This window comes from Curcuma longa, chromosome 20, assembly GCF_044706935.1.
Source record: "Curcuma longa cultivar G26 ecotype Majalengka, Jawa Barat chromosome 20, ITB_CL_G26_1.1, whole genome shotgun sequence".
In the NCBI taxonomy this organism is placed as follows: domain Eukaryota; kingdom Viridiplantae; phylum Streptophyta; class Magnoliopsida; order Zingiberales; family Zingiberaceae; genus Curcuma; species Curcuma longa.
In genome coordinates, this window is record NC_133880.1 from 6,773,471 (window position 1) to 6,845,404 (window position 71,934).

The window sequence follows — 71,934 nt, forward strand, 5'->3', positions numbered from 1 at the left end:
TCTAAAATCGAACTGGTATAATCCAACCAATCCGAATAACTCAAAAAAACTTATTTTTTTTATTATTTTCCTTTAATAATTCTTCACTTATCTTAACATTTCATGATTATTATATTAATAGTCTATTTAAATATCTTAATTTTTAAAATAAAATTTAATTTAATTAAAAAAATCTAAAGCCTAAATTCAAATCAACCCAAGTCAAAATTAATCCAAATTTAATCTAATCCAAAACCCTCCAATCTAAACTCAACCCAAATTAAAAAATCTTTAATCCAAATTTGATAAATTTTAAGTCAACTTGGATCATATTAAAGACACCAATATGATTAGCTTGACGCATTGCAATATTTATGGTAACTTGTATAAATATTTAGAATTTTAAAATAATATCCCGGGGGCAATGGTGCAACGGTAGGACATCTGGGTTGTAACCTAGGGACCCGCGGTTCGATCCCCAGATACGGCGCATAAAAAAATTATTCCTAAAAACATAATATTATATATATTTTTTTTTTTAAATTTCTTTTTTTTAGCTGTGCCAATCAGGAGAGAAAAAAAAAAAAGTATGAATTCATAGCAAATAAAATAGAACCTATGAAACAAAGCCACAATATCAAATCAAAATACAATTCTGACCTTCATGCTATATAGTAAAAAATAGAACCATAAAATTATGCTATTTGTTAAAACAGAATGTGGTAAGCAAATAATAATAAAATTATAATATCTTTTTAAATTAAGAAAAATTATAAAGTGGCCTCTTATTTTTATTACCCTAACAAAGATATCTTTTTAAAAATATATATAAAAGATACCTTATTATTTATTCTAAAAATATTATATTATTTATTAATTTAATTAAAATTATTAAAATTTAATAAAATTACTCATATTTGATTAAAATTATTCTAACTTATTAAAAATTACTTCAACATTATTTAAGCAGTAATAACTATTAATAGTGATAGCTTCTATATTTTTTTAAAATAAAAAATAATAAAACTATTTTTTGATATTTTTTTAATATAAAGTGCCCTTTTAAAGTTGTTATTTTAATTTTAAATATATTTAAAAAAAATTAACTTAATATATGACAAAACTTTTTAAAAACAATTTCACACATTTACTTTATCTTTAGATAATTTAAATATTCAAACATATTTTAAAATTTCGAGGGCATTGATAAAAATAGATAAACTGGAGGCAGTGGAATAGAATTTTCCTTTTAGTTTATCTACATGCATAATAATTGAACAACGTCGGCTAGTAGACGTTAGTTCTGGACGGCTCGCTTCATCGCCTGTCCGCCTCTCGTTCCTCATCCTCATATGCATTCCACACGCATCACCTGTTCGATCTCCTGTCCGTGAGAGCTCCGCCGAGGAGTGATGCCCCTCGCCGTTCTCGCCCCTCCTCCTGCCGCCGCCTCCGCCTCCGCCTTTTCTCCCCGCTCCCTTCACGGTCCCCGACCCTCCGCCTCCCATCGCCTCCTCATCCTACTCGGCCGATGGACCTCGCCTCTCGTCGCCGCAAGCCCTAACCCTAGCTCCTCAGTCTCCGTGAGAGCTTATTCCGACGGGAGGGACGGCGACACGAGGGGCACGGAGGAGTCGAGCCCAAGCCTGCTGAGCGAGGAGTTGCTTAGGCGAGTCTCCACCGCTAAGGACGCTGATCAAGTTTTAGATATCCTAGCGGAAGCACGAGAAAGTGGGGGTTCTTCCGTTATCGGAATTGATGACTGTCGGGTGATTATTGAGGCAGCTTTCGACAGGGGCGATGCGGATCTCGCCCTCTCAGTGTTCGGCGCCATGCATTCAGGTTTCGATCGAGGTGGCTCTCTATTTCGGTACAATGATCGGTTCCAGTTAAATTTATGACTTATTCGGGAAGTACGTTGAAATGTACTGTACGTAGGTTTGTTGGATAAGGATTCGACAGTAGAGAGGTGGACTTGGGCGAGACCAGATGTACGCATTTACGCATTGATGGTTCAGCGGCTAGCAGCATTGCTACGAGTTTCTGATGCGATGAGGATAATTGCGGATGTTTCTCGGATGGGTGTATCTTCTGGGGAGGAGGTAATATCCCATTCTTAGTTTCTCTCTTTTACCTTTTTATGCCTACTATTTGTATTTAGGATTTAGCCACGGTTGGTCTTGTTATTTAATGCATTCAGTTATGTTATATGTCATGTTAAATAAGGGAGTCCAATATGTGGTTCAATCTGAAAAAATAAAACCAAAGTAAATTAAAATTTTGATTTATTTTGATCAAATATATTTGGTTTGATTCTGGTTGACCGAAGCATAAAATATATCAATTAGATTTTGGTTTGACTATTTGCAAACCAAACCAAACCAAAAAATAGATTTTTTTTTCAAATTATTAAAGATATATTTGTAATTGAAACTCATTGTGAATAACTTTATCAAATTTATATCAAGAACTTACAAATACAAACTGAGTGCGACATATTATATTTTATAAGATCAAATTTGTGCTCCATAAACTTATAATTGAATAATAAAACTAAAAAGTTATAATCTTTCATTGGAAATTTAGTTTCACATGAACCAATCTGAACTAAATTGATAACATCACATAGGGATGGATAATGCCTTCGGTCTCAATTTGGTTTGCATGCTTATTCACTTCAGTTTCTAGAAAATCGATATTGAAAATTTGAGTTGGATCTAATTTGGGTTGATTCGGTTCAATTTAAATTGAATGGACACCTCGTATGTCGAGATTTTTTTTTTAAAAAAAAACAGAGGGTATTGATGCTAAGGTGGTGCACGGAAGTGTGGTCACACAATGTGTTGTCCTTCATGTCATTTAGGTTAACTATGTATCTTGACTCAAGTCAGATTGAAGATGGCCAATCAATGTTCCTCTTCCTAGCTAAAAGCTTGTACCATGGGACCACAGCCACAAGTTTGCTATAGGCATTTCTATCAACTGTGTTTTACTGAAGGTTGCTAGTGGCTACAAAAATGATATCTTGTTGTGAGTTGGTTAAAAGACAAAGGCATTCCACTTTGATAAATGGATGATAAAGACATTTTTTTTCATATCACAAGCCAAGCCTTGGATCATTCCTATGTGATGGTTCAACTTAAATTTCGTATATCTTGAACAATTTGAAGCACAGGAGTCCATTCTTAACTTTTTAAGTTTTTGGCAAATTTATCTTAAGATCCACTAGATGTGATTGAATTGTCTGAGGTAGACCATATAAGCAAGTTTTTCTTTATGTTCATCTATGTTTATAAAACTAATAATCTACCTCCATGTAAACATGTATGCCCTTAGTCCATTTCCTATCTGTAGGCAACAAAGGTGCCAAGGGGCCAGCTAGTGACGTAACTCCATCCCAATGACTTTTCATGTTTACATGTGCAGTCATACATATATAAATTCTCCCATCTCATACCCCAAAGTGTTGATCCTTTTACAACCAAAGGCACTCCTATTCTCATGGTTCTAGCTGAAGCAATCCCCTCAAAGAATGGGTCCCCAAGGTTCCAACTTTGACTTCCAAGAAGCATAAGAGTTCAAAACCCTTCTAAAATAATTTTCCTTGGAAGGCTTATTTCAATCTGGTCCAAGTAATTTTGGCAATCACTCAAGAGCGTCTAGAAGTAGGACAAGCGAAGGATAAGGGAAAGGACCTTGACTGTACATTCACGAACAATGTCAGTATCCACATCAGCACATTGTTGTCAGTTTAGCCAGTAATTAGCCATGGGCTAGTATTGTGCTCTCAGATAGTGCTCATGAACTGGTAGTGAATAGAGTTGCCAAGGATAAAGAAGAGTCTAGTCCTAAAGCTTACAGTTCAATCAATATTAAGTATAAAGAGTCTAGGCACTTTCAAATGGATCCAGTCCTCTAACAAATCATTCTGCCTTTGCTAGAATTTATGTCAATATAAGGTAGCTCGACTGTCACTATCTCCTCACTCCAGCTTATTTCAGTGTGATCTGGTTCCTAAGGAACTGAAGCTCTCAGTGAGGAACTTTTGTATGTGTGTGCATGTGTTCAAAAGTGGGTATATGAATACTCTCTTTCAGGTGCAGATCACACTTCTGTTTGTAATTAATTTTTATTTTCTAATTTTCATCTATTTCTTTTAGCACTATTCTTTGCAATTCAAAAACTCTTGCTTCCCCAACTAACCTTTCAATTTCAATCACTCTTTGACTTTTTAAAGCAATTGTCGCATCCAGACTCACTTTAATCACTGTGATCTGTCTTTGAAGGATTTCATGGCACTTTGGCCTACCTTTGCTACTTCAGATACTGGAAGATTTCATGGCATTTCTGCCTACCCATAATCACTTAAACCATCATTCAAGGGTTACAGTACTTTGGCCTACCCTTACGCACCTATCCTTCATTGCTTAATGTCATTGTTGAATGATTTCATGGCGCTTCAGTGTATTCCAGTTGATTTAGGTCACTGTTAAAGGATTTTGTGATATCTATTATTTTAATTCATTGTTGAAGGATTTCATGGCACTTTGACTTATTTTGGTCTCACACTATAAATTGCTTGAAGTTGTCATCTGGCTCTTTATTTTCACATGTTCATCTATGCCCATTTCAAATTGCTTGAAGTTGTCATCTGGCTCTTTATTTTCACATGTTCATCTATGTCCATTTCAGCATATACAATTGATGCATCTTGATGTTTGCATCTTCATGTTTGTCTTCTTTTATTAAATTCTTTTATGATCACTAGCACTTTTATATGATCTTTTAGGTTCCATTCGGAATGGTTGTTAGATGTCCAAGCTGTATGGTAGCAGTTGCTGTTGTACAGCCACAACATGGTGTACAGGTATAGCTGCACAACATTATGTTAGTTAACATCCTTTCTTATATTGTTTCCTCGATAACCATAGCACCATCCTAAAGTCATTCACATAACCTAGAATGTTGTCTTTCAAAGACCTGAGAATACAACTCAATGCCCTAATTTGCCATGTAATATAGTTTGTTTTAGTGGTGTTAAAATGGATCTACTGGGCTGAGCATGACTTAGACCTAGTTGGCCCGTTTGGTGTTGTGCCGGGCCGGGCTTAACATGAGCAGTCATGAATTGTAGTGGGCATGACCCTTGACTGCACCAAGCTAAGCTCAGCCTCAGCTTGGTTGGCCTATGACTGGGCCATACTTTTTTTCTAAAATAAAATAATAAACAAATTTAAAATAGAAAAAAATTAAAAAAAAAAGAAAATCAAAATGCATTTTAAAATTAGTTTTCTATTTTTTAAAAAAGATTTTTTTATATATTTTAAAATTTTTAGGCCGGGCTTGCTATGCAAGTCGTGTCTAGCACGACCTGGAGGCCAAGCCACTCCTGCCCAACCAAACTTGCAGACCAAGCCGAACCCAACATCACCCAACTCCTATCGGGCTATGCCGGACATGACCCAAACTAAGCTGACAGTTTGGCCCGATTACTACCTCTAATTTGTATCTTTTGCATCTTTTCTTTTCTCAGAGATAAGACTGAACAAAATATAGGAGAATACCCATGCAAAGTATACATAATTAAGCCCATGTTTTCTTTGTTCAACATTCCTCTGTCCTCCTGCATCACTTGAAAATTGATCCTTATTTCATGTTTGTACTGATTTTCCTGTTTATGTGCAACAGGTCTTTACGTAAGTTTATAAGCACCTATTTCTTGTTCATCTTTACTTTTTCAGATTTGTCAGTCAATTAAGTTAGTAATATGTGTTAATATTTTTTGCTTAAATAAATTGTCATACCCATGTGATGATTAGCTTACATTGCTATATTCGAATCTGTAATCTCATTCGTTTGTTACTGGGTTGATGAATCTTCCTCAGGCTGCATCTTGTTCCCAATGTCGTTACCAGTATGAGCTTGTTTCAGGCAACATCGTCAACATTGAGTCAGAAGAGATCAGGTTAGTGGATGAGTGAATGGGTTCTTTCATTATTTAATACCTTCAATTTCAAATTATTTTCATGTTATCTTTCATGTCCATATTCAATTTCATGAAACATAAGTTTCAAATCATAAATACCATCAAACAGGAAAATTGTTATCAATATTATTGAATTTTTTACTTTTAGTGATTGAATCTTACAAACCCAGACTTTCCACTTTGTTCAAGCTCATACTATCTCCTTCTTCCTCAAGACTCCTCAAGTATGCTATTGTGTAGGAATTGATTTCAAATCTACTTATTTTTTATTTAGATTTATTTCTTGTATACATATTGAAATGAAACTCATGTTTCAAATTCACTGACAACATTCTACTTTTGCTATGCTGGTCTTATGCTAGTAAGTTTTCATTCTATATTGCTATGCTATTATGGATCTATGAAGCAAGAGTCAAAATATTGCTGTATATATGGTTTTGATTGCAGTATTCAATTTGTCTAAGGAAATGCTCCTGACGAACGCAGCGTTGACATTTCACCATGGGAGAAGGCTTTGAGATTTCTACAGATAAACAAAGACAGCATTCCAGCTGCTCTGCACTCCATTGTGGTACATAGCGTATATCACTTCTCAATTTTATAATAAGTCCGACATGATCTTTTTCAGTCAACTTGGTTTTAACTTGAAGCTATGATTACCGAATGCATGCTTTCAGTATGCTTGATAAACATCTTTGTACGTAAAAGATGATAATTTGACATGTTATATGTATATCAAATCCATTATCCATGGTTAATATGTTTGAATTTAGTTATAGCAACATCAAGAGATTAATCACTGAATTACTTATTGTGTTAGAGACATCATTGGGGTCCTTTGTTAATGCCTACTTGATGATCATGATCTCTATTGTATAATGTGTCATGTCATCCGATTTCTAAAGTCACATAATGATGGGAAATCTTGTGCATGCAGCAGCAATTGCAATTGTCCTTTCAAGTGGGGTAAAAAGTTGTAAAGTGCAAAGGTTGTGCAGTCAGTTCTAATATTTGAAGATGGAATTCCATGTTCTTTTTATGTATTTGTTTTAACTTAGTATCTATTGTGTGCTAATCTAATAGAAACAAGAATTTACATCATATATTTGTGCTTGGGATTTTAAGTTGCTACTCATGTTTCATTTCATTTCTCATGCATTGTGAAACATATGGAGGATAACTAGAAGTAATGACAAATTTGTAACATACTTTTCTGAGATCAGTCTATATTCTTTACTGTAATATGAAAATCTGGTTTTCATCAGCTTTAATATTTATCTAACATGTGACAGGTTTGCACTCCTTCTGGTATTGCTCGTACGCATAAGTTTGCTACTCAGACTGTTGAACTTCCTGCCCAAGAAGGAGAACGAGTTACCATTTCCTTAGCAGCCCCATCAAATATTTACAAGGATATTGGTCCATTCAAGTTGACCACTCAACCTCCAGGATTCAGCCCAGGAGAGCCAATGTGTCTAACAAACCACATTAATGGAAAGATATCCCGGTTGCTAAGAACTCCAGCCAAGAATGGCTTTTCATTTTTCATCAATCCATATATCCTGCTTCCTTCGCTTGCTGTGCTGTCTAGTGGAGATGCTATGTCTGCAATTATTGACCCCAACCTTCCCAAACTCATTGCAGCAGCTGCTGTTGCATCAGTTGCTCTAGAAACTACCATGAACAGATTAGTTCTTCCTGAAATGCGCAAGGTGCACATGTTTTCTTGTATTGCATTCTTATTGCCTTAACTTGGGAAAATCAGTATTGTGGATTCATAATCTATTTAAGGTCTGCTAAAAATCTTTAGGTTGGCTTGTTCCCTGTGCACATTCCTTTATATAACATGTCTTAAAACAAATCAAAGATGATGCCAGTTTAAATGGTCAAAAATAAAAGGTTAATTTTACATTAACTTCTTGGAGTGAAATTAAAGATTACCACCACATGATTATGGTGATCTATACTCTAGTGTGTGCAAGTTTCTTCTAATTATTTTACCCACATGTTATTAACAAAGTTCCAATATCCAAATTCCTTAGCATGTGGAGCCAAGCTATATAATATATTATATGTACCTCTTTGACGTTAAATACCTCTCAATAGACACATATATATATATATATATATTATGCTGCACGACACACTGTGTGCGCCTATGTGTCGTGCATATTTTCTTTTTTTTTTTAATTTTTTTGTTCATTTTTTTGACTAGCAGTTAAATCATTTAGGGTTTTACCTTTAAGGTCTAGGGTTGGGTTATAGTATTAAACAAAAAAAAAAAGCTTTAAACAAAAAAAAAAAAAATTAGGTGCTCACGAGGTGTGCAGGATAAGGGGTGTAGCATAACAAATCCCTATATATATATATCTTCTTCCTTCTACAACTTAACTAGGTTAGATTAACTGTTTACTTATTTATTTGTTTTTGTATGCTTACTGGGTAATGTATACTGCACAGTGGCGAAGCTTAATTTGTTGGCATTCAGTTTGAATATATTACTTGTAGAATTGTGATCTGATTGTCTTTCCTAATGAACTGTGAATAAATGTTAGCCTAGAAGAAGAAAAGTGGACAAATTAACTATGCTATGGGTGCCCACTGTACTAAAAATGACTCTCCACATGTATGTCTTATTTAAAATTATTCTGTTGCATTTGCAAGACATACCCGGCGATATGTGCAGGTCTTTCAATCAGAAAGCCTTAAGTTGTAGCCAATTAGTTTTTCTCTCTCTTACACATTCATGCTTCCTTTGCAATCAAAAGATAAGTTTGTATTAAATAACAGAAATGAACATGAAGAGTGTCAAAGTTATTGTTGGGAATAAAGGCCTGAAATTCTAGATAACAAGTTAATGTTGTTTTACAATGGGTTCTCTAATTAATTCTGAATTTTCAATTTAGCCTTTTGTGCAGCTATTACGCTTGATCTTCTACTGATGGATGTTATTTATGGCATTGTTTAAAAAATAATAATTGGTGTTATTATCCAGCTTCCTCAAAGGACGGTAGATGTTGTTGCTCTCAAGCAGCAGCTTTTATCTCAATATGATCTTCTTCAGGCTCGAATTAAAGAGCTTCAGCAGGCATCTGAAAAAGAGGTCTGTTCTTTCTTTGTTGTCCTTTTGATAGCTTTCATCTCACAAAAACCGCATTGAGGGTTTGAATTTTTTTGATTTTTCCACAATGTTCCTCAGTAAACTGTCAAATGCTCTTTTAGGACTTGAATCAGTTATATAATCTTGTGAAGATTTTTTTTTCAGGTTTGGATGTTGGCAAGAATGTGCCAGTTAGAAAACAAAATTGTAGCCATCGGGGAACCTTCTTATCGGTATTCATGATGATCCCTTTTATCCTCTAGATTTCTTCCTCAGAAAAATTAATGAGTACAAAAGTGTTTTCCACAAAGTCCCATATTTTGAAACTGCTTTTTCTTTAGTGCTCGTCGAAGTAGAGTTAAAAGGGTGCAGAGAAGCTTGGAAGGTTCCCTTTCAGGGAGGATTGAGCTGATTGACAGCTATGCAAAAGTAGGTTTCACGAATAGAAATAAGTATTTCCTTTTTGTTTGCATTTCTTTGATATTAGAAAAATTGGACTAGTATTTACTCGATGCAGATATCTTCAATGATTGAAATTGAAGTGGAATTGGATTCTGATGTTCTTGCTGCTGAAGCAGTGAGCAATGCAGTCAGTATTAGAAAACAAACCATTTCTCATCAACTGGATTTCATTTAAATATTAGTAACTTCCATTTTGATATATTTCAATGTGTAGGAGAGCATCGCACAACAGATACAACAGATTATGGAGATAGAAAATCTTGAAGAGGCATGTAGCTCTCCTCCTCTCGTGTTTGCATAATCTTGCAGCTAATATCCTTCCAATTCTTCTTCTTATACTTTATGTAGCGATGGCGTCTACAAGCTGAGGCAAATGACGAAGTGGAAAGGCTTCTTAGCTCTCAAGAAACATTTACAGAATTTGTGTAATCGTATTCTGGTAAGGAATGGTTCTAAATTGTTCTTTGCACTAAATATTATTATCTTGTTCCTTCAGTTACTGATTATCAGCCAGGATCATCAATACATGCCTTCAGGTTTAAACTTTCTCATAATGCCAATAATCGAATTTGTTGTGATATCAGTTCATAGAGATGGATTCAATTCTCTGTAATTTTATTATAGCTGGAAATACCTTAAAGACCAAAATGAGATTGGTGAAAGGAAGAGAAGGTTCAACTCGTAGATGAGATTATTTCAGCTCTTTCTGCAGGAATCAAATAGTTTGGAGTAAACTAAGAACCTGAGTGACAACACATGCATGTGTGCGACAACAAACTCTGGTTAACATGCTAAACTAGAGGACAGTTGACTAGCGAAACAATGGAAAATTTGACCAACTTGAATTTAGAATGCTAACTTCCTGAAGACAGATTTGGATCATATTAGCTGGTAGGCTTGCTTCCTTGAAGGGAAGAAGAAAAAGGAAACCTTATAGGTATTGTTCAGTCTAATGAATCCATAGTAACCCATTATCTAGGAAAAAGATAAGATGCATCCCTCTATTTCTTGAACTAGGAAGATCTAGGATCTAAATTGGAATAATTCTCCTAGCTATGTTTATAATATATCTGTTCAACTCATATAGATGCATGATGAAACCGGATTAAGTTTGATGTGTTCTCTAAGCATAATGATTTATTACTAATATCAAAGACATAGCATGTCATTGGAAGCAAGAACATTAATTAAAATATGAGGAAAGTAATTATCAAAATCTGAAGGACCTTATCTGAATGGTTTACAATAATTATATGGAGTAGTACTTCAGTGCTTGAGCAAAAAGGTTCATAAGCATTTTCCATGCATCTCTAAATTGAACGTTTAATTGGGAAGACATGCCTCTTATTTCTGTTTAACTTTTGCAAAAATATAAATGTCAAAGCCTGGTAGAAGACATACTTTTCAATTGTTTGTTGTTTGTTCATTGATTTGTTTCGCTCGATAAACTATTTACTCGATTCATTTTACAAGAAACAAAGCTATTCCATGTTTACAATGTCAGATTATGGTCAAATCATCATTGATAGCTGCGTAGCTCATGCTGCAATTGTGACTGTCATCAACACAGGAGAATGAGATGAACCCTTCTAAACGAGATTTTTTAGGTGAAACTTAAGGGAACCCTTCTTCGCCTCAAAGTTCAATGTACTAAGCCTTGCACATAGAATTCAGGTGAGTTTGTTCCAAGAGCTGTCTTGCAACAATGGCTTATCTTTTATGTTATTTGCACTTTATGAGACCACTAAATTCGACTTTAGGTATTAGAAGAGGAAAATTTTCAATTTCCCCCGTAAAATTTTCAATTTCCCCCGTAAAATTTACCAAATTTTTTAAAAAATGCCCTTTATAATTTTGTAATTGTCAAAGTGCCCCCACTGAGTTTTATAACTGTTAGGGGGTAAAATGATAAGAGTTTGAAAATATTAGAAGGTATTCTAATCAGTTTAAGAATCCGAGCAGCATTTTTTGAAAAAAAAGTAAACTTTGGGAAGTGAAATGGAAATTTTCCCTAACCAAATCCACATGTTTCTTAACCACTAATTTTTTTTTTCAAAGTTGAAGAAAATGAGTGCAGGTTTCTTGGTCTTAAACTTTGTCCTATTGAGAATGAAGCCGGATACACCTAACCCCCTTTCCGACTTTGTAGCTTCCAAGAAAGATTCATCCCTGGCTGCCAGCGTACTTTCTTACAAACATGCACAGATGTTTTCCTTTCCATAATGTCCAAAGCCAATTATTGAGATTAGTTAGCCCGAAAGAAGGATTATGAATAGCATTTCATCGGATTATTAGAAATTGCAGTATAGTATATTTAGTCTAGAAGAAGAGAGGTCCCCAACCTTGCCGAGAGATGCCTGAGCTTCGTAGCTAGACAAGTACAGGTAAAATTTTTAGTCGAGGTAAAAAGGTACTGCACTTTGTCGAGCTGTATTGAATTGTTTGTCTGGATCTATGTAAGTCTTCCAGATTAATCTGCTTGGATTAAAAAAAACGAAGACAAAGGAACGGCAGCAATAAGGGGGGAAAAATAATTGGGTTAGATTGTGCCCAACTGCTTGACAGGGCCACCTCTGGTCATATCTGATGATCATCCAGCTATCGAACGACGCCTGGACTGGGCCATGGCTAAAGCAACGGCTGGAACTCCGTTTCGCAGGGATGATTTTGTCTCCCTGTCAAGTGTTCAACAACCACCTGACCAAGGCAATAAAAGACAAACCATTAATTATATTTGAACTTGACAGTCCTTGTCTCCTGTGTGATTAGCCAATTTTATACAAACTTTGTAACTGACTGTTCTCGTCGGATGCCCCCTCAAATCAATCATGTATTTTCATCAGATGTCCCTCTAAGACTGTCTACCTACCGAATTAATTGGGACAAGGAGTTCTCCTCTGTTTACTCGGTTGGAAAGTAGGCGAAGAGCCCTAGAGTATAGTTGAATTGGTTATGACCAGGCCTGGCTCTAGGCATAGGCCGGTAAGGCCTGTGCCTAGGGCCCAATTTTAATTGGGGCCCACTGGTTAGGATATTTAGGGTTAAAGAAGGGTTGGATTATTGGATTTAACCCGGAAGAAAGCCCCGATCCGCATCCGCTGTCCCTTCGCATTCTCGCCGCCTCTTCAAAACCGCCCGATCGCGGATCGCCTCTTCATCTCCCCTTTCTTCGAGACTTCGACGCAGGCGAAACGCCGAAACCGCGATCATCTCCCTCCCCTGTCCTTCGAGGCTTCAACGCAGGCGACAGGCGAAACCGCGATCATCTCCCTCCCCTGTCCTTCGAGGCTTCGATGCAGGCGGCAGGCGAAACCGCGATCATCTCCCCTGTCCTCGCGAAGCACCGCCGGCTTGCCACCTCATTTCTCGCGAAGTAGCACCGGCTCGCCGGCCGCCGCCCCATTTCTGATTTCTCGTGAAGCACCGCCGGGCGCCGGATCGCCGCCCCATTTCTCGCGAAGCAGGCCCCATTTCATTTTCTCGTGAAGCAGAGGTTGGGCGTCGGACTCGGCCGTCGGATCCGGACCATCCGGTAGTTTCTCTTGCATTCTCGCCGCCCGGCCCGCCCCATTTCTCGCGAAGCAGCGAGCAAGCATTCTCACCAGTCTGCCGTCCCATTTCGCTTTTTGCTGCTGCTGATTGTGCTCTTATTCTTCCAGTATTATTGTTGATGAGATTTACTAATTTAGGTAATAATTTTTTGTGTTTGATCCAGCTGTTCTATAAGTCCTTTGACGAATCGTTCGAGGGGCGGTGGATCATTTCTGACAAGGCAGACTACCAAGGTAGATTACAAGTCCTTTGACGAATTCGCCTAGGGCCCCCCGTAGGCTTGAGCCGCCCCTGGTTACGACGAAACAGACTTACAAAAGAGGATAAGGATTCGAATTTCGACGAAGTCGAGCAATATCCTCCTCCGTCATGATTAATTATAATTTTTCGATTTACTTTTTTATAAATGATTGTGGGGTTAATCATGTGAGATTGCTGGAGTGACAAATTTTATCTTTTTGCATTAAAAAAAAAGCGAAGAAGCTTGAATTCTTGTTCGCAGATGTTTTTTCTTTTTTCTCTGAAATTGTGTCCACCACCGCTAACAGTGTTTAAAAATTAATTCTAATTTAGTGTTCTTTTTAGCATGTTTTAAAATTAAATCGAGCCAGAAAATGGATGGCAATAATAATTCGTTAATTACTAATTTAGACCTACAGTTTGCATGAGCAAATTAATCGCATATTTAATATCTTCAAATTTACTCTCACAATATTAAAATCTGACATCTAAAATATTATTGATTAATTACAAATATTATTATATTAAAATCTGACATCTAATTTAGATTATTTTCTTTGCTTTCAGATTTAGAGTAGGAGAGTTGATGAATAAATTCGCTTCTTCATTTATCCAAATGAATAGGAGGATAAATTATTTCATGGATTCGCTTCTTCATTTATCCTCTACGCTATCTATCTTTCTAACTAATATGATCTTATGTGTCGGGTGCAACGGTAAGTTTATTGATAGATTCTTCATAATATTATAGTTCAATTTTAGACGAGAACATACATATTCTTTATTTGATAAAAAAATTATGAGAAATAATACGAAGTATGATTATTTGGGTGAATTTGGCTCCCATCTGATAGAGGCACTATGTTAAAATTTACAGTTCTAATATAATTCTAATACTCAAATGGAGCATAACGTTCTACAATAATAGATTGATCATGAAGGTCAACTATCAGTAGTTTCAATGTGAGCACTTTTTAAATTTATTTTAGTAGTTGATAAAAAATTTTTATGAGATCAAATCAATCACTTCTAATATTAATCAGTTTGAAGAATTAAAAACCTGATTAAAAAACATAACATGATTTTATGTTGTGTTTACTTTGAAATATGAATTTAAAAAGTAAAGAAATTAAAATAAAAAAATAAAAAAAGATATTCATGGAAAATGAAAAAAGATGAAAATTCTTCTCTTTTAACATTTCACTCCATTTGTATTTTACATTAACGGTTCGAATCAAGTTTCATTAATTTTGTAGGTAAAATTTAAAATTTCCCCAAACATTTAATATAAAATTATTTAAAAATTCTTATGAATTTTATTAATGTAAGAAGCTTATAAAGTTTCCATTTGCTATCAAATTATCTCGATTTAAAATTAACATATTTATTTTATCCTTCTAAATTATTACTTAAATTATTTCACTAAATATTTTGATATTTATGAAACATTAAAGAGTCTTTTTCAAAAAAACAAACTGTGGGAGGTATTTTTAAAATTATATTGATTTTTATAATTCTCTAAAAAAGAAATAATAATTTTCTGGAAGTTATATTCGCTGACAGCGCACGGTCGAAGAACATGGCGGTAAGGAACCCCCTGGTACGCATACCTTCCTCCCTTCCCACTACATCCCAATCCCTTCCTCCTTCCCTCTCCTCCTCCTCCTCTTCGCAGCTCTTACCCCTCAGATCTCGGCCGCGCCCCCGCTCGCCCTCTGCTGATACGATGCCCTCGCCGCCGGCCACTCAGCGCACCATCCTGGTCACCGGCGGCGCCGGGTACATCGGCAGCCACACCGTCCTGCAGCTCCTCAAGGGAGGGTACCGCGCCGTCGTGGTGGACAACCTCGACAACTCCTCGGAAGTCGCCCTCGACCGGGTCAGGGAACTCGCCGGGGAGTTCGGCAAGAATCTCTCCTTCCATCAGGTAGCGGGTTGAGTTCACTCCCTTCGGTTCCCCGCCTGCCGATGGATTTTTCCAAGTTTAGACCTTTCGGTCTTGAGGGGCACTTTTCTTTGGGATTTAGTACTCCGGAATGACTACTTTAGCGGAAAGATTCCGTTTTTATTCCTTGGGATGGTTCTTTCGAGATAATCCGGTTTCCGTTTACGCTGTTTATGTTGAGGACATTGCGAGTTTCGCTCCGGATTTCTCGTATGTTCCGGCACTCGCAGTTTATTCCTAAGGTTGTCTATTTTTGTCTTCGAAGAGTGGGCAATGTTGAGATCTGAAGCCTTGTAACTTCAGGGCTCTGTTAGTGATTCTTGCTGCCGCCCCATGATATCGTTTTCGTCTAATTGAGGAAACTACTAGCTCTAGTTGCCAGATCGTGGATCCTAAATGCAGCTTGAATCAGAAAAACTGACCCCTCTTTCATGGATTTACGAAGCATCCAGATGACAAAAGGAGAGTCTTAAAGGGCCCTTTTTGGGGGTCAACGATTTGATTTTGTTTCATCAAATTAGGTGAAACGTCAAATTCTAGATGCCAAATCACGTACCTAGGTACTTACATGAGTTAGTCCGAGTTATTTTGCTTGTTCTTAACAAAACTTTGTTTGAAACCTACACTAAGATTTCTCCATTGCCAGAATTATATAAAAATGTTACGAAGAAAACTCTGAGAAATTCAGCTCAGGAAAGATATCATACTCAACTAGGCTTTGATCAAGCTGATTTGGATTCACTGTTTGTAAAAATGTTCTTGAGCTGGCTTGCCTGATATTTCAAAGAGTAGAGTAGCCTTATTTGAAGACTCTTAAAACAAATTAAATTTATGTAGTTGAATTTGATTTACAATGCATCTCTGCACGTTTACTTGCAGATTGATCTTCGAGATAGAGAAGCATTGGAAAAGGTTTTTTCTTCAACTAAGTAAGTTTCTTTAGTATCAGTGACACTTTTTTGCTCTTTAGAAATAGGGTATCCAGGTCTGTCATATTTTTGCCTGTCTGTGAGTAATAAAATGAACTAACACAGCCAGTCATCATTCTATAAAAAAATCATCCTACCTTTTCTTCTGGCTGTGAGGGGCTTATGGCTATGAGCGAAGGGTTTTCAGTGTCGCCTTTTTTAGTTTATGTTAACCTATTTCTAGAGGTGTTTACTGATGTTATAACCTCATGCTCTTATTTTCCCTTCAGGTTTGATGCCGTTATACACTTTGCTGGAATAAAGGCTGTTGGTGAAAGTGTCAGAAAACCTTTACTTTACTACAACAACAACCTCATTGGTACAATAATTCTCTTTGAAGTAATGGCTGCTTATGGATGCAAAAAGGTACCATGGTCTTTATGCTTCCAAGCAATCTAATTGCTGAGACATATTTGTAAAAGTTGTTCAACACTAATCAACATCTTGAAATGCTGTGGACAAAGTTAACCTTTACCAATTCATGGCTACATCTGAATATCTGATTCAACATAGAATAAATGGTACTTTTGTATGGAAACTTTATTATTTTTTGAAACAAATGATTAAAGTTGTTATCTATTTCTATCCCTAATGGCTCATTTCAGATTTGGTATCATATAGTTTTATTCCATGATGCCAGATCTTTTCAAAGAAAGAAAATTTTCAAGTTTTTTTTTTAATCTCAAACTATACAACCTCACAGCATAGATGATACAATAGTTGGGTTACTCTATAGTCCTCCTTGACATGCCCTTACCGTTTATTAGTTTAAGTACAAAAATTGAATGTACAAAATACAACTTTACCATAGTAAAAAAGGGTGGTAATTGGATAAATTCACACAAGTAAAAGTTGTCTTTTCATTCATCTCTAAAGTATGCATTGTTTAAACTAAAAGAAACTTTTGATTCTTGTGTGATTATTAGGAGACTTTTACATGAGAAGTCATACTCTATATAAGAAATATTGGGTATAAACAAACAACATATATATATATATATATATATATATATATATATTTATATAAATATAAAATTTAAAAACAGCAAGTTGTTTGTAGATATTTTTGCTCTATAGTAATAAGAAGCTGTGCTATGTTTACTTAAGTAAATAACTTAGAAAAGTCAGACAACTCGATGGTGCATATGATTTGGGTGTATCAATAGTCACCTTTAACTACTTACTCAATTTTTTGTGATGGACAAATACCCATGGATTTGTTCAATGTCCAAAAGTTTGTATTGATAATAGCCAATTTTGAGTTGGCAGTTTGATTTCACCAGTGTATAGCCTTATCCCATATATTACTTTATGTAACACTTGTTTCTTTTTAGTGCTGAACCATGTGACTAATATTTTATTGTTTTCAGCTAGTATTCTCATCTTCAGCCACAGTATATGGGTCACCCAAGGAAGTACCATGTACAGAAGAGTATCCTTTATCTGCAATAAACCCCTATGGCCGAACTAAGGTTTTTCCCCCTACTCTTTGCCTTTGTGTTTTATTCGTAATGCACCTACTGTCTGAGCTATTGTTTCCTTGTGTGTTGTTGCAGCTTATGACTGAAGATATGTGCCGTGATATGTGTAAAGGTGACAGTGAATGGGATATAATTCTTTTAAGGTATTTCAATCCTGTTGGAGCTCATCCCAGTGGATACATTGGTGAAGATCCTCGTGGAATCCCCAATAACCTCATGCCCTATGTGCAGCAAGTTGCTGTTGGAAGGAGACCTGCTCTTACAATATTTGGAAATGACTATCCAACCAAGGATGGAACACCAGTACTCGTCTTTACTATATGAACTCAATTTTTAGATGAACAATCGCCAGTAGACTCGTTTTAAAAACATAAATCAGGTGTTTCAAAGTGATTTCGGCATAGCCTAAGTATCTTGAGGAACCTAAAAAATTTATTTTTCATGAGTATGGTTTGATTTTGATGGAAAGATGAAATATAGTTCAATAATAAGGAAAGAAGTGAGCAAATTGTTAAGATGAATGAATATAGAAGTTTTATAATTACGAGCCAACATGTAGAATATGATATGGGAGATATCATTAATACAAGGAGAAGTAGTTGGCTGAAATAGATATAATCCTTCAGACTTTGATTAGCGCATTGAGCAATTAAGAAACAATATGTTCATAGAGTTGAGAGTACTAGAGTAGATTTATGCGGTTAATCGAATAGAGGAATGTGACATTACTACTATTCACATGCAATTAGATGTAGCTTCAATATATAATAAAAATAAGATACTATAGGTTAAGTTAATGTAGACATGCTTAAAGACAATATTGATTGTCTATTGTTAGATAATTTAAATTGATTAGAGAAGTTGCAGTGATAGAGGGTGACAAAAGAAAACTGTAGTTAATGTAATTAAATAATTTAAGAGATCTAAGTCCATGCAATCATTTCCAAATACTAAAATAATTGGGACTAAAATAATATGATGATGATGCTGATGTTGATTCTAATGCAGTATAATTGAAAACTCCAAATTGCAATGGAAAAGTAATGTGCCCTAACTTTTCTCATGAAAAAGTTTTTTCATGTGGATATCAAGTTTTATATCTTTCTGTCTTCTGCTCATGTATTGTTAATTATGTTTTGTATCATTAGTTTATACTTAATGTGCTAACATTTATCTCTATAGCACAAGATAATCTGTCGCTTCCATAACTCACCATTTTGCGAGCATATTTTCGTTATATAAATATATTTCCTCAGTCAGGTAGTCTTTTACTTGACTTTTGAATAATCTGTCGCTTCCATAATGCACCATTTTGCAAGCATATTTTCTTTATATAAACATATTTCCTCAGTCAGGTTAGTCTTTTGCTTGACTTTTTAATCTGCTATCTTTTACATGCAGAATGCTTTTCTGTTTGCCTTTATGATTCAACATATCTTCTTATGGACACCAAACTGTTCTTCCAGGTCCGGGATTATATCCACGTCCTCGATTTAGCAGACGGACATATTGCAGCTCTGCAGAAGCTCTTTGAGGGTCCTCACCTAGGTTTGTGCAGTCACAAGTTTATATACTTGCAAGTTGCTGGAATATTACCTTAAAAGAAGCTATACATTTTTTCACATGCGCGCTTGAACTGGCATTTTATCTAATCATGCATACATCTAAATAACCTAGCTAGAAAACGAGGGTCGAGTGACACCAGGTAAGATTTTTACATGATGCAGGATGTGAAGTGTATAATCTAGCAAATGGAAGGGGAACATCTGTCTTAGAAATAGTCGCAGCTTTTGAAAAGGCTTCTGGAAAGGTGCTACTGTTATCTCATGGTCGACAACATCTTGAGTATCATGGTTTCATCTTAACGTGTTTTGCCGTAGTTCCTCACCTCCAAAATCCTTGCAGAAAATTCCGATAGTCATGGCAGGGAGGCGACCTGGTGATGCTGAAATTGTTTATGCATCCACTGCCAAAGCGGAGAAGGAGCTGCACTGGAAGTATGTACTTTAGTCTACCTAATTTCACCCACAATAGCCTTGATTAGAAGTGCTTCATTGCATAAAAAGTACCTTATTCTACGCTCTCGTATCTTGTTTATCGTCTTCATTCTCATCTTATAATTCCAAAAGCTATGATGTAAGATCTTGAAATTCTATGGCACGGCCAGTTCTTGATCCTTTGATGGATTATGTGCTTTCTGCAGAGCAAAGTACGGCATAGAAGAGATGTGCCGAGATCAATGGAACTGGGCCAGCAAGAACCCTTGGGGATACAGGTCGCCACCCGAGACTGCTAATGGAAATGGGAAATGCCCAACTTTGCATTCAAATGACATCTGACCTCCAGCGGATCGAACAAAATGATTCATTGACAACTACATATAGATTTGGCATATGTCCAACTGATATCATTCTTCTATTAAGATAATTTGTGAATAGGCAGGCACCAAAGATACAAAGATCCATATGCTTTATGCTTGCTTTTACCCTCTTCAAGGTCCATTCTTTTCTTGCCCTCGCGAAGAATATACGAGAGATTCAATTTCGTTCATAAACACGTAGATGGAGGTTGATTCTTTGCTCCTTGATGACCAACAGTAGGTTCCTTAGAAGGCATTTGAGGTGGATCGAGGATGTAGATTATTTTGTATTTGTATGTCAGATTCGATCATCTCTTGTATATGATGTTGGATTCGTTGTAAACCTGATTCTATTGTTGGATTTACATTCTGAATCATCGTATCATTGTTTATCATACTCGAAAAATTTGAGTTAGTGTTTGGTAGTGTTTTAAGGCTTGCTATTTCTGAAACTCAACTGAATCGATTGGATACTTTACATCAGTTCAGTATGATCTGTGTTTATTAGTCTGATCGTCGTATATGAACAAGTAGTTTTGTAGAACAGGAAGGAAAACAATCATTTATTTTCATTTTTATGTTGATTCTCCTCAATTGTCGTCTCAGACATCGATCGCCAGGTTGACGCCGACGCTGCCGTCGGCTGGACCACTGTCGGTCGCCGACGATAGGAGAGGCGCGGCCGCATCCTGCTCCGCACAAGGATCATCACACTCCGACGGCCGGTGGCACTGGAGCAAGAAGTGCAGCACCTCCTTCATGGAAGGCCGTCGCGAAGCCAGTCCGGTGGTGCACAGGATACCCAGCTTGAGCACCATGGTCATGTCTTCGACGCAGGGCGACTCCATGATTCGAGGATCTAACGCGTCGCTCAGTTTGTCTCCTCGCAGGAGCCGCCGCCGCGCCCACTCTGCCAGGTTGCATTGCTCGTCCTCGCCGCCGTCCTGGGCTTCCCTTCCGGTGGTCAGCTCGAGGAGGATGACGCCGAAGCTGTATATGTCCACCTTCTCGTCTATTCTCCTGGAATGCCCGCACTCTGAACGAAGAAGCAAATGCCGATCAGAAAGAAAAAACAGCAAATGAGGAAATGGCGGAGATCTAAAGCGCCTTGGAATTGCCTGGAGCCATGTAGCCGAAGGTGCCGGCAATGGCGGAGACTAGGCCCAGTTCGCCGGGCTTCGCCATCATCCTCGCCAGCCCGAAGTCGGCGACCCGAGCGTTGAACTCCGAGTCCAGTAGGATGTTGCTCGACTTGACGTCGCGGTGGATGATCGGCGGCGAGCAGTCGTGGTGCATGTAGCACAGTCCTCTCGCCGCGCCGATGGCGATCTCCAACCGAGTCGGCCAGTCGAGCCCCCTTCCCGCCGCCGGAGACGACGGCTTACTGTGCAGCCACCGGTCGAGGCTCCCGTTCTCCATGTACTCGTAGACCAGCAGCTTGGAATCCTCGCCGGAGACGCAGCAGAGCAGCTTGACGATGTTCTTGTGGCGGATCGAGCCAAGGATTTGGACTTCCGATTCGAATTGCTTCTCGAGCGCAGCGTCAAGCTTCTTGCCGCTCCGAATCTTCTTGACGGCCACGATTTCGTCGGTGCGGTCACCGACGGTGATCTTGTACACCTTCCCGGCGCCGCCGCTGCCGATTAGATTCTCCTCCTTGATGCCGCCAACGATGGTGGATTCTCTGAAATCCAACGAATGGAATGAGGTCAGTTTCCACGTGTCACCGTCGCCTTTGCTCTTCCTTAATTCCCAGCGAAGGAAAACGAAGACAGAGGCTACAAGGAGCGCAAGCGCGCCGACGACGAAGAAGAGGGCGAGGAGGCCGCGTGAGAGCCCTCCAGAGCTGCCTCTTGAGGCGGAGGAGCAAGAGGCGACGTCGATGCGAGAATCGGACGCGCAGAGGCCGGGATTGGAGAGGAAGCTCCGGTCGTAGGCAGAGCTTTGTAGCCTCGCCGGGACCTCGCCGGAGAGTTGGTTGGAGGAAAGGTTCAGGTAGTTGAAGTTGAGGTTGCCCATCTCCGGCGGAATCTCGCCAGTGAGATCGTTTTCCGAGAGATCGAGGGAGGTCAGAACTGGCAGCGAGCCGATCGACGCCGGAATTTCGCCGGCCAATCGATTGTTGCTTAGATTGAGCTGATTAAGCGACGTCAGCAACGAGAGATCCTCGGGAATTGTCCCCGTTATCATATTTCCTCCCAGATCAATGGATTGGAGACTCGAGAGACCAGCCAAGCTCGATGGAAGATGGCCGGAGAACATATTGTTGCTCGCTACGAACACTAATAAATTTCCGGCGATGGACGGGATTCTCCCAGTGAATTTATTGTTTCTAATTTCCAGCCGATTCAGAAACAGGGGAAGTCTCTCCGGAAGCTGACCAGATAGGGCGTTGTCGCTCATCATCATCGTGGTCATGTTCTCTGCTAACCAAATCCCCTTCGGCACGTCGCCGGAGAACTGGTTGTTGTAAATCTGGAAGTTGTTGAGTGTCGAGCACTCCCCGAGCGTCTCCGGAATCCTTCCCGTTAAGTTGTTATTGTACACGATGATGGAAGTAAAGCCACCGCCATCGCATAGCCCATCGGGGAGTTCGCCGGAGAGCATGTTGCCGTTCACCTCCACACTCCATAGCGGCGAATGCTTCCCCAACTCCAAAGGCAAGACGCCGGTTAATAGGTTGTCGAATAACCTGAGATCGGTCAAGGACCGAAGCTGACCGATGCCGGCAGGAATCTCGCCGGTGAACTGGTTGAAGTACATGTAGAGAACAGAGAGGCTCTGTAGCTTGCCGAACTCCTCTGGAATCGATCCATTGAGCTGGTTTCCTGAAACATCCAACGCCTCCAAGTCCAGAGCTCTAATTTCTCCTTCGATTACGATGGAGCTGGATAAATTGTTGTACTGTAAAAACAAATTTTGTAATTTTGGGAGGCTCCAAATCCCGGCGGGGATTGCTCCGGTGAGTGCGTTATGTGCCAAATCCAAATGAACCAATTCCATCAGCTTCCCAAATGACTCCGGTATCTCTCCGTGGAGATTCATGTCCGTCATCACCAAGACCTGTAGCTTCGTCAAATTGCCAAACTCGGGCGGAATCCTCGCCGGCGAGAAGGGGTTGAAGGCGAGCGTGAGCAGTCGTAGCTCCGAGAGGTTCCCGATCGCCTGAGGAAAGCTCCCGTCGAACAGATTACTATTGAGTAGTAGCTCTTGCATTGCCGGGAGGCGGCTGATGGCCGGCGGGACGTCGCCGGAGAAGTTGTTGTTAGAGAGGTCGAGGTAGGTGAGGCGGTGCGAGAGGCGGTCGACGTCGGAAGGGATGGCGCCGACGAAGCGGTTCTGGGAGAGGTCGAGGTGGCGGAGGCCGGAGCAGAGGAAGAGGCCGGTGGGGAAGCCGCCGGGGATGTCGTTGAAGCTGAGGTCGAGGAGGGTGAGGTTGGGAAGGCGGCAGAGGGCCGAAGCGGGGATGGGACGGGAGATCTTCGGCCCTGCAAAGCCAGAGAGGCTGAGGTTGACAACGGCGCCGGCGCCGGCACAGCCCACGCCCGGCCAGGCGCAGTGGGAGGAGGAGGTGGTGTCATTCCAAGAAGCCAGAGCCGGCTCGTCGCCCCACTCGCGCTTGATCTGGAGCAGGATTTGCTTCTGTTCGCCGATTGATGGTGCTTGGGACGAGACTTGGGAGGCGAAGAGATAGAAGAGGAAGAGAAGACCGGCGATGCCACTGTTCTCGCCCGCCATTAACGGCGGCTCCTGAACCTCGAAAGGCGGCTCTGTCTTGTGGCAAGAATTTTGAGAGTTTACGTGAGCAATTGCGGAGCTTTTAAAGCCAAAATTCTAAATTCAGAAAAAGAAGAACCAATTGTCACGGTAGATTTTTATTATTATTATTTAATTAACATTATGTATCTAATTAATGCGATTTAATTCGAGAAGGACAAAGTTAAGTACAATAGTAAGGCTGACAAAGTAAAATCAAATTCTCATGTAATTTATCTGAGAAGTTTTGAATACAGTGCACTCTTTCGAAACTTTCTCGGTCACATGAATAGGATGTCATTCAGTGAATTTTACAGCACCACAGGATGAAGAATTTGGAGTAGTTAGTGTTGTTCCTTGTAGTGCACATTGAGGCTCTTATATAGACTCTTTTGGGTGTCTGAATTCTTATCCGGGTGTTTGGAACGATCTTATCCTGATCCAATTTCGTTGGTCTATCAGGGTTGATTTTTCTTGATCCGGGCGCTTGGATTGTCCAGGCGCTTAGAGTAACATTCTGACACCCGAATTCAGTCAACTCAGATTTGACCTAAGTTGACCCAGACTTGGTTCGGCTGCTTCGGTTTGCTCCTTTTATGCTTTTTGAATCTTTCTTTCAGCTTCTGGTTGCCTACGACACCTCTCAAATATAACAGACTTCCACTTGGTCTAAAGTCAATCATCATAGTATCCAATACTACGCGCCTCTATGTGTTCCTCAAACTTACTTTGAGATAGAAATTAAAGGATCCACAAGGTTCCTTTTAAAATTTTCTCGATTTGTATTTCTTCTACTGATGATCTTTATGATCAATTGATATTGCTGAAGTATGTGTTTGGATCGATGGTGAGACTTAAGTTCCGTCGCCTGTGCGATTGATCCATTGTTCAATGATGAACTTCTTAATCCAAACTACTTCATTTGCTGCTTCACAAACTGCAATGATATTTTATTTGAAACACTATTATATTATTCAGATTGAGAACTTAAAATCATTTGAGATTTATGTACCCATAGAAAATTATACGTACCCATTGAAAATTAATCCCTGGTCTATCAATGATAAAATTCTTATAGAAACCTTCTGCGTTAGTTCGTGGGATAGACCAATAGAATTTATGAATCTTAGGCAGAGGAGTGGAGTGATGGAATTGCGTGTTCAATATTTGACTGGTCAAAGTCTAACGGTTTGACTTCCTGTACAGCTTGGAAGGACATAAATACACAGTAGATGGATTTGACAATCCACGCGCAAGGTCGCCTCACACGACCATCGGTGACGGCATCTCGCTGCCGCCTGCCCTGCCGCCTGCCGCCTGCCGCCTGCAGCAACCTCGCGTGGCCACTGGCAACGGCCCCCGTACGAGGTCACTGATGTGGTCCCGGCCATCATTCCATATCACATAGGTCGCTCGGCTAACACTAAGAATGATCATTCCCAAGCACATCCTGTCTCCTAGGCTCGCTTCCCGGGATACGCATCATGTAACCTGCTCGCTGTATCCATACTGCTTATTTGCCCGGTCATCCCTCCGCGGCGCATGGCTTGCCCGGCTAATACTAAGCATGATCAATCTCGAGCTTGACTTACCTTCCGAGTGCATTTTCCGGGACTCACACCATTTAACCAACCTAGACTGGGTTTGCCTGCTTATCGTAGTACGACTTGTCAAGTTGCCCAGCCATTCACCCACGGTGCATGGCTCGCCCGGGCAACACGCACCACAACTGGTCCCGTGTAAACCCGGTCGCTGCTGGTCTCAGATACCTTCCCACTTCAACAGTAATCCTAGCTCAAGTCCGGTTAACACTATAGACAAAGAAGCGTGTGAAATGGTGTGTAGGGAAAAGGTTATACTCATGTCCCCACGATCCTCCTCTCCGTGGCTGTCATCTTCTCATTTTTTGCTAAACGACAAGAGTGAGGTACATCGCCACGCTGGAAGACGGTTACAAACATGTCGCCTTTGTTCCCTAGATGCCATCCTTCTGGCGCAGGTGTCAGGCAGCATCAGGTGCTGTCCCCCCGGATACCACCAGAGCCTGCTTCGTTGGCAGATGGAAGGTTCTCTTCACAGGTATATCAGTTCCCATGCAGGGGATCGAATCTCTTGCATACTCACTACGGTCTTTTCCTTCCATTACTGTTCTCCCCGTCGGAAACCTAACTTGAGCGTCGGAGTGGCCTACCGGGATTTTCCGGCGCTAGCTAATCCGTTCGTTCTTCAGTAATCTTGCAGGTCCCTTTCTTCCTCGGGCCCGCACAGGTTGAGGTGGCACATTCTCAATCGGTGAGTTGACTGTCGTCGATTTTTAGCCGGAACAGTCACCTCACAAGTAAAGCTGTCAAACGGATCAATTAATGACGGGACGGATTAATCCATGGCAGATCCATCATATGATGGGGCGGAGCGGACTAACCCATCAATTTGGCGGATTCGAGAAATCTCTAATTCAACCCAACTCAATGCGGGCTGCGAGTTAGACGGGTTAACCCATATGATGGGGCGGAGCGGACTAACCCATCAATTTGGCGGGTTGGAAAATCTCCAACTCAACCCAACTCAAGGCGGGCCGCGAGTTAGACGGGTCAACCCACGGATCTATTAAAAAATAAAAAAATATTAAAAATTTTAAGTTTGAAGTATAATTTGAATTGATTAAGTTGAAAATTTTAAGTTTGAATTATAATTCTTAAGCTTAGATTGTATTTTAAATAGATGAAACTCACTAATTCATTAAGTTTTATACCCAACCTAAGCCCGCCGTGGGCCAACCCACCCGGATCGCGGGCCTAGGCGGGCCAACCCACCTCAACCTATCTTAAAATGGGTTGATAAAATTTCAACCCAACCTGCCTAAATCTTAGCGGGCCGGACCAACCCGACGGACCTAACCCAACTTGACGGCTGTACTGACCACGGGTAGCGGACCTTGCTGACTGATTATCAGAGATAGAATTATCTGAAGTGAATTTATTTTAAATTTTTTATTTAAAATTTAATCTGTTCAAAATTAAAAATTATAATTTCCTTCTATTAAACTTCTTGTCGTTACTGCTGATTACATCCTTCGTTAGCCTTAGAAGTTAATTATGACGGAATAAAATTATTGAAATAGACAAGAGTCAAATTTCAACGAAGCTAAGACAATGCCCTTCTTTGTCATGATCAATTGTAACTTTTTGATTTACCACTTTATAGATAATCGTGAAATCGATCGTGTAAAACCACTCGGATGGTAAATTCTATCTTTTGTTGGAGTAGTTGCATCCTTCCCACTCTATTATTGTTGTCATATATATTCACTCTATCGAGCCTGTTGTTGGAAATTATTTTTACTGTTGATTTAATAATTTGAGTTTGGTCAATCAATTGATCGATCTAATCTTTTTATTTTCTCAACGTACCATTCTCAATATCATTATCGCAAATTTAATTTTATCGGTCACCAACTTAATAATAAACCACTCCTTTATTATTCAAATAATTTTAGATATTAATTTTTTTATTAAAAAAATTAATTTTTATGATGATTTATTTATGAAAGAGAGCCGTCTATATCCAAATTTAATTTACTGATTATGAAAATTAATTTCCAACGTGCATGTATCACGGTGTTATCTCAAGTTCCTTTGAGATTTCGCATTGATTTTATACCTATAATAATAAATTCTAATAATAATAATTTACAGATGCTTTAATTGACTTTTGACGTCAAAGTCAAAGTCAAAGTTAGGCAAAGATTTCCATTGGTGTCCAAACTTATGATTCACGTACGCATATGCTTACTTTTTTAATTTTATGTTAAAATTTTAATTACAAAAACTTAAAATGAAACGTGGTATAAGTAAATAATTAGCGTACAAAACAATTATTTATTTTGTAAAAAAAAAATTGTTATACATATCTATTAATTAATGGAACGGTATAGAAATTGTGAAGAAACATTAATGGCGCAACCAAAGTCGGTCTTCTAAATTTCTAAATCGCAAGTCAATATTCCAAAAATTAAGATCGATCTAAAGTCCAAGTTAAAAAAGAAGGTCCAATTTTGAAAATAATATATGCATACTAGTCCACAAACTAGTGCCTTCGGGGAAGGAGATGATTAATTGATTGACGGTGACAATTACAATATTTTTCTATTATTTTTTATGAAATTTTAATAATTAAATATTTATCATTTATTATTATTATTATTGACATTGTTCAGATCGGTTAAATGCTAAGGTACAGGAGTATCCACAATGTGCTGACGTGTCAAAGGATAAGAGCATCTGTAATGGGGTGTTAATAACGTCGCATTAACGCCCAAAGGTGTTAATCCACGTTATAACACCCCTCCGCATGAACGCGTTCAAGAGTTTGAACGCGTTCATGCGGCAGTGGGGTGGGCCAGCCCTTGACTGGCCCACCCCACATGTATTTTTTTTATTTTTTTATTTTTTTATTAATATTTTGGTGTTATTAACACAGGAACATTGCAGATGCTCCAAGGGGTAGGAAACTCCTTGTAACGTTCGGAGCGGGGGCTCCGCATTTGGAGAGCCGCTCCATATTTTAAAAATAAATAAAATAAAATAATTTTATAATTTTTTTTTTTAAAAAAATAATAAAATTAAAAAAATTAAAAAAATCGTTGTTCAACGGTTAAAAAATCAACTATTAATATTGTTTTAAAAAATTACCTATAAATACAGCTTCAATATTTCATTTTATTGGTCCTATCATTTTCTATTTCTTCATTTTTCTCAATATTCTCAATTTTACTCTTACATACAATACCATCTAAATTTTCAAAATAGTTTATATGTTGCATGATATCCTCTAAATTTTTCAAAGTTTTCAAAACATTTCGACAAATTCGAGTAACGTCGCCCCAACTCCATTTGATATGTATCCACCTCAAGATTGATCGACCATGGACAGTCAATTTGAGATGTTATCTTTGTACGTGTCGTATGTATTTTCTCTTTTTCAACCATCAACTATACCTTCGAATGAATAAAAAGGGCTAGTGTCGATACATCTGTCATCGACAAAAAACTTATAACGTCATCTTATATTCTAGGAATTTAGTGGCCACCACATTTATCACACATAGAATGTGAATATAAATAATAAATCGGAGATAGATGATTCAAAATGAACAGTTTGGTCTCCCGATGAAAACGTGGTCGTTGAGAAGTCATGGATCACTATCAACACTGACACAGTCATTGGTAATGACTAGAAGGATCAACTTTTTTGAAAACATATTGTTGATTAATACGACAAGTATCGTCCCGCTGGAACTGTGTTGAAAATTTGGAAGCAACTAAAATCACATTACGATGATGAATGAATTTTTTATAAACTACAATAATTTTAATATTTATCGTCAAAGTGGTTGGAGTGATGATAACTTATTAGACAACACAACTTCAAGTATATGCATGTGTGGAGCATTCTCCAATTTCTGTCACAACTCACAGCCGGTCAAGTATATGCATGTGTGGAGCATTCTCAAAGAGTATGAGAAATATGCTTCACAATCCGTTAGGCATTACTTTAGCAAGAAGGCAAGGACATCCGAATCAAAGGGCACACTTTCGCATCAAATCTAGATATGAATGTTGATGTGAATGATTGTGAAGTTTGCATTCGTCCAATAGACAAAAGGTAGCAAAGAGGAAGGACAAATACAATGTCAGAGAGAGTGATAAATTAAAATAAAGTATAGACATAGATCGATAAAATATTAAAGAATATCAAATTTAAAAATAAATTTGCGGGAAGTCGAAATCCTTCATAAGTATTATAAAATTCTTATGAAGAATATTAGTGAGATGACATTAGGATTGCTTCGTACACATAACAAAATAATTGAAAAATTAAATAGAGACATGCCATGATGTAAATATATTATTATAATTTTTGTCATTTATTCAATATACTATAACATTTATATAATCTATTTTTTAATTATTAATATTCAATGGTAATAATTATATGGATTTAATAAACTAACCGTTAAAAAAAGATAACAATTACAAAAAGATAATAATTATATGTTACAAAAGAATTCATTGTTTAATATTGCAGTTGTTCTTTTAAATTTTATAAAATTTCAATTATATATATAATGTAAAATATATATAAAGAGTGAGACTTATAAAGAAGTTGTTAGAAGATTTTTTTTTTTATAATGGAGAAATGAGCGAGGTTTTATATTTTTGATTTGACATTAATATGACACTGTAAGGAAATACAAAATTTTTTTTGAAGGGTTCCTACCATTGGAGAAGCCCTACCATCCCAGGAAAAGATGGTGGTGCCACCTCAAAGGGGGAGAATGATAATCATGACTGGATGATCGCTGCTAGGACCTTAGCACCTAAGGTCTCGACCCTCACTTGTCTCGGCTCTCGTAGTCCCAACACCAAGGATGCTAGCCCTTGTATGCCTCAGTCTTCAAAGGTTTAAATATGATAGCACTTGGAGGTCTAACATTTATAGGTGATGGTGTCTTTTTCGTTTGTTCGAGCTCCTTCTCTCTTGAACATCTTTTGAGTTAAGATTACAGTGAACTGCTAGCTGGCTAAACTTTGATGACCTATAAAGAGACGTACATCAAGGTTGGCTAGCTAGTGTTGCCACTCCGATATTCAAATCAAAACCGAGTCGAATAAAAGAACTCACAGAGATGCAAGAGAGAGAAAAAGAGTGCGTGCATGTAATGGAAAAGAGTTGCTTCCGCACGCGAGAAGAAAATAATACTTTTAACTTGCATTCCCTGATTATTATATAGTCAACGAAAAAGAATCTTTCTGTGGCTGCCCTTGGAGAGACAGTTAGGAAACTACGGAACGACAATCGTTGAGCCACCCCCATTTTTCTTTTGAAGGGCAGTTAAAGGACAATCATCGAGAATCTCCATGTGGGATGTAATATACCCATAAGCTATCCACTAGCAGCGCCATTAGGGGACATCCGTTGAAGATATTTTCTACTTGGGATGCCACGTACTCCCCAACAACTATCAATTTGCTAGACGGTTAGGACACCAAGAGTGATAGTCGTGGGGAGAATCTCCATGTAGAGGGGTGCATGTTTGCTAGATCGTCGAGAGTTGAAGCCGAGTACTCATTCTATCGAACACCTAGTTTTAAGATGTGTCTCCCAAACTTGAATGAGTTGTCATTGGATGAGTGCCAAGTATTTGGAGAGTAGATCCCAAGTGACTTTCCTGAGCTTGAGTAGGATGTCGCCGAATGCAGATTTAGTGCTTGAGGATGTTGGATAATATTAGATAGTAGGGATAATTTTGTCATTCGTCACGTTGTCTTTCAGTATATATATTTCCCTATGCTATGTATTATATGACTATTCGATGATAATAAAACCCTAGCCGTTTCTTTTATCTCTCTTCTCTATGATTTTCTAGGTTATATGGTATCAGAGCGCAGGTTGAACTTTGATGATTTCTAATTGATCCCCGCAATCTTCCGGTGCTTTTGGGAAGGACGAAGATCGGCAGATTTTCTTCGTTTTTCTGTCTGAGATTTTTTTTTCTACGCCGCCGAATCCTGCCACCTGAGGGAACTCACTCCGCTCTGGTCAGAAGCAAGATCCAGAGGGGCGCTCGACTTGTCTGACGGTGTCGGCTTGGGCGCCGCGGACGACGTGACGGTACCTCCGGAGGACGCCTTCTCAGCCTCGACAAGCTTTGAAGCAGAGCTGCTGTTTTTGACTAGTAAATTTTGTTTGTTGGTAAATTTTGCTAGTCTTTGCTTGTTGCCGACCATAGCTTGCTGCCGGTTTTCTCATTAAAGCTTGTTGCCGGTTTGCTTATTGAAGCTTATTGCTTTTGCCTTTTAGAAGTTTTGCTGCACAACAGTTTGAAGCTTGCTGCCCGTTTTGGTTGTGTGTTCCTTGCTGCTGGAAACTTATACCTTACTTCTTCCGTCAACTTATACCTTACTTCTGTAGAAGAACGAGAGACAATGTCTTCTTGCTCTTCCAAGAGATAAGAGAGTCTCCTAGGAAAATGCAAAACCCTGTGGTAGACTTACGATCAGTAGGGTCACCAGCCCAATCACCATCAGAGTAAGCATACAGCTCCAAGGAAGAGGATGAGGGAAAGAGAAGACCCTGAAATTGAGTGCCTCGAAGATATCGAAGAATGCGAAGAACAGCTGCCCAATGCACTGTAGTAGGAGAAACAACAAATTGACTGACAATATGTACAGCATAAGCAATATCAGGTCTAGTAATGGTGAGATACACCAAGTTGCCAACCAACGTACGATATAGAGTGGGATCAGATAAAGGAACACCATCGGAGGAGACATATTTTGCATTAACCTCAAGAGGGGTGTCAACTGCTCGAGTATCAGAGAGACGAGCTTGCTCAAGAATGTTGGCAATATACTTTGACTGAGACAGAAGATAACCTCTAGGAGAATAAGCAACTTCAATCCCCAAGAAATAGCGGAGAGGACCTAAATCCTTCATCTCAAATTGTTGTGCTAACCGTAATTTTAACTCTGCAATCCCATCAACATCATCTCCTGTGATAATCATGTCATCAACATATAAAGAGAGTATGATACGACCATGAGAAGTAACCTTTAGAAATAAAGCAGAATCGTGATTACTAGAATGGAAGCCAAAAGATGTAATCACATTGGAAAATTTCTCAAACCAAGCCCGTGGAGCTTGTTTGAGACCATAAAGAGACCTCTTTAACTTACACACCTCCCCTGGATTATGAGAAACACCTGATGGAGGTACCATGTAAACCTCCTCATGAAGATCACCATTTAAGAACGCATTTTTGACATCCATCTGAAAAATATCCCACTGACGAACAGATGCAACTGCAATAAGAGTACGAATGGTAGTCATCTTGGCAACTGGAGCAAATGTTTCTTCATAATCCATACCATATTGTTGTGAGAATCCTTTAGCAACAAGACGAGCTTTATAACGCTCAACTGACCCATCAGACTTGGTTTTAATTTTGTATACCCACCGAGATCCAATAGCATGTTTTCCTGGTGGAAGAGGTACCAGGTCCCAAGTATCTGTTTTGTGCAAGGCAGAAAGTTCCTCAGTCATGGCCTGCTGCCAAAGAGGATCAAGAATAGCCTCTTTATAGGAAGATGGCTCAGACAAATTATGTATGGAAGTGAGAAAAGAAACAAAGGAAGTAGAGTAAGTGGAGTAAACAAAATCTGGCAATTGAGTGGACTTACGAACACGTGCAGGGTAACGAGGAGGGGGAGGATCAACAACCACAGGAGGTTCTTGGGAGGCCGTAGGAGCTTCAATGTCAACCCTGCAATTCTCAACATCGGAGTTATTGGAATTGTCATTATCCATGGAAAAAGGATCAATACAAAGAAGATCAGACCTTGTAGGACGATGAGAATCAGAAGAGAGTGAGTAAAATGGTATGTGTTCAAGAAAAACAACATGACGAGAAACATAAAGTTTTTGACTTGAAGGATCATAACAACGATAACCTTTCTGACCATCCCCATAACCAAGAAAAACACATATTGCAGAACGAGGAGACAATTTACTACGTTCTACTTGTGGACGGAGAACAAAGCAAGTAGAACCAAATACCTTCAAGAAGGAATAATCAGGAACACAACCATACAACTTTTGAAAGGGACAAAGACCTGAGATAACAGAGGATGGAATTCTGTTAATGGCATGGACAGCAGTAAGAACAGCTTCACCCCAGAATTCACGTGGAACTGAAGCAGACTATACAAGATTAAAACCAAGTCTGATGGGTCAGTTGAGCGTTATAATCTTGTATAGAGGATGCTGATCATATTTAGTGCTCGAGAATGCTGCTTTGAAGATGAATGTTTAATGCGCAAGAACGCTGACCACCTTTAGTGCTTAGGGGATGCTACTTTAAAGATGTGCAAGAATTTTCCTTTAAATGGCGAGCTCAATCAAAGGATGCTGAGCGTCTGGGCTGGCCACTGCATGCATTTCTTGATTTACCTTGGTGGTCAGTGGAAAACTTTCATGGAGCCGGACCGGTCACCCTTAGGGATAGTCAATGAGGCTAACTGGGATTTATCATTTGCTTTAAAAATTGATGTTTAGTGTTTGAGGATGTCGATAACATTTAATACTCGGGGATGTCGGTCTCGAGCATTCTTCCTGAGTTCGATTGAGATATTATTAGACGAATATTAAATATTCAAGAAAAGATATTGGTGATCCAGGAATACTCAGAAAATAGGTAGGGTGTCCAAACTTACGTTCCACGTCCCATATACATACTTTTTTTATTTTATGTTAAAATTTTAATTAAAAAAATTAAAATGAAATGTGGTATAAGTAAATTAGAGTACAAAACAATTTGAAATCACCTTCCATGAAAAGGAGGTGGAGGAACAATCAAATTTCTAAATCTTTCTTCGAGAAGAGTAGACTGTAGACATGAGCGCAAGCAACAAGACTTTCTAGGTAAACGCATAGTGAATGAGACGCAAATAAAGTTTGTTCCATTGATCTATTAATTTAGTATTGATTAAAAAAAGAAATAAAAGAACGGTAGAAATTGTGAAGAAATGGCGCTTTCAAAGTCAATCTTACCTTAGATTTAAAAATAATAATAGAAAAATATCAAAAGTCGATCGGCTCGCGCATTATGTGTTAGTACCGATGGAATTAAAATATCTCCACAATGATATAATATTGTTCACTTTGGGCCTAAGCCCTCATGGCTTTGTTCTTGGGCTCTCCTCAAAAGACCTCATACTAATGAAGATACTTTTCATCCTTTTAACCCCATGATCTTTTCCATGTACTTTAGATGTGGGACTATATTTGCACCCTTGCAACCCAACAATCCTCCCTCAAACAAAGGACCACAGGCCACCACCCTCAACGTCGTTTTAATGTCTGAATCCTCGCCCACCAAGACTTTTTGCCCTTTGGTCCACCCGACTTACTAGGACTTTCCACCTAGCCGCAGCTAGGACTTTTTGCCCCTCGGTCCATCCGACCTACTAGGACTTCCCACCTAGTCGTAACTAGGACTTTTTGTCCCTCGGTCCACTCGACCTACTAGGACTTCTCACCTGGTGTCTGGTCACCTATTTCCTTTGTTTAAGGTTCAAACCACATGGTTAGATTTGGATCATGGCTCATCCGGCAGTTAGTCCGGTGAAGAGCGGTCTCGCTCTAATACCACTTGTTAGTACCGATGGAATCAAAATATCTCCACAATGGTATGATATTGTCCACTTTGGGCCTAAGCCCTCATGACTTTGTTCTTGGGCTCTCCCCAAAAGGTCTTATATCAATAGAGATACTTTCCATCCTTTTAATCCCATGATCTTTTCCATGTACTTTAGATGTGGGACTATGTTTGCACCCTTGCAACCCAACATTATGCGTCGATCCCATTTGGATCTCGAGTTTCGACCTTAAGTTTCAGTCTCAGCATTCACTCGACATCATGCATTGACCTTATCTCGACCTCGAGTCTCAATTTTAGAGTTTGCTTAATCTCAGGAGTCGATTGGCTTGCACAATCAAGGGAGCCTAAAATTATTTCTTTCGAAAAAATAGAAAAATATTCCCAAAAGACATGGACGATCAGAATTTTTCTAAAACTGAAATGGATATTTCAGAATAATATCTTAAACGGATATTAACTTTAGCAAAATGTGGAATCCGCCACTCCAGCGGCCCCACACGATCGATCTCAAGACCATTTGTGAGAAGGTATATTGGAAAGTTACAATTGGCCATTATGATCCAAGGCAGGGCATTGTTTCGGCTTCGCCAAGATTCGATCCTGATCCACTTTAGTAAGTTTGCCCCGTACTAACCAACTCAACCATACTCCGAGGACTTTAAACGGATATTAACAACTCTATAAAAGAATGTCCATACCTATGGGCATAGGTATGTATACATCAACCCTAATTTCTCTAAGTAATTAAACTCCTTTCGCACGTAAAACTCTAATGTTGAGCGTCAGAGTGGCTTGCTAGGACCCACCCGATGCAATTCTAATTCTCTTTTTGAATACTTTTCAATTTTTTTTATCTCTCCGGATGATTATCTTTGAGAAACATACACATCAATAGTTTGTTGATTAGTGGCTTGATCATCCACGGTGTTTCCGTTGGAACACAATTTGAAATCTTCTGCAAAAGGTGGAATCCGCTACCTTAGTGGCCCCACACGGTCAGCTCCATGACCATCTGTGAGGAGGTAATTATCTTCGTTGGTAACAAACGCATCAATATTTCTGACTTCGTTAGGATTTGAATCTTCCTTTTTCTGCAAGTCTGCTACATCGTAATCAACTCAGCCATGTTCCAGGACAATACAATTTGACGAAAAGGAGGTGGAGGAACAATCAAATTTCTAAATTTTTCTTCGAGAAGAGTAGACCGTAGACATCAACGCAAGCAATAAGACTTCCTAAGTAAACACAGTGAATGAGACGCAAATAAAGTTTGTTCCATTAATCTATTAATTCAGTACTGATTTAAAAAAAGAAATAAAAAGAAAAGAACGGTAGAAATTGTGAAGAAATGGCGCTATCAAAGTCAATCTTCTAATATCACCTTCAAATTAATTAATTAGAAAAATTAAAATCTTAAATTTAATAATAACAATAATAAATAAATCACAAGTCAATATTGTACAAATAATATATGCATATTAGTCCACAAACTAGTGCTTTCCGGGAAGGAATGAGTGATTAATGGATTGATGGTGATGATTATAATCTTTTTCTATTATTTTTTTAAATCAATCATTTAATTATTTTTTTACATTGTTGCTCGGTTAAATTCAAAGGTACAAGATACCAAGAGGAAATAACGGTGCAATTTCTTTTTCTGTATAAAGGTGGAATCCGTCACCCTAGCAGTCTCATACGATCGGTCCCACGACCATATGTGAAGAGATAAATCAAAAAATTATAATTGATAATGATAGAGAAAGATATTGGAGGCTCGATCCAAAATTAACAATGCCATTTCAAATTCAAAGAGAGAGATTGTCAATCTTTTTCTATTATTTTTTTACATTTTTTTCATGGGCCGAGCCCACTATTTCTATTATTATTGTTTGGGCTCAATATGTTTTGGGCTTGGCCCGCTATTTTATTGATGCTCTATCCGCTCCTCGCAAACCCTCTTCCAAGCCATGGCGGACTCGGAGTTGGGGACGTGATCCAATCCTTCTTCTTCCTGCTCCTCGTCGGCCATGGAGCTTCCCGCTCCGACCTCCCTCCGCTTCTCTCCCCTGCCTCAAGCCCTTTCTCGGTCAAGATCACTCTCCTCCTCCATCCCTTGCAAATCTTCCGTCCCTCGCAACTCCGCCAGCAGACCGCTAGAGGACCCCGAGGAGGAAGCTAAGAAGCATTGCTCCCGGCTGGTCCAGGTCTCCGCGACCCTCACCGTGATTGCTGCCTCGCTCCCCCCGGCTCCTGCTGAAGCCAGAGTCGCAGAGAAGAAGTCTAGGGCAAAGCGCCAGGCCGAGGCTCTCTCCCCCGAGGAGATCGGGCAGTGGTCCCGCGGCCTTCCCACGGTCGGAGAACGCATCCCGTACACGGAAATTTTGAACTTTAAGGAGGAGGGGAAGCTGCTGCATGTCGTGAAGCCACCTTCGGTCAGCCTGAGGCAGCGGCCGGAAGCGGTGCTCGTTGTACTTGATGATTCTAGGGTTCTTCGGACGGTGCTGCCGACGGCGGAGAGGGATGAGAGGTTTTGGGAGTCGTGGGATCGGTTAAAGTTGGATTCTTTTTGCGTCAATGCTTATACCCCTCCCGTCCGAAAGGCTAAGCTCCCCACCTCCTACTTGGGATGGTTGGCCAAGGTTCCTGATTACTTTAGGTCGACTGCAAAGCCGAAGCCCAAGTCTAAGCGTTCGTTGGAACTTGAGAATGCCAGGAAGGAACTGGCTGAAAAGCGGTGGGCCGAGTTGGGCAGAATGAGGCAGGAGAGAGAGGCCATGGAGAAGGCTGTTAAAGCGCACAAAAAGGCAGAGGCAAGAAAAAGAAGGCTGGAAATTAAGAAGGCCAAGTACGAGGAATCGCTGCGCCAGGCAAGGGAGAATTATCAGCAGATGGCATATATGTGGGCTACTATGGCAAGGGACAAGAATGTCGTCACTGCTGCTGGTTTCTTTATATTTTTCATCTTCTATAGGACTGTTGTGCTTAACTATAGGAAGCAGCAGCAGGACTATGAAGACAGGCTGAAGATTGAGAAGGCTGAGGCAGAGGAACGGAAGAAGATGAGGGAGCTGGAGAGAGAAATGGCTGGACTCGAGGGACCAGGGGAAGATGAAAACGATGAGAAGGGAGGCGAGCAGAACCCTTACATGAAAATGGCAATGCAGTTTATGCGATCAGGCGCTCGGGTGAGGCGAGCACACAGCAAGCTGCCACAGTACATGGAGAAGGGACTTGATATCAAGTTTAGTGATGTTGCTGGTCTTGGGAAGATAAAGCTGGAACTTGAGGAGATCGTCAAATTCTTCACACTGGGGGAAGTGTATAGGAGAAGAGGAGTCAAAATTCCAGGCAAGTGGCCTCACACCCTCTTTAGATTGTTACAATTCTTTCATTCTCCTTCTAATTCTCAATGTTATCTCATCATTAGTAACTTCCTTAACAATGTGAATGGATCTTGAGAAATTTGTTATGAAAATTGCCTGATATATATTTTTTCTCGAGGAACTTCAAAGATTGATTTCACTAGAAGCATTCTACTACATATTTTTCAGACGTTATTACTTCTTGAGTGTTCTATAAACTGACCTATGTGGCAACGTATACATATGCAAATGAAGGCCCCATTCATATCCATTTCTGGTCCAAATGTGAGGTAATACAATCTAGGTAACCAATATGCAGTCTTGGCAGTTCAATGTTCAGTCTAGTTAGGCCATCATGCGAGCGTCATATATGGCAAAGTCCTTGGATAAGCCCAAATTAAATTAAATACAACCACATAAAAATAGTTTGGTCCAAGGTTTAAAACAAGACATTTACGAATCACATAAATTTATATGAATAAAACAGACATGTTTATCAATTTGCATATACTTACATATCATACTTGTAACATAGTTAAATTATATAATATCTATTAATTAGATATAGTTTTTTTTGTGCGCACTGGCACTCCACACTCGCAGATTTTCAGCCCTTAATTTACTACTCATTGTCACCAGATCGCGATGTTGGCGAGGCTGCAACTGGAAAAATCGCCTTTAGCTCTCTCACATGTTTTCTTCTCTATGAATTTCATGCAAATCATTTACATGACTCTTAGGGCACCCTCCTCTTCTGCTTTTCCTCCCTTAATTCCTTGCCAATTTCACATATGTCTTCTAGTAAAAATCTCAGTTCTATTTATGATGTCTTCCTTGTCTCTGCTTTCCCTCCTTGATTTTGATTATAAATTGCAAATTTGTCTTCATTCATGTTGAACTTCGAGGAGGAAGAAGAGGAGAAAGAAGAAAAGGAGTGGAACCAACTCCTTTATTTGTGCCTGTATCGATGCCATTTCACGTCTTGGTGTGAGAGGAGAATGATAAGTAGCATTCAATAAAAATCCATATTGAGAATTGAGGTAGTAGGCCTTTGTATGTAAAGGTTTATGAAGTTATAAATCCTATCTAGTCTGTCTATTTGCAATTCTCTTAGTGCCATTAAAATTATTTGCAATTTGCTCCTCGGTTCTATCCATTACTTCATAAATATAGCCCATAGTTGGTTTCACGTCACCATTCACTAGACGAAACACTTTCACTAGTGGAGTCACACACTTCATGAACTTTCAAAATTGTGAATCACACCTTGTAGTTTCTTCCCTTCTAATCTACTTGCAAACAAACTTGTAACCAATAATTTAGAAGCAAACATGGATCTAAATGTGGTTTTCATCTCTAACATAGTTTTTATATCAAGTATGCTGTAGCAAATCTAGTGATTGCAGACCTCACCAATTCATTTCCCTTAGCTAATATTCTGTATAAATTGATGACTAAAGTATGATGATAAACAAAGACTATGCTCCTCTTTACATTAGCTATAGTATCATAAAAAACAAGAATCTCCAGCATCAGTAAGAATCAAATCTAAGCAGTGTGCATAACAAGGTGACCAGAACAACTTCATCCTTTTCTTGCTTCTAATAAGTCACCCAAATGCCTAGTAGCTAAATGCACTATCTGTCAGACACTGGACTTCGAACAGTCAGTAGTTGGCACACAGCTATTAACAAGAAAATGAATTATGAGCCAAACCTAAATTTTAATATTCTCCTGAGTTTTCATCCTGTCAGAGAATCAGAACCTAACTGATTTGAATGAAATTGCCCGATTCAGCCTGCCGATTCAAATCACTGGGGATGTGAATTTTAATGAACCGGACAATTTGAATCGTGAATTGTCTGATTATGATAACCATATATGCAATGCTCCGCTATCAATTTTATGCACTCTTTGAATCCTCGTCTTCCTCTACAAGTGTTGCACTGACACTTTAGTTTGCATGCAAGGCATTCAATATGAGGCATGGTCTCACATTTCTCTTCATTCTGCTTTTTTTTAGGGGGTATACTTTTGTGCGGACCTCCTGGGGTGGGTAAAACTTTATTGGCAAAGGCTGTCGCTGGTGAGGCAGGTGTTAATTTTTTTTCAATTTCCGCTTCACAATTTGTGGAAATATATGTTGGTGTTGGTGCATCCCGTGTGCGCGCACTTTACCAAGAAGCAAAAGACAATGTAAGATCTGTTAAGTTACTTTTGTCTTCTTTCCTTAAAATTTCATTTAACACCACACATTAAGTAGTGAATGATGGTTCTTGCATTTTTGTAGCATTTTTTATTTACTATTTATATGCTAACTTACTGTATATTTGTATTATCTCTTCTATGCCCATGTTGATAATCCAAATCTGTAGTTTGCCTCTAAAATTTTTGCCTTTATTTTTGCTAGGCTCCATCTGTTGTGTTTATTGATGAGATAGATGCAGTTGGAAGAGAACGTGGTCTTATCAAGGGCTCTGGTGGGCAAGAACGTGATGCCACTCTTAATCAGGTAAAGAAGAAAAAATGAACTACTTCATTATGCATGCATCTTTGTATTAGTATATTTAATTTGTGTACTTTGAACCAGCTTCTTGTATGCTTGGATGGCTTTGAAGGACGTGGTGATGTAATCACAATAGCCGCAACGAACAGACCTGATATCCTTGATCCAGCTCTTGTGAGACCAGGACGATTTGATAGAAAAATTTTCATACCAAAGCCAAGTCTAATTGGTCGCGTTGAGATTCTGAAGGTATTAGCACATTTATTATACTAATTGATTTGGCAGTGAATGCTTATAATAATTACCTGTCGAGTTTAAGATTTGCAGAATGACCAGTTTTTAGTTTGCACTAGTAGTTTCTTCTGTTTAGTGCTCTTGTACTGTTATTTGCATTAAAATAAGATCATCACCTGCTATGTATCTTATGGAAATTCTTGATTCTCTCTTTTCTGTGTTTGTTCAAGTCAAAAAGCCAGAGTCTCTAGATAGCTGTTAAAAATAAGGTAGTATTTGGCTTGTCAGTGATTTTCTTCTGTAAGTGCAGTTCATGTCTACCTTGTTGCATGATCCTGTGAATGACTTTGCTTATATTGTCAGTAGTGTTGATTATGTTTTTTTTTTCATAATTTTGATAAAAATGCTGAATCCTTGAAATTCTGTGCTGGAATGGCTACTTAGGTTTTATGCTGTGCTATAGCCCTGAAATTTCTTTTGGTTCTCATGGTTGACGTCATATGCAGAGCTAGGTGTTGATATTTTTTAATGAAATCAAATATCAAGCACAAAACACTTAAATAATTCCTATTTGCAATCCTTTTGTATTTTCTTTTATTGTTTTCAGGTTCATGCACGTAAGAAGCCTATGGCTGATGATGTGGATTATTTGGCTGTTGCCAGTGTGACTGATGGGATGGTTGGTGCTGAGCTAGCTAACATTATCGAGATTGCAGCCATTAATATGATGCGTGATGGAAGATCTGAGGTAATTTAGTAATTGATGTTTTTTAACAGGAGGGAGGTTGCAAATTTGATTTGAAGACAACCTCCCCAGCCATTTTGGTTGTTGCTAGTGTGACTGATAATTCACAGCTTCCATAAGACTTTCCATGACGACTGACGACACGTAACTGATCATTCACAGCTTCCCTACTTTCCATAAGACTATCTCTTTTAAAGCTGGACTTTTTGCCTATCCTGTTTTACCACCAGTATCACTGATTTATATGAGGTGGATAATGGCTGAGCTGGTGCAATTCTTTCCATAACAGATTATGCCTTATAATTTGTTTTTTCACATCATTTAAAATTAATCTGAGATGATTTTCTATTTACATGCTCATCCTAATGATATGATAAAACAACACGGCGTGGATTTCATGTTTTGATTATTTCAATGATTCAATCTCACTTATCACTAAAAATTACTGATTCCAATTGGATAACCTTCCATGTGTGTCAGCTTATAACTGGCCTAGATTTGATTTTCTCCATGTTGCTATTTAAGTTTGTATGTTTTTGTCTTATTTCATGTTTTTTTTAATTGGCTCAGATAACAACTGATGACTTATTACAAGCTGCACAAATAGAAGAAAGGGGAATGCTTGATAGGAAGGATAGGAGTCCAGAGATGTGGAAACGGATGGCTATCAATGAAGCATCTATGGCTGTTGTAGCTGTCAACTTTCCCGATTTAAAAGACATTGAGTTTGTATAGTCTTCTCTCTATTTTTTCACAAGTCTTGTGCAATTTATTTCCTATTTACTTTGTCAGAATGTCTTCTCAATGGATTTTTACATTGCCAGCACTTATTGGCTTTTGTCCTGGTCGACTCTCTTGGTTTAGATGAACATAGAATTTCTTACGGATTTTAATTCGACAAATTGATATGCTTTTATTCACTATCTTGATATCAAGAACAATCTCATGTGCAAGGTTCATGCAGAATATTTGATTCAACTGTATAATAACTTTCTATATGAATGAGCTACTGATTGGAGGTTTTAATTTTCCTTTTACTAAAAAGATGTTCAATATTTCAATTTATGAATTAAATTTTTGTTGGGTTGACCATGCTTTGTTCCATTTTCTGGTAAGTTCATGCTGCAAGTAGAATTATCCTTACAATGATCCTATGAACTCTTATGGATTGCTGTTCAACCACTCGGAATGCTGCTAAAGTGTTCTTTTTCTTTATGTATTTTTTCCTCAATGGAATTTATGTGTGCCCTGAGATGTAGCATCGTAAGATTCTAATGGTAGGGAAGTACAGACTTGGTAACTTCAACCACATCAAACCTTAGTTTTTTTTGTTGCTTTTAGTTTATAATCAGACCACGGACTTCTTCTTGACATTTGGATATGATGAAGCTTAGTCAGCCCAACTTCAAACACATCAAACATTAGTTTTTTTGCTGCAAATTTTATTGCTTTTAGTTTAATCAGACCACGGATTTTATCTCAACATTTGAATATGATGAAGCTTAGTCAGCCCTCAAAATTTTTTCTTTTACATTGCTGAATTTGACTTTGAAATCAAAGCGCTCACATGCATTCTTGATCAAATTGTCATCTCATCACTGAAAATACAATATCTTTTCTATTTCCCACATTCTAGTATTTTCTTTCTTTCACATGTTACTGATGAGGGGACTTAGGTCCATTAAACTCAATAAAATAGAAGTCATGTTGATATCAAATCACATGCTAAGACAAGTCCTTTTCGTAATATTACACCTCATTGAAATGCTTCAGATTACCCGTTGGCTCACTTTTCGCATGATTTTGTGATGCATAATGACTTTCGAAGAGCTACTACGATTCATTTGTTTAGAATATGCATTTTGTGTGAGTCTTAGTGAGATGATTTAAAGCTTGTTTCTTCTTTCAGATAACCATTGCACCTCGTGCTGGCAGAGAATTAGGCTATGTGCGAGCCAAAATGGATTACTTGAAATTCACAACAGAAATGCTTAGGTATATTATTCTATCTCTAAATAGAACTTTTTCTTTCTAAATGTGTCAAATATCTAAGGTGTGCAATATGTAGGGATGGGGCTTAATATTTATTTTCCTACTTTTCCATTTTTTTCCTTATTATGGAAAATGATTTTGAATTTTATACTTATGCTTGATGTAACAGCCGACAATCCCTACTTGATCATATTACTGTTCAATTAGCACCTCGTGCTGCCGATGAAATCTGGTTTGGCGAGGATCAGGTAAAATCTTTGATACTAGGTATAGTCCGTTGTCATTACTAATTTGGGAACATCTTCAATGTGTTTAATATACTACTGTTTGTTGCCTGCATTTTGATGATTTATTCCGTAACGTTGGGAAACCATTCTAATTCAAACATAATGCAACATCATCGCAGCTGAGTACAATTTGGGCAGCAACAGCAAACAATGCCAGGTCAGCTGCCCGGCGCTTTGTTCTTGGTGGCCTTTCCGAAAAATATTACGGACTGTCTGACTTCTGGGTTGCTGATCGTATCAAAGTATCTTTATACCATTTAGTGAAATTGGAAGAGTACTGCCCAGAAAATCTTATGACTGACAATTATACTTACAACAGGAAATTGATCTGGAGGCACTGAGCGTACTGCACAATTGTTATGATAGAGCAAAAGAGGTGTTTCTTATGTTTTTGAGCTCTATTTCAATAACTTACATTTGTATGGGTGAAAATTGCAGTGTACTAACCGATACTTTGCAGATACTGCAGCACAATAGGGAGTTGATGAATGTGTTAACTGATCGATTAGTCGAGAAGAAAAGTGTCACCAAAAAGGAGTTCTTTAACCTTGTGGAGGAATATGGTCATCTTGAGCCTATGCCAGAAAATATTGCTGATATAAGGAAGGCCAAGCTCTCACAGTTTCAAGAAATGATGATTGCAAGAAGCGGTTCAACTCACGGAAGTGTCGGGTGATATTCCTTAGTACTATTCTTACTTCATGCCATTCATACAAACAACTACATTCTCCTCGCGAATCCAAGGTAGTTTCTCTTTTATTATTGTTCTACATCTGAAGCAACCATTTTTTGTAATTGAGAAATTTATGCGATATTCTATTACCTTGGTACATTTAGTTGATCATCTCATGCAAGATTCTCTACTGTGAATCTTTGCACTATGCATTCATTGAAATATATATCAAAGTGCAGTCATCACATGTACAAAATGGTCAAATTGGAGAGGAATTTCTTGAGTATCGTGTATTGTTCTGTCCTTAGAATAGTTAAAAGAATTTATGAATGGTATGTCTTACCATACTTGATGAATGGAAGTATTGGGTTGTTGAGAGGCAACAACATAAAGAATTAATTTAGAATTCCAATGGATGTGCGGCGTTATAGAAAGAAGCAACTAAAACGCCATTAATAGATTTTATAGCTACAAGTATTGAATTTACTAGTGTGAAAGTTATAAATTAATTTAAATATCACTAATATTATAGTCTTGCATAGAGTTTATTGGATGAGAAGGTTCATGTAGCAAATCCAAAATCATATGTTTCTTCGTCAATAGTTGATATTTTCAATAGTCTTTACAAAATATTGTCATCAGTTTTACATAGATCGACCTCATTTGCAACGATCATCACCTGTTCAGTTCTTTGTTGATTTTCATGGTGATTGTTCAGAATAAATACATTAGCATCACAGCTCACATCAGCTTGTTACCGTTTGCCAGGTTCGTGCCTGTTTCACCATTGTTGAAGCATCTGCACCATTAGTGTACCTATCCTGATGATATTGAATCACTGGCATGATAGCTTGTGGCCGATCATTCGAATAAAGAATGCTCAATCTGAAGATAATTGTTCCTTTGATAATACTTAGCCGAGTCGAGATTGATCGGTAAGATTTTAAATGCATTGTCTGAGATACCCCAAAAGTAATTGAAGAGTAAGTAAACCAAACGTGTGTGACAGTTAGAATGAGTGGCCTTTTGCTCAAATAGTTTGCCTTGTAATATGAGCTTTGTAGTTCAATTCTTTTGATTAATAAATGCCTTTTTAAACTTAAATATATGTGTTTATCTTCTTTTCCAGAATGCCTTTTAGAATTTTTAGGATTAGTACAATGCCTCCAATAGTTATACAATTCTTGTCATTTTTAACTATTAACATTGAACACCATTTAATACTTGTCAGTTTCAGTGGAAGAATGCCACGTGTTCATCAGGTTATTATTTCTTTTAAATGAAATAAATGTGTTAGTAATTAGGGGTAGGTTATTATTCTTTTTTTTATAAAAAAGTTTTTCTAGGTGTATTGTGGTTTTAAATTTTTTAGGTATATTTTGAATTATAAGGTAAACTATGGGAGGTAAAGTGAAATCTTATTAATTAAATTAACTCCTTGCATTTGCTTCTTTCTCACTCTTCCCTTCTATTCTCTTGTCAAAGTTCTCTAATTACTCTAATGATGAGGTACTTTTATAATTAATTAGATATTTATAGATTGATTTTTAATTATAATGTAATATAAATTAATTTTTTCCATTGAGAAGATGAAAATAATTCTGGAATATTGGTTGCAGAATGATTAATTATCAGTTCGTTGGATATTTAAATTAAAAAAATAAATCAAAGCTATCTATTTATTATCAAGATCTATTTAATTAAATCATTATTTTAATTAAACTTAAACTTCATACAATTTTTCACTCACATTGTTTGCTTCTTCTCTGTTCGCTTTCCAGTGAGCCATGGCGATTAATTAATGCAATTATTTACCTTTTTAAATAATAATAATAACATTTCTCATAGAGAGAAAACAAACAAATAGGCCAAAAATCATTTCAATCCTTTTTTTCTTTTTTAAAAATAAAAAATACTTCAGACATATTTCAAATGGGTAAAAATTAAAAAGACATTTATTATTATTTTTATTATTATTATCAAAAATATTTTTTTAAAAAAAATAGCACCATAATATATTTTCATTCTAAAAATATTTTTATTCTAATATCTTTATAATAAATTATAGTTGTTACAATATTGAATAGCCCACATAGCTGTTGTAATATGTTAAAATAATAATTTAATTAAATTAAAATATTATTATAGAAAAATATTCTTTATCAATTTAGATCAAAATTACTCAATCTTAATTAAATACTAAGTATGGAGTAATTTTTTATCACATTGTTTGTTTCTTAATCTCTGCTCGCTTTCCACTGGGCGATTAATTAATGCAATTATTTACCTTTTTAAATAATGATAATAACAATAATAATAACATTTCTAGAAAGGAAAAAATAAATAGGCCAAAATCATTTCTCCTTTTTTTTCTTTTTTAAAAATAAAAATACTTCAGACATTTAAAATGGGTAAAAATTAAAAAGATATTTATTATTATTATTATTATTAAAAAATATTTTTTTAAAAAAAATAACACCCTAATATATTTTCATTATAAAAATATATTTATTCTAATATTTTTATAATAAATTATAGTTGTTACAAAATTTGATAGCCGTTGTAATATGTTAAAATAAATTATTTTAATTTAGTTAAAATATTATTATAGAAAAATATTCTTTATCAATTTAGATCAAAATTATTCTTTAACAAAAGGTGAAATCCGCGCGCCACTCTAACGACTCCACACGATTAGTCTCATGATCATCTGTGAAGAGGTAAATCGAGAAGTTGCAGTTGGTCACAACGGAGGAGGGCATTACTTTGGCTTCGACCAGATTGCACCCTTACCCACTTCAGCAACTTTGTTCCATCGTAACCAACTCAACGTCTATGCCCCGGAGGCTATAGATCAAAATTACTAAATCTTAGTTAAATTACTTCAATTGGTTAAAATTAGGTCAACCCTATTATACTAAGTATGGAGTAATTTTTTATCACATTTTAATAATTTTGAATAATATTTTAGTATAACAATGCTCTAATACGATAATTTTGATTAAATTATAGCAATGGTAGTTATTGCCAAACCAGCTATAATAGCATTATAATAAAATATTTTTAAGATGGAAAATATATATATTGGGATATTGAGATTTTATTTTGACGGAAATGATAATAAAAAGTACCCTTCAAATTTTTACCCATTTAAAATCATCAACATATTGTTAGCATTGCCAAATTTTGTAAACTTTATCTTCAATTATTATTTTTTTTTACATTTTTAATAATAATATTTTGATTATCCGTGAGAAAGAAAATGAACATATAAGTTAAGAGGTGAAGTTGGAAGTTAAAATAAGAGAAAAAAAAGTGAGACATTCATGGTACCAAGAGTGAGACATCGAGAGAATAGTTGACCTATGTGGGAAGGATATTTTTCTGACTTCGTCAAGATTCAATTCTTAGGGTTAGGGTTAGGGGGAGAAGAGAAAAAGATCATGATGAGATTTTAAGGAAAAATTAACAATCGGATATTGATCGGATATTGAGTTCGGTCGCTAAGCATTAGCGATCGAAACTTAGTTCGGTAGCTATTTTAGCGATCGAAACTTAGTTCGGTCGCTAAATATTAGCGACAGAATCTCGGCTCGATCGTTAAGGTTCGCTAAAATTCTCCACGTGTCATCCAACTCAAAAATTAACGACCTAATATAAATTTGGTTGTTGTTTTAATGACTGATATTTGATTTTCGTCGCTAATTGGCGATTGATTTTAAATTTTTGCCTATAATAGCGACCGATTATAATTCCATCGCTAATATAGCGATCGAAATTAAAAATTGATCATTAAAACAACGATCGAATTATAATCGATTGCTAAATCCGTCACTATTTATGATTATTTTTATAATGGATGGTGCAATTTTTTATAAGTATTTACCACTTCTAAGGAAATTCTTTCCACAAGCAACTGAAGAGATTGAACGTGACAAAGCAACTACAGAAGGTTCGATCTTCTCTACCATCCTTAATGTTCCAACGACAAGTTATGTTATATTTTATGCTTGAAACAAGAAATCCAATTTACATACTATAATTAACTTTAAATGTAGTTTAAGATCTTCCATGAGACTCTTTATGATCTTCTCACTTAAATTGTCCCTTTTATTTATTTTGAACAAATAACTTTATTTACGACATATATATCATCGGCATCGGTGTGGATACAGACATGGATAACATTGATGAGTATCCATTGTATAAATTTGGGCATTGGATTAATCTAAACTTACAATTGGATTTTAAAATTGATATTCATTATGTATCATTACTATAGAATGCCAGTTTATGTAGAGGACGATTATTATGATGGTCCATCACAATTTGATTATGAAAGTGACGATTCAAATGGTATGACTGCATATTTTATTTCCTTTTAATATAACTCATATTAATATTGGCTAATATTAATACTTGTTTATTTACAGTTGAGAATAATCCATGGAATGACTATTGCGATGAAAAGTCTGACTTTGAAGATTCTGACTCAAATTATGAACGACAAGTTGCCAATGAAGAGGAAGTTCCCGATCGGAGAGAAATCCCGCTGGGAAAATCGCACCGGAGGAGGAGATTGGAGAGATCAAAGAGAGATCGCAACAGCTGAGAACTTTAGGGTTTGGTGAGAACTTTAGGGTTTGGGGGAGAAGAGGAAAAGATCGCGATGAGATTTTAGGGAAAAATTAGCGGTCGAACATTGAGTTCGATCGCTAAAATATCAATCGAACTTCGATCGGTCGCTAAGCATTAGCGATCAAAACTTAGTTCGGTCACTATTTTAGCGATCGAAACATAGTTCGATCACTAAATATTAGCGATCGAATCTCAGATTCAATCGCTAAGGTTCACTAAATTCTCCACGTGTCGTCCAACTCTAAAATTAGCAATCTAATATAAATTCGATCGCTGTTTTAGCGATCGATATTTGATTTTCGCTAATTAACGATTAATTTTTAACTTTCATCGATCGATTATAATTAATTAATCGATCAATTTTTAACTTTCAATCTATCAAATAGTGATCGATTATAATTACATCGCTAATATAGCGATCGAATTGAACGACAAGTTGCCAATGAAGAGGAAGTTCCCGAAAAAGATCGCATCTGAGAACTTTAGGGTTTCGCAATGAAAATAGTTCGGTTGCTAAAATAGTGATTGAACTCCGATCGGTCGTTAATCATTAGCGATCGAAACTTAGTTCGATTATTTTAGCGACTGAAACATAGTTCGATCGATTGCTAAATTCTCCCGTTGTCGTCCAACTTTAAAATTAGCAATCTAATATAAATCGATATTTGATTTTCGTTGCTAATTAACGATCAATTTTTAACTTTCATCTATAAATAGTGATCTATTATGATGGTCCATCAGAATATGATTTGTGGTTATTTTTGAAAGTTATGACTTCTAAGAAAATGGTATGACTGTATAGTTTCTTTCCAAGTTATGTTATATTTTATGAAACAAAAAAAATCCAATTTACATACTATGATTAATTTTATATGTAATTTAAGATCTTTATTACTCTTTATGATCTTCTCATTGGCTAATATTATATACCTTGTGTGGATATGGATTGATGAGTATCCATTGTAGATTTGGACATTGGATTAATAAACTTACAATTGGATTTTAATATTGATATTCATTATGTATCATTGCTACATAGTGTCAGTTTATATGGAGGATGACTATTATGATGGTCCATCAGAATATGATTATGAAAGTTATGATTCAAATGGTATGACTGTATAGTTTCTTTCCTTTTAATCTGACTCGTATTACTGTTGGCTAATATTAATACTTGTTTATTTGTAGCTGAGAACAATCCATGGAATGATTATTGCGATGAAAAGTCTGACTTTGAAGATTCTAACTCAAATTATGAATGACAAGTTGCCAGTGAAAAGGAAGTTCCCGGCCAGAGAGAAATGCCGCTGGGAAAATTGCACTAGAGGAGGAGATCAGAGAGATCAAAGAGAGATCGCAATAGCAGTTGAGAACTTTAGGGTTCGGTGAGAACTTTAGGGTTCGAGCGAGAAGAGAAAAAGATCGCGATGAGATTTTAGGGAAAAATTAGCGACTGAACATTGAGTTCGATCGCTAAAATAGTGATCGAACTTCGGTTGATCGCTAATTAGCGATCAAACTCTAGTTCGATTGCTAAGCATTAGCGATCGAAACTTAGTTCGGTTGCTATTTTAGCGACTGAAACTTAGTTCGATCACTATTTTAGTGATCCAAATGTAGTTCGGTTGCTAAATATTAGCGATCGAATCTCGGTTCAGTTGTTAAGATTTGCTAAAATTTTCCACGTGCCATCTAAGTCTAAAATTAGCGATCAAATATAAATTCTATCGCTGTTTTAGCGATCGATATTTGATTTTCGTCGCTAATTAGCGATCAATTTTTAACTTCCATCTCTAAATAGCGACCGATTATAATTCTGTCGCTAATATAACGATCGAATTATAATCGGTCGCTAAATTAGCGATCGATTATAATTCAATCGCTAAGTAGTGGCCGAAGTTAAAAATCGATCGCTAAAATAACGATCGAATTGTAATCGATCGTGGACATTGGATTAATCTAAACTTACAATTGGATTTTAATATTGATATTCATTATGTATCATTGCTACAGAGTGCCAGTTTATATGGAGGATGACTATTATGATGGTCCATCAGAATATGATTATGAAAGTATGATTCAAATGGTATGACTGTACAGTTTCTTTCCTTTTAATCTGACTCGTATTACTGTGGCTAATATTAATACTTGTTTATTTGTAGCTGAGAACACTCCATGGAATGATTATTGCGATGAAAAGTCTGACTTGAAGATTCTAACAGTCTGACTTGAAGATTCTAACTCAAATTATGAATGACAAGTTGCCAGTGAAGAGGAAGTTCCCGGCCGGAGAGAAATGTCATCGGAAAAATCGCACTGGAGAGGAGGAGATCGAAAGAGAGATCGCAACAGCGGCTGAGAACTTTATGGTTCGATGAGAACTTTAGGGTTCAAGCGAGAAGAGAAAAAGATCGCGATGAGATTTTAGGAAAAAATTAGTGACTGAACATTGAGTTCGGTCGCTAAAATAGCGATCGAACTTCGGTTGGTCGCTAATTAGCGATCGAACTCTAGTTCGGTTGCTAAGCATTAGCGACCGAAACTTAGTTCGTTTGCTATTTTAGCGACTGAAACTTAGTTCAATCACTAAAATAGTGATCGAAATGTAGTTCAGTTGCTAAATATTAGTGATCGAATCTCGGTTCAGTTGTTAAGGTTTGCTAAAATTCTCCACGTGCCGTCTAAGTCTAAAATTAGTGATCCAATATAAATTCTATCGCTGTTTTAGCGATCGATATTTGATTTTCGGCGCTAATTAGCGTTCAATTTTTAACTTCCATCACTAAATAGCGACCGATTATAATTTCGTCGCTAATATAATGATCAAATTATAATCGTCGCTAAATTAGCGATCGATTATAATTCAGTCGCTAAATAGTGATCGAAGTTCAAAATCGATCGCTAAAATAACGATCGAATTGTAATTGATCGTGGACATTGGATTAATCTAAATTGACAATTGGATTTTAATATTGATATTCATTATGTATCATTGCTACAGAGTGCCAGTTTATATGGAGGATGACTATTATGATGGTCCATCAGAATATGATTATGAAAGTTATGATTCAAATGGTATGACTGTATAGTTTCTTTCCTTTTAATCTGACTCGTATTACTGTTGGCTAATATTAATACTTGTTTATTTGCAGCTAAGAACAATCCATGGAATGATTATTGCGATGAAAAGTCTGACTTATAAGATTCTAACTCAAATTATGAATGACAAGTTGCCAGTGAAGAGGAAGTTCCCGGCCGGAGTGAAATGCCGCCGGGAAAATCACACTGGAGGAGGAGATTGGAGAGATCAAAGAGAGATCGCAATAGCAGTTGAGAACTTTAGGGATCGGCGAGAACTTTAGGGTTCGAGCAAGAAGAGAAAAAGATCACGATGAGATTTTAGGGAAAAATTAGCGACTGAACATTGAGTTCGATCGCTAAAATAGTGATCGAACTTCTGTCGGTCGCTAATTAGCGATCAAACTCTAGTTCGGTTGCTAAGCATTAGCGACCGAAACTTAGTTCGGTTGCTATTTTAGCGACTGAAACTTAGTTCGATCACTATTTTAGTGATCGAAATGTAGTTCGGTTGCTAAATATTAGCGACCGAATCTCGGTTCAGTTGTTAAGGTTTGCTAAAATTTTTCACGTGCCATCTAAGTCTAAAATTAGCAATCCAATATATAAAAATTCTATCGTTGTTTTAACGATCTATATTTGATTTCCGGCCCAAATTAGCGATCAATTTTTAACTTCCATATCTAAATAGCGACCGATTATAATTTCGTCGCTAATATAACGATCGAATTATAATCGGTCGCTAAATTAGCGATCGATTATAATTCAATCGCTAAGTAGTGACCGAAGTTAAAAATTGTTCGCTAAAAAAATGATCGAATTGTAATCGATCGTGGACATTGTATTAATCTAAACTTACAATTGGATTTTAATATCGATATTCATTATGTATCATTGCTACAGAGTGCCAGTTTATATGGAGAATGACTATTATGATGGTCCATCAGAATATGATTATGAAAGTTATGATTCAAATGGTATGACTGTATAGTTTCTTTCCTTTTAATCTGACTCATATTACTGTTGGCTAATATTAATACTTGTTTATTTGCAGCTGAGAACAATCCATGGAATGATTATTGCGATGAAAAGTCTGACTTTGAAGATTCTAACTCAAATTATGAACGACAAGTTGACAGTGAAGAGGAAGTTCCCGGTCGGAGAGAAATGTCGTTGGGAAAATCGCACTGGAGGAGGAGATCGGAGAGATCGAAGAGAGATCGCAACAGCAGCTGAGAACTTTAGGGTCGGTGAGAACTTTAGGGTTCGCGCGAGAAGAGAAAAAGATCGCAATGAGATTTTAGGGAAAAATTAGCGACTGAACATTGAGTTCGGTCGCTAAATAGCGATCGAACTTCGGTCGATCGCTAATTAGCGATCGAACTCTAGTTCGGTTGCTAAGCATTAGCAATCGAAACTTAGTTCGGTTGCTATTTTAGCGACTGAAACTTAGTTCGATCACTATTTTAGTGATCGAAATGTAGTTCGGTTGCTAAATATTAGCGACCGAATCTCGGTTCAGTTGTTAAGGTTTGCTAAAATTCTCCACGTGCCGTCTAAGTCTAAAATTAGCGATCCAATATAAATTCTATCGCTGTTTTAGCGATCGATATTTGATTTCCGGCGCTAATAGCGATCAATTTTTAACTTCCATCTCTAAATAGCGACCGATTATAATTCCGTCGCTAATATAACGATCGAATTATAATCGGTCGCTAAATTTGCGATCGATTATAATTCAGTCGCTAAGTAGTGACCGAAGTTAAAAATCGATCGCTAAAATAATGATCGAATTATAATCGGTCGTTAAATTTGTCGCTCTTTGCGATTATTTTTGTAGTGGATGGTGCAATTTTTGATAAGTATTTACCACTTCTAAGGGAATTCTTTCCACAAGCAGCTGAAGAGATTGAACGTGACAAAGCAACTATAGAAGGTTCCATCTTCTCTACCATCCTTAATTTTTCAATGACAAGTTATGTTATATTTTATGCTTGGAAACAAGAAATCCAATTTACTTACTTTGATTAACTTTATATGTAGTTTAAGATCTTCCATTAGACTCTTTATGATTTTCTCACTGTTAAATTGTCCCTTTTATTTCTTTTGAATGGATAACTTTGTTTACGACATATATACTATCGACGTCGATGTGGATACAAACACGGATAACACTAATGTGTATCCATTGTATACATTTGGACACTTGATTAATCTAAACTTACAATTGGATTTTAATATGGATATTCATTATATATCATTATATTGCTACACAATGTCAGTTTATGTGGAGGACGACTATTATGATGGTCCATCACATCTGATTATGAAAGTGACAATTCAAATGATATGGTTGTATATTTTCTTTCCTTTTAATCTAATTCATATTAATGTTGGCTAATATTAATACTTTTTATTTGCAGCTGTGAATAATCCATGGAATGATTATTGTGATGAAGAGTCTGACTTTGAAGATTCTGACTCAAATTATGAACGACAAGTTGTCAGCGAAGAGAAGTTCCCGGTCGGAGAGAAATCCCGCCAGGAAAATGGGACTGGAGGAGGATATCGGAGAGATCGTAGCAGCAGCTAAGAACTTTAGAGTTCGGTGAGAACTTTAGGGTTAGGGGGAGAAGAGAAAAATATCGCGATGAAATTTTAGGGAAAAATTAGCGATCGGACGTTGAGTTCGGTCGCTAAAATAGTGATCGAACTCCGGTCGATCGCTAAGCATTAGCAACAGAAACTTAGTTCAGTCACTATTTTAGTGACCAAAACTTAGTTCGGTCGCTAAATATTAGCGACAGAATCTTGGTTCGATCGTTAAGGTTCGCTAAAATTCTCCACGTGTCGTCCAACTCTAAAATTAACACCCTAATATAAATTCGAACGTTGTTTTAGCGATCGATATTTGATTTTCATCGCTAATTGGCGATCAATTTTTAACTTCCGTCTCTAAATAGCGATCGAAGTTAAAAATTGATCGCTAAAACGACGATCGAATTGTAATCGATCGCTAAATCCGTTGCTATTTATGTTTATTTTTGTAGTGGATGGTGTAATTTTTTATAAGTATTTACCACTTTTATGGAAATTCCTTCCACAAGCAGCTGAAGAGATTGAACGTGATAAAACAACTACAAAAGGTTCGATCTTCTCTACCATCCTTAATGTTCCAATGACAAGTTATGTTACATTTTATGCTTGAAACAAGAAATCTAATTTACATACTATGATGACTTTATGATCTTCCATGAGACTCTTTCTGTTCCAATGACAAGTTATGTTACATTTTATGCTTGAAACAAATTATGTTACATTTTGTAGTTTAAGATATTCTATGAGACTCTTTATGATTTTCTCACTGCTAAATTGTCCCTTTTATTTATTTTGAATAGATAACTTTATTTACGACATATATATCATCGGCATCAGTGTGGATACAGATATGGATAACACTAATGAGTATCCATTTTATAAATTTGGCATTGGATTAATCTAAACTTACAATTGGATTTTAATATTGATATCCATTATGAATCTAAACTTACAATTGGATTCTAATCTCATCCGCAATGCATCCTTGTTATAACACCCTCCACCTTATTAAAGAGCATGGGTCCACTGTCACATACTCATTATAATAACATACCTATTTCACTCATATTCCTTTTAACATTAACACTCATTATTTATAGGTCCCATCGTCCACTCAATCATCTTAAAATTATATATATTAAATAAATATAATTTGAAAATATTTTAAAATATTAAAATTATTATTATTATTTTTAATAATAATCTTACTTTTAAAATAATAATTTTACTATTTTTAAAAAATAATATTAAAAAGTGGGTGTGTCTTATAATAACTAATAAATGGCTAAAATTACAAAGTTGGGAAAACAAAATTTATTTAAAAGATAGACGTTAAAAAACTAACCATTTTATTTAAATTTTAATTTATAAATTTATAAATTTTTAATAAAGATTAAAACTAACCGTTAATAGCCGTTAAAACTAACCGTTATAATAAATATAATTAAAAAATAAAAAAATTGCATATGAGGTGGGTCAGCTAGGTGCACGCGTTTGAACACGTTCAAGTACTTTAACGCTCCACATTGGTGTTTAATACACACATTGACTAAATTTTAAAATACCATTTTGTAGAGGATATATATATATATATATATATATATATATATATATATTAATTTTTTCTTTTTTTCATAAATGTAATTTTTGACCCTTAAAATTCTTTTTTTAGAAAAAAAATGTTGAAAACCATAAAACTTTTAAAAATTATAAAAATAGAGGAAATGTAAATAAAAGAAAAGTCAAATGCTATATTCAATTTTAGACCAAATCAAATGTTTTTTTTATAATAGTTTGAGCGATACGTGCATAATTAAAAATTAAAAATATATATTGAGAAAAAAAATCAAAGAAGTATATATAGAGATTCATTTGTTTATTTTTATGATTGAATTAATTTATAAATTAAACTCTTAAACCTTCCAGGATTATTTTAGATATCAATCTCATATTCTTATAAGTTAATTTTAATCAATTCATGAAACAAATCACAATCCAAACTAACTTCAACTATTTAGATTCTAAAAATGATTTGAACTGAGCTAAGTCTTACCATGTCTATTTATCATTTTAAAGTAAATTTTAGATTCAAATTATATATATTTACATATAATGTTACGGTCAAAATTTATTACTTCATTGGACCTTGTTGACAAATATATATATTTTAAAAAACTTAGTTAGATAAGATTTTTTTTATTCATGCGTGATTATTATTATTTTTATTATATTAAAATTACCATTCATCTTATAACAACATACTGTAAAAAAATATTATATTTTTTATTCATGCTTCATGTAGGCAATATTGCCTAAAATATTTATATTAATATTACATGTTAAAAGTCATAAAATTTAATATGACAAATATAACTTCAAAATTCTCTAATTAAATTGTAATTAAGATGTTAATTAAATATGACTTTTGAAGGAGCAGAGCTAATCATTATATATAAAAACAACTATATATATATTTCAGATGGATAACAGGGTTTAGTTAATACAGAGGTAGATTATGCAGATCATAATCATAACCATAATCACACCTTAATTAGCACACAAGTAACACACTGCTGCAGTTCATAAAAGGTCACACACAAGCAAATAATTATTATTTATTTAACGCACAAGCAGCAGCCAGCCCTGAAGGTGTTCGATCATTTGCCGCACTGGCAGTCAGCACAAGCGCAGGCCGTGCCGCACTTGCACTGCCCGCCGTGCTCAGCGCCAGCAGCTACCGCACCACCGTCCACAACCTCGTCCAAGTAGCTGCGCCATCAAACACCACGAAACCAATCAGATATGGGTCTTCTCAGTCTTAAAAGTTCCTTTTTCTATTTAGGGTTTAGAGTAGTTTAATTTAATGTATTAATAATTATTACCTCTTCTCAGTCTCGATGATATCGAGTGTGTAGTTGGTCCTCTTTTTCCTACAAACAATCGTAACAAATTATATACATATTAAAATTAATTAAAGATATATTCATGTTATTGTATAGAAGTACTTACACACACTGGGACTTGTCGGTGCAGTCACAAGTGTCGCAGGTCGACATGGTGAGCTTGCTTGCGAGTAGTGAAGGAAGGGGATTATAGTGGGCAAGAGAGAATTAAGTTGTTGTGCGTGTTCTTGATGGAGTAGTGTTTGGGTGGATGAGGATGGATTTATAGGGGTGAAAGGAAAGGAGAGGAAAGGAAAGGAAAGGAAAGGAAGGCAAGTTGCAGTTTCTGTTGTGCACACGCCATTGGAAGGAAGAAGAAGACGACAAAGGAATCAAATCAAATCAAACCAAACCAAACCAAACTTGAGAAAGAAAACATATGGAGGGAGATGGCTAGAGAAGATCTCAGTGGAGTTGTTATTCGCCTCTCATGTCCTTGTCTTGATTTTTATCCACCAAGAGGTAGAATAAAGGCTCACGCTTCGCGCGCGCACACAAAAAATATTTTTTTTAAATAAAAATTCAGATATTCAATTTGTCGAATCTATTAATCTTATAGAACTAAGAAAATATTTAATATATCTCTTTGCTCACTAAAATATCTTGTCATATATTCTCTAAAATAAAATTTTGTTATACCCCACTTCTTTTCGACCAAATAATCATATTGGTTTGCGTGTATACATCTTCAAATCTTTATAAGATTTTAAATCTTCACTGTTCTCAATGTATACTATTGCATTTAAATTTGATGATATGAATATATTAAAGAAATTTTTAAAAGTATATGAATTTTGATAGATAAATTTAAAAAACTTTGAATTATTTTAAATCAAAATTAATATATTTTTCAAAGTCTTCTTACTTTCATATCTGAATGCAATAGTAGTATGAAAATTTATGCAAAGATTTAAAGACTCACGTAGGCAAATCCACGTGATTATTTCGTGAGAAGAGGAAGGAGAGGTATAATTGAAATGTGTTCTGAATGAGATTATTTTAGTGGCACTGAAAAGTTTTATTTATATTTATTATTATTATTATTATTATTATTATTATTATTTTCTTGGAGAGTGTGATGCAAATGTGCTGAATGAATCACGTAGACAGCAATTAGAGATAATATTCTTTCCGTGTGTGTCAATCTTTATCATAAAATATATTCTGGTCACTCAGGAATTGAACATTTTCATTTTTGTGGCACAGAATGCAATATTATTACGATCTTTTTTTCCACAAGAGGAAAAATGCCTAACTTATCTGTATCGAATCTGACACGCGTCGCAGTTAGTGATGGGGCCCAGTTCTTGCCCTTAAGAAACGTAACAAAAGAATATTAATATTGTTATAGAATTCATTGCTTCAATGATTAACATAATTGAGGAGCTAGCTAGCTAGTAAAGACTTCTAGAAACGATTATTAAAATCTTCGATTTAAAAATTTACATATATAATAATTAATTTTTGTTTTTTGAACTGGGGATAGAGTCCAGAACATCCTGGAGCAAGATATATGTATTGATTTATTTCCCTTTATGATAATTGCTCAAGAAGCTTCATACATCATATCTTTAAATTTGACAAGGATATTCACTGTGGTGATGGAAATTGATAGGCACAATGCTAAAATACCAACCAATCAAGAGAATAATAATATTATGTGGGCAAGCCAATAGACATAATTAGCTAGCTAGTGAGGTCGAGTGGCGCGTCGATCGGGTCCGATTCGACGGTCGCTGTCCGGCCACCGGCGGCCGCCGGACCGACACCGGTCGACGCGCCGATGAGTGACGCGTCGATCACCAGAAGAATCTGAAACAGAAATTAACTTCAAAGTTCAAAGAATCTCGATCGATCGGGAAAGTTTCACTTCTTTATGTACGATCGTACCAGAAGAAACTCTTGTGTGCATGATTGCTAGTAATAACGTTCTGATTAAAATTAAGAGAATTACTCAACAAGATATCATATCAAACCAAATTAGTATTGTCTTTTCATTATTAATCTGTCTCTCAATTGACCGAGTACTCTAATATTTTCTATAAATTGTATAACTCGGACAAACCTTAATTAATCAAGAAAAAGTTTATTTTCTTACATCTTGATATGAGAGGATAGTCAGCGATCTTATAAATGACTATACCAATATGATAATTCTAAAATATATTTTGTTTAATTCATTTATGTGTACTTCCATAATAGATGGAAAGCTAAGTATTTTGTACCAAATATGTTGATCTGTTAATCTCAATAGCGGGAGTGTTCTTTCAATTCTAGTTTTAGTAAATTCTTCTTTATTTCTTCTGAATTTATGATTTGGTGATAAAAATTAACTATGACAATCAAAATAACTTGGCTTCTTTCCATATTTTAATCTGATTCATTTTGATCTCTCTATACATATTGGACATCATAAAATTCCAGTGACACTTCATCCCGATAATATATCATAAGTCGGAAAGTCATTTATCATCCAAAGAAGTGCAGTCTTCATTACAAGCATCTGATTAGTATGGACATCATATGTAAGAAAACTTTCATCTTATAGTTGTTTCAACTCTATAATCAGTGGTTGTATATAAACATCTATTAACTTCTTAGGATTTTGCAGATTAGACACAACCAATATTAAAAATATATACGGTGTTTTTATATACATTTCAGATGGAAGATTATACATAGTTAATATAACTAGTCAACAAGAGTAATTTCTTTCTGATTTGCCAAATGGAGCAAATCCATCAGCATAGAGACCTAAGATAATGTTCCGAGTTTCCTTCGCAAATTCAGGATATGTTCTATCAAAAAATTTTCACACCTCTGTATCTGATGGATGACACATTAGACCCTTTTCTATTTAATAATTTGCATGCCAAGTTATGTGTTCAATAGTAGTTTCTGATACATAAAGTCTTTGTAACTTAGGAGTTAAAGGCAAATAAAATAATTGATTGTATGCTTTACATCGTTGTTGACTCCTATTAGTTCTTTTGTACCTAGCTTGATTACAGAATTTACAAGCATCTGCATCTTGATCTTCTCCCTATTAGTTCTCCTTCCCGCCGTCGACGAGGCTTCACTCGGAGGAAGTTGATTAGCAAGCAGAACGAGGTGGAGCAAGGGTGCACCACCAAGGGGGAAGGAGATGGCGCCGCAGGGTTTCGGGGAGCCAAGGATGGCGGCTGTCACGCTAGAGTTGTTTGCCAATCCTTCTCCTCGCTGCCCCGGCCTTAAATCGCACTCCTTGCGATTTTGTCGTCGGCAATCATGGGATTGCGACGAGGTCGGAGACGCCACAGGATCACAAGGAGAAGAAGGCACGATCCTCTGTTTTATCACGGTGGAAGAGAAGCTAGAGGACGGTTAATTGCGATTAGGGTTTTTGAGAAGCTATAGTACTTATACCGGGTTAAATTAGGTTTGGCCTGAACCGGGCTAAACAGGCTGAACCAGATTTTAACCCTAAACACTGTAGCAAACTAGGTTTATTCTTGGTTCGCTTGGTTCAAAAATCAAACGACCTCCGATTTGATCCAAACTAGTTTTGTTCAATTCGTCTTTACAAGACGAAGTCCATCATTTACCTTTATCCGGTCCAACCAGACTTTATTCTCTCGAACTGAGAATTAAATTCATTTTAAGTCCTTCGGAGAACTTGTAGTACATGTGACCCAACAGGTTCCCGGTTATGTTGTCGTCTGTAATTAATCATTAATTGCGGAACGATCATGAGTGACATCTGGTAGTGCATCATGATCCCCAATTGATTGAAAAATCAACGATTGATTCCAGAACACTTCTAAACTCTTTAGCAGCTACAATAAAACGTGCTTCGTTCCTGTTACCGTCTTATACCCGCTTAGTTCAGGATATGATCTATATGTGTCAGTCCTTACTAGGCTGACTACGTCACACCTATCCCAAGCTGCTTTTTTGTCCTATGGATTCATGTTATTTGTACATGTGTCCAACAATACCATACTCTTGACATATAATACTTTGGCCAAAGATTTTTAGTAACAATCTTAACAAACGGCCGTAGGGTATACTTCTCTTTTTACAAAGAGCGATGAATCTTCTGTGGGCTATTCAAACACCTTCAGACACTTTGAATTATACCTAATCATCCCAGGTCCACATCTCATCGGAGATGTCTGCTTAAGATGTCACAGTATAAGCCTCTATAACTAAGGTGACTTGAATATCGTAAGTCCAAGGAAACTCACACTTAAGCTGCAATGAGATCTTCATTGACATATGTATAGAATCATATGAAATCTTAAGGCAAGTTACTCCAATGAACTACTTACCTTTAACTAGCATCTACGTTTAACTCTCAACATCCAATGTCTCTAGCCAGCGAGATCAACTACTTGGCTAACCAAGGAGTTTAAACGTACTAGTCTCAATAGAATCGATGACGTCCATACTCATCAATTCCTCGACTAGGGACAATTTCAATATATTCATAATTACATATGTAGAGATACTCACTAGTGTTGGGACCGTGCATTCGCTAGAGGGGGGTGAATAGCGATTTTTGATCTTTCCTACGAAATTGTTAACGGAAGTAAAATAAAAATAAGAAAAAAAAAGCATAATAGCTAACTCGGTTTGTCTACTTGGTATCCACCTCTACGAGGTGACTAATTCAAGGATCTACACACACAGACGACCTTCTCCACTATGAAAATCCTCTTTTTCAAAGAACACTTTGAAGACGGAGAAACCTTTACAGAAAGATCTCTTCCTTTCACAAGAATGAGTAGTGAAGTATGGAGGAAGAGGAAAGTTATTACAAGATTAGAGTATGCCAGAATGATGAGAAAAATGAATTGTTTATTTCTTCAACGTCGACTTCTATTTTTATGTATTTTCGTACATCAGTCGACTGCTCCAAGGGTTAGTCGACTGATGGGCTTCAACGGCTCTTTAATCTGCATTTAATTAGCCAGCTGTTACCCCAACAGTCGTCTACCAATCGACTGCACCATCACCAGTCGACTGTTGTTAGTCGACTGATGGACTCAACTGATCTCTCTGTTTGATCACCAGTCGACTAATGAACAGTACCAGTCGACTGATCCATCTGAAACCTCTGTGTGTGCTTCTGATCAACCACCAGTCGACTACAGCAACAGTGTCAGTCGACTGATCAAGCTGAAACTTCCCTTTCAGCTTCTTCTTCAGCCCTTAGCCTTGACGTAAGCCTTCAAATGTCTTCCACAAGCCTCGTGCCCTTCCTTGCACTAGCTTGAGATATTTTCCTCAGCGTCGTTGTGCTACGTCTTTCTTTGCCAAGAGGTCGCGCCTTCGAGACTTCATCCTTTGCCAAGAGGCCTCGCCTCCGGGACTTCATCCTTTGCCAAGAGGTCGCGCCTCCGGGACTTCACCAAACGCCAAGACTCCATTCCTGGACTTTCCTGTGGACTCAAACCACACAAGTTAGATCACCAGCATTGTCTAACTTAAATTCATTTTAGCCAAACATTAAAATCCAAATCACTTGGGGCAAAATTGCACCAATAACTAGTTGTGATCTAATTATAAATTCTCTCATGTTATGAATTGTATTGTGGATATTTAGTAAATGAGTTTAAGATCCAATCAAACACATAGAGAATGTGCACTTAAATAATGAATTGCTATTTATCCAATAAATAGTGTAACTGTAAGGTGATTACCTTAGGACACCTCTCAAATATGACAAGAGCAAGGATAGGATGAATGTTGCAGAGAATTCAGCTCTATTGGCTGCCATGAAGGACTCGGTTCAGTGGCCTATTGTTGCAGACTCGATTCCACAAGCCGCCCTTGTGGCCAACTTGTCTTGCGAGCTTGGAGTGACTCTCCCGATTCACCCAGCGAGAGGGACTTAGGTCCCATTGACGGACGAGGGGTCAACATATCCTCTAAAGCGGCTGTCCCACTGGCTAACAAGCCCTCAGGGGTTGGGGCGACCACCTCCCATTGCTCCTAAGTGAATTTCAAGTACTTGTTGCATGATGCCTTCAACATGGTCTCAGCTACATAACAAGAGAAACATTTAATTAGTCATTATAGAAAGTAAAAGGTTACCAAAACTCTTACCGAAGGGAAGTTAGAGCTCGAAGTCGATCTGACTTAGTATGAAGTGGAAGAGCAGACCCTCTTCGAGCAATAGATTAACATTAAAGTGTAGATCGGTCAGGATTTCCACTGCCACCAAATAAACCAAGTTAAATTGATATTGGTCGAGCGCCAGCTAAGGCGGCAACTCTATTTGCTAGTTCGACGATGACGCGTAAGGAACGGGGTTGCTTGATGAAAAGAAAACGGGATTTTCATCCCTTATGAAAAGTGAAATACTTCTCCAAAAACTAACACAAAACTCTTACAGTGAAATAGAAGACCCCGACCTCCCCTCTCTTGTGGTAGAAGAAGTTGTGGAAGATATTGAGACTAAGAGGGATTTGGTATAGCTGAAAGATGATGGTTGCACCGTAAAGAAGGTAGAAGGAATTGAGGGTCAATTGTTGCAAAGAAATGTTGAAGTATTTGAAAATGACACAAAAGAAGGTCGGAATGGGGAATCGGAGACCCCCCCCCCCCCCCCCCCCCCCCCCCCATCATCTCATCATAGAAGAAGGCGATAAAGTCAGCTGCCAGACAATGAAGTTAGTCATTAGGATTAGGCACTCGAATGCGGTGGTCATGGGGTATTTCACACTACAGCCCCAGCGCATCCCTTTCATCTTTGGTGTAAGTCGACACGCAAGACTTATACCAAAGGGGAAGACTCGCTAGAGGCCACACGAATCTTGCTAGACCTAAGGAAGACGGAAGACAAAGGAGGGAAAACTTACGGGAGAGATCGCCAGAAGTCAAGGGAAGCTGCAAGAAGAGAGCAGAAAGACGAGCGCACCAACTGAGGCGACATTCTCCTCCGCGAGCCCTAATAAAGTCTCGCCCATCAACTCAAACCGTCTGATGCAGTGGGTTATTCAACCCCACTGTTGGATCGTTCGTTAGGGTCGGTGTGATCTCAGCCATCTTGTCAGCCGGATCCCCATGATAGCCTACGAAACCGTCGCCGCTTGCACGACTACTCGATTTCATCGTCAAATCAAGTACTAGGATCCACCCGATCTCGATTGTCACTTTGAATCTACCCTTCATGATTATCTAGGCAACTACAATGATTGAGACAAGCTTGCATTAATGGGGTGATATGGTCAGCTGAATGTGCACAATTCCCTAGGCAATCAGACGTCACCAATCAGACTCGAACAATAGTCTATTTAGTTGAACTCTCACATCTGAACCAAGTCAAACTGAACCTGAGACCACCCAATGTAAGTGCATACCTAAATAAGACCCGACTCCTCTGAACTCTACCTCTCTCGACTCCTTCGATCTATGCCACTGATCTTGACTCTTTGATCTCAGCCACTCGCAACTTCTTCGAACTCGGCTGCTCCCGACTCCTTCGATCTCGATTGTTCCCGACTCCTCCGAACTCAGCCACTCCCGACTCCTCAGAACACGACCACTCAGGTGCTCTCCGACTCCTTCCGGAACCCAATCCCTTCAAAAGCCTGAGTAGAGAGGGCATGAACAACTGAGGACACAACATGGTACCCCATTACCAAAAATATAGTCATGTGGAGGCAGAACATGTGACAAAATGTGGTCTTCTCTCGATCGGGGCATGACTTAGTGGGGGCATGGGTACCATCTTTCTCGCCAAGGAGGTGGTATAAAAGAGGGTCCGTTCAACTGGGCGGATGTACGGCTCATATTGCATCTACGATCCTTCCTTCTTCTTGATTGTCTAACTCTCCGAGTCTAAATTGAACATCGGAGTAACCACGCAATATCTGCTTTAGCCACCATTCTAACCTTTTGCTAAATGTTTCAAAATTCAAGAAGTTCGTTCATCACCATATAGTTGAAGTTCACTTAGAAGATAGTCTAGTCCCGGTGGTTCAAATGTATCTTAGACGGGAACCCATCATCCCTCTCTGTCCGATTACTTTCTCTAACACTGATGAACAGTATGTTTTTTCGCTAAGGATATAACAAATTAAATCTCTTTCCTCTTGCCAAACAAAAAAGAGTATATACGTAAAAGCAATTAATTCGACGAAACCTACATCGTCCTAACGCATCTGCTAAAAAAATGTGATAGATAAACTCAAATCCAGTAAACAGATGGCGACACATGAAATGCAAAGAAGACGGAAGGATATCGTAGGTTGTTACGGTAGATAACCACGATGACATCAGTAGGGGCTCGAGTCTGATCCAGGTCAGACCTGAACCTCGCCCATAGACCCGATAAGCCCTGTATAGATCTCCATGGGTCTGGTAAGCCCTTGCCGAATCCCCATTCGGCCACATCCCTTGCCGAATCCTCCTTCGGCCACGGGCCTCGCCGAATCCTCATTCGGCCGTAGCATAGCCGAATACCCATTATTCGGCCATGCTCCTAAGCCGAATCCCTCATTCGGCCATACTCTTGTGCCAAATCCTCATTCGGTCGTATCACAGCCGGATACCCAGTCGGCCATGTTCATAAGCCGAATCCCCATTTGACCACATCCTCATCGAGTCGCCCGGCAAAGCCTGGGCCCACCTCATCATGATTTCTGACAAGCCCACGCCCCATTTAATTAATGCTGCCTGTACACAAATGTCGACGAGATGATACTTTTACGGCGATGGGACAGGGAACTCAATTGTTCCTGAAATCTCATTAATCGTGATAAGACGTTCCTTAATGATGACGTGACACGTGCGCACGCTCATCCCCTCTCTTAAAAGACCACTCCGTCAGACAGGTAAAAAGGGGGCTGGACTCTTACTCTCTTTACACGCTCAAGTTCCACTGTTCATCTTCTTCTCCTTCCTTCGCCACCGTCCCTGACTTGAGCGTCGGAGTGGTCGCGCCGGAGCCACCTCCGGCCGTCCTACTAACGTTTGCTGTGCTTGCAGGTCATGAGGCACTCGAGCTTCTTCTTCTCCCGCTCTTCTTCCCCATCGGTCCCACCCTACGACGAGCTAGGTCCGGTGACGTGTCTAGAAGTCATTCTCAAAAGACCACTCCGTCGGACAGATCCGGAGGTCTTCGAAGCTCTCCTCGCTCTCCTAGCTCCCTTCGTCTCCTCCCCTCCTTCTTCTGTTCCAATCCACGGCGAGCTTGAGTCCGGTGACGTATCCAGGAGCAGTTCTCAACCGGAACATAATTTGGCGCCGTCTGTGGGAACACATTTCTGCCCGGATTTGAGATGCCGACGGACGAACCTCCTCAGCCTCGCCTCACGCCATGACGAAGGAAGATTTCAACAGGGCGGTCGCCACGGCCATCCTAGCAGTTTCTGGACAACAACCTCAGGTACAAGCTGGCCCTTCGAGACCTCCATCTCTCGCCGACGAGGCTCGCACCACCGGTGCGCCAGTTGTCCGGGTCCACAGAGGCCCGCTATGGGCCCACGGAGGCCCACTATTCTCGAGTCCAGAATCCTCAAGTCCTTCAAGCCCCAACATCATCAGGCCCATTTGGCCCATCAAGATCAAGACCCATCAGGCCCACCAGGCCCCGGCCCACCAAGATCCGGTTCTTCAAGCTCCAAGTTATCGAGCTCCAGCCCATCAGGCCCATTAGGCCTACCAGGCCCCGTTCCACCAGGCTCAGGCCCAGACCCGGTCCTACATCGACGCTACGCATCTCAGGCCGTTGCAGATAGCAAGGACGCAACCAGGCCATGGCCCCTCCACTTTAAAGCCTCTTGGCTATGCCCAATACTCTCCCGGCTCGGACATAGCCGTGGATTGAGCCAACTCGGGTCCTGGACCTACTCCAACAACAAGATAAGAGGTAAGTTAACACTTGCTTTCCTTCTTTATTTTTGAGGCGCCTTCCCGTTGCGGGAACGGCCGACATCACCTGTGCCTTCCCAACATGGAAGCATCTGTCAGCACCAACACCTGTGTCAACTTAAGGCAGTCGCCGACACAAGCACACTGCCAAATCGTCCGCAAGCACGAACACTCTACGCCTCGTCCGCAAGCACGGACACTCTACGCATCGTCCGCAAGCACGGACACTCTACGAATCGTCCGCAAGCACGGACACTCTACGCATCGTCCGCAAGCACGGACACTCTACGAATCGTCCGCAAGCACGGACACTCTACGCATCATCCGCAAGCACGGACACTCTACGAATCGTCCGCAAGCACGGACATTTACGCATCGTCCGCAAGCACGGACACTCTACGAATCGTCCGCAAGCACGGACATTTTACGCATCGTCCGCAAGCACGGACACTTTACGCATCGTCCGCAAGCACGGACACTCTACGCATCGTCCGCAAGCACGGACACTCTACGAATCATCCGCAAGCACGGACATTTTACGCATCGTCCGCAAGCACGGACACTTTACGCATCGTCCGCAAGCACGGACACTCTACGCATCGTCCGTAAGCACGGACACTCTACGAATCGTCCGCAAGCACAGACATTTTACGCATCGTCCGTAAGCACGGACACTTTACGCATCGTCCGCAAGCACGGACACTTTACGCATCGTCCGCAAGCACGGACACTCTACGCATCGTCCGCAAGCACGGACACTCTAGAATCGTCCGCAAGCACGGACACTATACATTTCCGAATCGTCCACAAGCACGGACACTCTACATTTCCGAATCGTCCGCAAGCATGGACACCCTGCTCCTTCAATTCGGCAGCTCAGCCCTGCCACACAGAAGCTCAGCTCAGCTCATTCGGCCACAGCAGCTCAGCTCTGCCCATTCGATCATTCGGCAGCTCAGCCCTGCTCCTTCAGTTCGGCAGCACAGCCCTGCTCCTTCAATTCGGCAGCTCAGCCCTGCCACACAGCAGCTCAGTTCTGCCCATTCGGCCACGACAGCTCAGCTCTACTCATTCGGCCACAGTAGCTCAGCTCTGCCCATTCGACCATTCGGCAGCTCAGCCCTGCTCCTTCAGTTCGGCAGCACAGCCCTGCTCCTTCAATTCGGCAGCTCAGCCCTGCCACACAGCAGCTTAGCTCTGCTCCTTCAATTCGGCAGCTCAGCCCTGCCACACAGCAGCTCAGCTCTGCCCATTCGGCCACGGCAGCTCAGCTCTGCTCATTCGGCCACAGCAGCTCAGCTCTGCCCATTCGGCCATTCGGCAGCTCAGCCCTGCCACTCAGCAGCTCAGCCCTGCTCCTTCAGTTCGGCACCACAGCCATGCTCCTTCAATTCGGCAGCTCAGCCCTGCCACATAGCAGCTCAGCTCTGTTCCTTCAATTCGGCAGCTCAGCCCTACCACACAGCAGCTCAGCTCCGCTCATTCGGCCACAGCAGCTCAGCTCTGCCCATTCGGCCACAGCAGCTCAGCTCTGCTCATTCGGCCACAGTAGCTCAGCTCTGCCCACTCGGCCATGGCAGCTCAGCTGTAACACTCGGTCTAGTCAGTCGACTGGTCCGCTCCTTCGACTAGACAAGTGGGGAGGCTTGTGTTACGGCAGATAACCACGATGACGTCAACAGGGGCTCGAGTCTAATCCAGGTCTGACCTAAACCTCGCCCATAGACCCGATAAGCCCTGTACAGATCTCCATGGGTCTGGTAAGCCCTTGCCGAATCCCCATTCGGCCACATCCCTTGCCGAATCCTCCTTCGGCCACGGGCCTCACCGAATCCTCATTCGGCCGTAGCCTTCGCCGAATCCTCATTCGGCCGTAGCCTTCGTCGAATCCTCATTCGGCCGTATCATAACCGAATACCCATTCGGCCATGCTCCTAAGCCGAATCCCTCATTCGGCCATACTCTTGTGCCGAATCCTCATTCGGCCGTATCACAGCCGGATACCCAGTCGGCCATGTTCATAAGCCGAATCCCCATTTGATGTACATCTTCGTCGAGTCGCCCGGCAAAGCCTGGGCCCACCTCATCATGATTTCTGACAAGCCCACGTCCCATTTAATTAATGCTGCCTGTACACAAATGTCGACGAGATGATACTTTTACGGCGATGGGACAGGGAACTCAATTGTTCCTGAAATCTCATTAATCGTGATAAGACGTTCCTTAATGATGACGTGACACGTGCGCACGCTCATCTCCTCTCTTAAAAGACCACTCCGTCAGATAGGTAAAAAGGGGGCTGGACTCTTACTCTCTTTACACGCTCAAGTTCCACTGTTCATCTTCTTCTCCTTCCTTCGCCATCGTCCCCGACTTGAGCGTCGGAGTGGTCGCGCCGGAGCCACCTCCGGCCGTCCTACTGACGTTTGCTGTGCTTGCAGGTCCTGAGGCACTCGAGCTTCTTCTTCTCCCGCTCTTGTTCCCCATCGGTCCCACCCTACGGCGAGCTAGGTCCGGTGACGTGTCTAGAAGTCATTCTCAAAATACCACTCCGTCGGACAGGTCCGGAGGTCTTCGAAGCTCTCCTCGCTCTCCTAGCTCCCTTCGTCTCCTCCCCTCCTTCTTCTGTTCCAATCCACGGCGAACTTGGGTCCGGTGACGTGTCCAGGAACAGTTCTCAACCGGAACATAGATTGAGGACGAAGAAATTCACCAGTCATAGGATCTGCCGCTGATGACGCAGAGCCATCTCCAAATCTCCCCGCCATGGGAGATCGAGGTTGAGTTAGGATTGTACGAGGAACACGAACGGCTAGAGCAAAATGGAGCCAAGAAGACTTCGCAAGGGAGAGAGACAGAGAGAGAGGAAGAGACAGAGAAAAAGGGATGGTAAATACTATGCCTATTTTTTATTTTTATCAAGTTCTTCTTTATTTTACATTTTTTTCATTTTTCATTTTTAATATTTTTTTTCAAAAAATAATAATATAAATGCTATTAAAAATGATATCCCTTATTATATAAAATTTGTGTGTGTCCAATAAAAAAAAGTCTTGGCAAAGCATTAATTGCATTAGTGGTTAAAGAGAAAATGATGGCCCTTCCATGTTTGATTAAAGTTTGTCAAACTTAAATTTCTCCCACTAAATTATATTGTCCACTATATTGCACAAATTAAAGAGAAAACATAACTAATATTCAAATTAATGGTTCAAAAATCAAACAGGTTGGTTGAGAGATAATGATGGCTTCTACATAGAGTTAGGTATATGTAATAATTTATATACATTATATATATCATTTTACATGATTTTAAACCCCTTTGATATCCCCTTCAAGGTTCGATCTTCTAGCACTCGTAAAATAGCCTCTACTTTGCAACGCGAATAACAGGAAATGCATTCCTTAAGACGTCGAGCCAATCGCTTTCAATCTTCTTCGTCTCCCTTCTGTTCCTTTCCTCATGGTCTTGTGTCCTCCCCCCAAAAGCTGTGGCTTAACTTAGCAGGAATCACATGGGGACAATCTTTAGGTACCACTGCCTTTTCTCAACCTTAAATAGGACAACAACTTAAAGAAGAGGAAGTGCAGGAGTGGAAACAACTAATAAGTGGCCCATTTCATATTTGACATGATACCATGTTGGCACTTTACTTCCATGGTGAGCATATACATTGCAAAAGACACTTAAAAGATATGCAAATGTCTCAAAGCCAGTCAAGTCTGTCATCATTGCTTACAACTTTGGCCAAAACTCCTCTCAATTGGGCCACTACCAATTTGTTACTTTGTATGTATCACTGAAAAGGATTGGTTCCTAATGATCCAATCCATTTTCTTTGACTTAGTCTTGCATGATTATCAGAAACTACTAGGTGAACATTGTGAGGAAGACAGAAATTTCAGCAAGTAGTTGATTGTTAAAACCTATCAGGGGTCACTTTCAGCTGCAAATAGACAATGAAGATT

The 71,934-nt window shown here is 38.4% G+C and overlaps 4 protein-coding genes and 1 pseudogene across 6 annotated transcripts; 4 read left to right on the plus strand and 1 right to left on the minus strand.

Annotated features, from left to right (window-relative positions):
* The first annotated feature begins 1,306 nt into the window (after window positions 1-1,306).
* Window positions 1,307-11,276, plus strand: LOC141813483 (uncharacterized). 3 transcript variants are annotated; one of them, XM_074701452.1, is made up of 13 exons: window positions 1,307-1,833; window positions 1,918-2,081; window positions 4,769-4,846; window positions 5,865-5,944; window positions 6,452-6,536; window positions 7,258-7,677; window positions 8,961-9,068; window positions 9,231-9,298; window positions 9,407-9,494; window positions 9,583-9,654; window positions 9,742-9,795; window positions 9,876-9,966; window positions 11,032-11,276. In XM_074701452.1, the coding sequence occupies exons 1-12, from the start codon at window positions 1,392-1,394 to the stop codon at window positions 9,954-9,956; spliced, it is 1,740 nt and encodes a 579-aa protein (XP_074557553.1). In that variant the 5' UTR covers window positions 1,307-1,391; the 3' UTR covers window positions 9,957-9,966; window positions 11,032-11,276. The 3 variants fall into 3 exon arrangements, with proteins under 3 accessions (XP_074557553.1, XP_074557554.1, XP_074557555.1); XM_074701453.1 differs by having other exon boundaries at window positions 11,098-11,276; XM_074701454.1 differs by having other exon boundaries at window positions 1,307-1,821.
* Window positions 11,277-14,898: 3,622 nt separating this feature from the next.
* Window positions 14,899-20,472, plus strand: LOC141813304 (UDP-glucose 4-epimerase GEPI48-like). The gene is made up of 9 exons (XM_074701244.1): window positions 14,899-15,246; window positions 16,144-16,193; window positions 16,463-16,598; window positions 17,603-17,704; window positions 17,789-18,016; window positions 19,180-19,261; window positions 19,441-19,523; window positions 19,619-19,710; window positions 19,917-20,472. The coding sequence occupies exons 1-9, from the start codon at window positions 14,899-14,901 to the stop codon at window positions 20,050-20,052; spliced, it is 1,257 nt and encodes a 418-aa protein (XP_074557345.1). The 3' UTR covers window positions 20,053-20,472.
* A 122-nt stretch (window positions 20,473-20,594) lies between these two features.
* Window positions 20,595-23,844, minus strand: LOC141812851 (uncharacterized). Its single transcript, XM_074700803.1, has 2 exons — window positions 21,191-23,844; window positions 20,595-21,108 (listed from the first exon to the last, which is right to left on the minus strand). The coding sequence occupies exons 1-2, from the start codon at window positions 23,808-23,810 to the stop codon at window positions 20,675-20,677; spliced, it is 3,054 nt and encodes a 1,017-aa protein (XP_074556904.1). The 5' UTR covers window positions 23,811-23,844; the 3' UTR covers window positions 20,595-20,674.
* Window positions 23,845-28,752: 4,908 nt separating this feature from the next.
* LOC141812970 (uncharacterized) lies at window positions 28,753-29,725 on the plus strand (annotated as a pseudogene).
* Window positions 29,726-37,026: 7,301 nt separating this feature from the next.
* On the plus strand, window positions 37,027-45,952 carry LOC141814029 (putative inactive ATP-dependent zinc metalloprotease FTSHI 2, chloroplastic). The gene is made up of 12 exons (XM_074702027.1): window positions 37,027-38,397; window positions 40,435-40,607; window positions 40,822-40,923; window positions 41,002-41,166; window positions 41,759-41,899; window positions 42,467-42,625; window positions 43,806-43,891; window positions 44,058-44,136; window positions 44,295-44,417; window positions 44,495-44,551; window positions 44,636-44,919; window positions 45,617-45,952. The coding sequence occupies exons 1-11, from the start codon at window positions 37,077-37,079 to the stop codon at window positions 44,849-44,851; spliced, it is 2,622 nt and encodes an 873-aa protein (XP_074558128.1). The 5' UTR covers window positions 37,027-37,076; the 3' UTR covers window positions 44,852-44,919; window positions 45,617-45,952.
* Window positions 45,953-71,934: the final 25,982 nt, after the last annotated feature.

What these genes read in the sequence shown, in the direction of transcription:
- LOC141813483 (XM_074701452.1), top strand. Translation starts at nt 1,392, where the DNA reads ATGCCCCTCGCCGTTCTCGCCCCTCCTCCTGCCGCCGCCTCCGCCTCC. An exon ending in ATTGAGTCAGAAGAGATCAG is followed by an intron (nt 5,945 to 6,451) that starts GTTAGTGGATGA and finishes TGACGAACGCAG; the next exon opens with CGTTGACATTTCACCATGGG. An exon ending in CTGAAGCAGTGAGCAATGCA is followed by an intron (nt 9,655 to 9,741) that starts GTCAGTATTAGA and finishes TTCAATGTGTAG; the next exon opens with GAGAGCATCGCACAACAGAT.
- LOC141813304 (XM_074701244.1), top strand. Translation starts at nt 14,899, where the DNA reads ATGGCGGTAAGGAACCCCCTGGTACGCATACCTTCCTCCCTTCCCACT. An exon ending in AGAATCTCTCCTTCCATCAG is followed by an intron (nt 15,247 to 16,143) that starts GTAGCGGGTTGA and finishes GTTTACTTGCAG; the next exon opens with ATTGATCTTCGAGATAGAGA. An exon ending in ACCCCTATGGCCGAACTAAG is followed by an intron (nt 17,705 to 17,788) that starts GTTTTTCCCCCT and finishes GTGTTGTTGCAG; the next exon opens with CTTATGACTGAAGATATGTG.
- LOC141812851 (XM_074700803.1), bottom strand. Translation starts at nt 23,810, where the DNA reads ATGGCGGGCGAGAACAGTGGCATCGCCGGTCTTCTCTTCCTCTTCTAT. An exon ending in CTTCGGCTACATGGCTCCAG is followed by an intron (nt 21,109 to 21,190) that starts GCAATTCCAAGG and finishes TTCTTCGTTCAG; the next exon opens with AGTGCGGGCATTCCAGGAGA.
- LOC141814029 (XM_074702027.1), top strand. Translation starts at nt 37,077, where the DNA reads ATGGAGCTTCCCGCTCCGACCTCCCTCCGCTTCTCTCCCCTGCCTCAA. An exon ending in GTGATGCCACTCTTAATCAG is followed by an intron (nt 40,924 to 41,001) that starts GTAAAGAAGAAA and finishes ACTTTGAACCAG; the next exon opens with CTTCTTGTATGCTTGGATGG. An exon ending in GTCGCGTTGAGATTCTGAAG is followed by an intron (nt 41,167 to 41,758) that starts GTATTAGCACAT and finishes TATTGTTTTCAG; the next exon opens with GTTCATGCACGTAAGAAGCC.